This window comes from Nicotiana tabacum, chromosome 12 (genome assembly GCF_000715075.1).
Source record: "Nicotiana tabacum cultivar K326 chromosome 12, ASM71507v2, whole genome shotgun sequence".
In the NCBI taxonomy this organism is placed as follows: domain Eukaryota; kingdom Viridiplantae; phylum Streptophyta; class Magnoliopsida; order Solanales; family Solanaceae; genus Nicotiana; species Nicotiana tabacum.
Genome location: NC_134091.1, coordinates 127,368,732 through 127,440,820, shown reverse-complemented (window position 1 = coordinate 127,440,820; position 72,089 = coordinate 127,368,732). Strand labels below are relative to the sequence as shown.

Here is a 72,089-nt window from a genome sequence, read left to right as displayed (position 1 = left end):
GATTTTTACATATATATATATATATCTATACTCTGTGCCAAAAGTTATGGATTCAGATGAACCCGTAGTCAAAAGACTACATCCGCCCCTGCATGTAGGGTGTGCTTTGTTTATGTTTTTCTGAGAAATATTTTTCATAAATAAAATAAGTGATTTTCTCTTTGGAATTTGGTAAATGAGTAAAAATGTTCGATTGGCTAGAAGGAAAATTTTATCTTTATAATTATTTAACAGAACTAAGGAAGAATTTAAATGATCTAATTGTCTAAGAAAAAATAAAAATTATATTTATATATAATAAATTCCTTTATAAATGTTGTTACTAATTCGATAAAAATACTAATTAACCCGCTATTACTAATTAAATTCGTTGATTTATATTTGAATGCAAGAGGACAAGCGGAATCCATATATTGAAGAAGCATAGCCACGACTCTTGCATTTGGCATTTACCCTATGCATGTATATAAGAGAGCTCAGCGCCATGATTTCGACTTTTTGAGTTCTAGATTTTAGGATGGCGACGTAAACTCAAATATTAATAATTGAGTTTTAAATTTAGTATGTATATATATTTAATAAAAAATTAATGTAAATAAATTATTTGAGCAAAAGTTATTGAATTCGGCCGCCCGTATATCTGAAATTTTATCTCCGCCCCTTTGAAAACATATTTACACAAACCCTTAAACCCATATAAGTAGGGGTGATCAAACCGAACCAGAAAACTGCACCAAACCGAAAAATCAAACCAATTCGATTAAAAAATCCGACTAGGTTTGGTATTGAATAAAAAAATCCGAACCAAACCGACATATAAATATATAAATTTTATATCTATTTTTAAGACTTTATATTGAATTTTTTTTTAAATGTAGAAATATTTGGAATCCTCTCATGTGTTAACCTTGAAAGCGTACACTAACAAAAATTGTTGGTAGACGACTAAGAAAATAACTATTATGTGCTACTAAAAAAATTCTCCTATTAGAATATTTTAATGAATCATATGTTTGTCAATTTTCTCGATATTTACTAAACATATATTCACTTATCAAAACTTTATCTATAACTTTAACAAAGTAAGATTGAAATAATATTCATGTAATAAAAAAAAAAACCCAAAAACCCGACAAAACCGAACCAATCCAAACCGATATAATTGATTTGGTTTGATTTTAATAAAAATCGAATCAACCCGATTCATGTAAACCCCGGCATATAAGGATGAAATTAAACCTGAAACTCCTCCGCATATTGCTTACTTCCTCTTCTCCACAGCCAGCCTTCACTCAACCTTTCCTCCTCCTCATCATCTTCGCTCAAGTGGAAAGTCGAAAAAATACCAAAAAAAATAAAAAGAACATAAAAGGCACACATTCAAGATGGCTTTTCATCAAGGATTGTTGGTTATAAAGCGATGAGTCAAAATTTCATCTCATGTAACTGTAGTGGCGCCTCTTACCATCAGACCCACTGCATTCGCATGACTGTCCCCCTTTACAAATGATAACCACTCTTAATATAGTGGAGGAATCCTATTTTGGATATAATTAAAAATACATAGTAGAGATCCCGTGATAGATTAATTAATTAGCTTTTTCTTGATTCAAGCCGTGATTTCAACCGAGATTCTCTCCCCACTTGCGGCTATAACAGATTTTTTATTTATTGGCTCGGTCTCGATCTTGGCCGATCTCAATTTTGATCGGTCTTTGGGTCTCGAGCTCCATCTTGGCTGATATCGATATTGATCGGTCTATGGGTCTCGAGCTCGAACTTGGTCGAACTAGATATCGATCGGTCTCTAGGGCTTGAGCTCGACAACCTAACTTTGCATCATGGCTTCGATATTACAATGATGAACCTCAAACCATTATATTCCAATCTCGATTTGTCATAAGAAGGGCAGACTCGGTTTTGACAGTATACAGATAGTCCCCTCGGTTCTCGGAAAGAAGATGACGAGAAACGATAAGAATTTCCGATCTTCGACTAAGTGGACGATGATGTCAGCGATGAGCCCGATTATGACGTATGTTACAAACGTCCCATCGGTCCAGCTACCAAGGCATTAAATATCTGTCAGTCATTGGTCGGCCACTACCGGTTCTGAATCGTCATCACCAGGCTATAAATATTCAAACTCTCATCCTTATCCAAACTTTTCACTCAAAAGCTTCTTCTCTATTCTTGCACCTTCTTCAGAAAATCCCTATGCTTCATACACTTCATCTTCTTCAGAAAATCCCTCTACTTCATATACTTTACATCGTATATAACCCTAATATTCTTTTCCTTTATTCATCAATGGCGAAAACCTCCAAAATGATGCCGCAAAAAGAGGTCGCTTCTTCATCACAACCTGCCGGCGGCGAGGATGCGGCGGAGCCTCGCCCCGAGGAGTTCGTTCCGGTAGGGTGCTCAATTATCATTGATTTTAAGGTTGAAAAACCTTCTTCGGTACTGGGCCGATGTGAGCCGGTTTCAAGGTACCAATGTTCAATCACTGAGAAAATTCTCGACAAAGTAAAATAGGAATGCAACTGGGGCGATAAGTACGTGGTAGTCCTATCGCCTGAGGAATCAATTATCACCCACGTGGAAGGCTGGCCTTCCCTGAGAAAGACTCTGATAGCTCGAGCGAATCTGAAGACGGGGAAAATCCTGAGGACGAGGCCTCCGATGAAGACCAAGACACTTAGGATATTTAAGTTTCTTGTTTTTTTTTTTGTATTTAAGCTGGGGCCGATTTGGTATTTTGTAAAAACCTTTGAATATAAACATAAGGCTTTTCTTGACTTTTTGATTTTTGTGTTTTTCCTTTGCTTTTCTGCACTTTACAAAGGTCGAAAATGCCTTAGCACAAAATTGTGTTCGAGGGTTCGAGTTAACCTTGCTTTTATTTCCCTTCTGCCTTATAAATTTATGAAGTTGTATTATAAGTTCGGGGTTCAGATAATTTGATCAAAACCGAACTAGTGTAGCCCTTAGGCCGTTTGATCGAGTGAGTGCTTGCTCGAACTCGAAGTAAAGTAACTTTTAGGTTTTTAGTTGAGCGAGGATGGTTTCTTGAAATCAAAGTAGAAAACAACCCTTAGGCTTTATGGTCGAGTGAGTGCTTGCTCGAACTCAAAGTAAAGTAACCCTTAGATTTTTAATTGAGCGAGGACGGTCTCTCGAACTCAAAGCAGAAAACAGCCCTTAGGCTTTATAGTCGAGTGAGTGCTTGCTCGAATTCGAAGTAAAGTAACCCTTAGGTTTTTGTAAAAAAGGATTGTTTGTGGCTTTGTCCCCTTTCCGTCTTGAAAGAGTTTCTTATCATTCATATTTGCGAAACTTGTAATGCCTTAGCATGAAATAGGGAATTGTTCGAGAGTTCGAATAATTTTGTAATCATTAGAGTTTTCAAGGTTTGATATTATCAAAGCCTTTTATGATTTTGTCGGGGGGTGACCTTTCTAACCGATTTATGATTGATTTCAAAGGCCTGTTTTATTACGGAATTCGGACGTCTCCGATTCGTGTTAATTCGACAGTAGCCTCTTTAGTCCGGTATTTGCGTCTTGGGCTTATTTTTCCGTTTTACTTTCAAGCTTGCCTGAAGTATCAGTCCCCGAGTGGGGTGGTCGTGGCCTATAGAAATCCCTCTTTTGTTCGGGATTTTCCTCTTGGGCTTATGATGAGAATCACACTTAGCCTCTACGACTTCTGCTTCCAAACTTCTAGCTAGTTCGAGACCTGCAATCATGGCCTTATACTCGGCTCATTGTTAGTCAATTTTGTAGTTCTGATAGACTGTCTAACTACATTATCTGTGGGTGATTTTAGTACGATGCCTAGTTTGAAACCCTTCGCGTTTGAGGCATCGTCCGTAAAGAGGGTCCAGGCTCCTGAAGAGGTACCCAATTTTATCAGTAGTTCTTTTTTAATATCTAGTATGAAGGCCGGCGTAAAGTCAGCCACGAACTCCGCCAAAATTTGAGATTTGATGGAGGTTCGGGGTCGATAATCAATATCGTACCCAGTGATTTCTATGGCCCATTTGGCCAATCGACCCGAAAGCTCGGGTTTGTGCAAAATATTTTGAAGAGGATAAGTTGTTACAACACATATCGGATGACACTGGAAATATGGTTTTAGTTTCCTAGAGGCGCTTATTAAAGCAAGCGCTAATTTTTCTAAGTGTGGATATCTAGTTTCAGCCTCGCCTAAGGTCCGACTGACATAGTAAATAGGGAATTGCGTACCTCGTTCTTCTCGAACCTGGACTCCACTTACCACTATTTCCAAGACGGCTAAGTACAGGTAAAGCTGTTCGTCCACTTTCGGGGCATGAAGCAGTGGCAGGTTCGATAAATACCACTTTAGTTCCTCCAAAGCCTGCTAGCATTCCGGAGTCCATGCAAAGTTGCTCTTCTTCTTAAGTAGTGAGAAAAACTGGTGGCTCCTATCTGAGGATCTCGAAATGAATCATCCTAGGACGGCTATCCGTCCCGTTAGCCTTTGCACGACCTTTTTATTATCTACTACCATGATATCTTCAATAGCTTTGATTTTATCGGGGTTGATCTCGATTCCCCGATTGGACACCATAAAACCAAGAAACTTGCCCGAGCTAACCCCGAATGCACATTTTTGGGGGTTGAGCTTCATATTTTACTCCCTCAGTATATTGAAAGTTTCCTGCAGATTTTTTAAATGGTCCTCTGCTCGCAGGGACTTAACTAACATGTCATCAATATAAACTTTCATTGATTTTCAAACATTCGATTTACTAGGCGTTGATAAGTTGTACCAGCATTTTTTAGACCAAATGGAATTACGTTATAACAGTAGGTACCATACTTAGTGATAAACGAGGTTTTTTCCTGGTCCTTCAGGTTCATCTGTATTTGGTTGTACCCGGAGTAGGCATCGAGAAAACTAAGAGTCTCGTGGACTGTCGTGGCATCGATCATACGATTGATATTAGGCAAAGGAAAAGAATCCTTAGGGCATGCTTTATTCAAGTCTTTATAATCTATACACATTCTAAGTTTGTTTCCCTTATTAGGGACTACTTTCACGTTTGCTAGCCATTCGGGGTATTTTACTTCTCGAACGGATCTTATTTTGAGAAGTTTGATTACCTCGTCCTTGATGAAGGCATGTTGACCTCGGTCTGGGGCCTTCTTTTTTGCTTTACCGGATGGAATTTCGGATCCAAGCTTAATCTATGAGTGGTTATTTTCGGTGGGATCCCTGTCGTGTCAAGATGGGACCAAGCGAAACAGTTCATGTTAGCTATAAGAAATTGAATAAGCTTTTGCCTGAGCTCGGGATTTAAACCCCTGTCCAGGTATACCTTTCGCTCAGGCAGATGTTCGATTAGTGTGATTTGCTTCAGTTCTTCGACGGTTGATTTGGTAGCGTCGGAATCATCGGGGACCATGAAGGATCGATGGATCCCATAATCATCATCTTCGTCAGTCTTCTGATTCTCTAGTTGGGTTGAGGCTGACGTTTGTGATTGCTATTTTATGTCCCGCTTCTCCTTCAAATTTTATCCCTTTGCGATGATAGTAATGATATCGGAATCACTTTATCGACGGCAAACATTTCCTTGGCCGCCGGTTGCTCCCCATATACCATTTTGATTCCCTCTAGTGTTGGGAATTTTAGAACCTGGTGAAGGGTCGAGGGTACTGCTCTCATGTTGTGGATCCACGGCCTCCCGAATAGGGCGTTATATCTCATGCCGCCCTCGATCACGTGAAACTTTGTTTCTTGGATGGTCCCATTCATGTTTACTGGCAAAATTATCTCGCCCTTAGTAGTTTCACATGCCATATTGAATTCATTTAGTACCAGGGTTGCGGGCACGACCTGGTCCTATAGACCGAGTTGCTCTACGACCCTTGATCGAATGATGTTGGCCGAACTACCTGGATCAATTAACATACGCTTAACTTGAGCTTTATTCATAAGTATAGATATTACCAGTGCATCGTTATGGGGCTGCATGATTCCTTGCGTGTCTTCGTTACTAAAGGACAAGGTTCCTTTAGGTATGTAATCCTGAGTCCGAGATCGCTTCTTTCTTATAATCGTCATCTTAGTGCGTTTAAGCACCAGCCCCTGGGGGGCATCGATCCCTCCGATAATCATGTGGATGATGTGTTGTGGCTCTTTTTGTTCATTTTGTCTATTAAAATCTCTATTTTTTGAAATGGTTATTGACCCGGTCACTTAAAAACTCTCGAAGGTGCCCTTCATTGAATAACCGGGCTACCTCCTCTCTCAACTGCCTGCAATCTTTTGTTCTGTGGCCATGAGTGCCATGATACTTGCATATTTTATTGGGATTTCTCTGGGCTGGATCGAACTGTAGAGGTCGAGGCCATTTAGTATCTTTGATGCGTCCGATAACCGATACGATGGCGGATGCATCAATGTTGAAGTTATATTCTGATAACCGCGATGCTTCCTTAGGTCTGGTATGCCTGTCGAACCCATTCTTATTTATCAGCCCCCGAGACCCTTGGTCTCGATCACTTCTCCTTTCACTTTGTACGGGGTTACGTCCAGGTTCGCTACCCTTACGATCTCCATTATACGGCCGGTATCGGTCCTTGTTCGACCTTGGATCTCGGTCGATGTCCTTTTTAAAAATGGACCCGGAACCCAACTGGTCGTCTTCGACTATAATCTTTGATTGATATCGATTGTATACATCGGCCCAGGTAACAGCCGATTACTCAATCAAGTTCTGCTTCAACTGTCGTGAAGCCATCGAGCTTCGTTCGTTCAGTCCTTTGTTGAAAGCTTGAACGACCCAATCGTCTGTGACCGGTGGTAGATCCATTCGTTCCATTTGGAAACGAGATACGAACTCTCTTAGCATCTCGTTATCCTTTTGCCTTACCTTGAAAAGGTCTGACTTCCTGGTCTCGACCTTTATGGCTCCGGCATGCGCTTTTACGAAAGAATCTGCAAGCATAGTAAAAGAATCGATAGAGTTGGGCGGCAAATTATGATACCATATCATTGCTCCCTTTGACAGGGTTTCCCCAAACTTCTTTAATAATACAGATTCGATCTCATTGTCTTCTAGGTCGTTCCCTTTAATGGCACATGTGTAAGAGGTGACATGTTCGTTGGGGTAAGTCGTTCCATTATATTTAGGAATTTCGGGCATGCGGAACATCTTGGGGATCGGTTTGGGAGCTGCGCTCGGGGGAAGGTCTTTTGTAAGAATTTTTTGGAATCCAAGCCCTTCAATATTGGTGGTTCCCCCGGGATCTGATCAACCCTAGAGTTATAAGTTTCTACTTTTTTGTCGTTTGCTTCAATCTTCTTTTCTCCTGACTCAATTTGTTTTGTCAGTTCCTCGAGCATCCTAATAATTTCGGGATTATTCCCCGATTCTTGTTCATTTGATCTTACTACAGCTGGCCCCGTTTTGTGGGTGAATTCTCGGGGTGGACCGGGCTCGGGCCTGCTCGATGCTTGAGTTTAGCTCTGCAACTGAGCTATCGCTACCTGTTGAGCTTGCGATATTTCAAAAATCATACGCAGGCTGATCCCGTCTTCTCCAACATTTTGGGTGTTTCGAACTACAGAACGAGTTCCACCATGAATGCTGTTTTCGGGGTTGGAACGTTGGTTCGCCTCAATTGCCACATGCGAATTAACGTCAATTGGATCTACGATCCGAGTTCCAACGGGGTCAACGAGTGGCCTTTCATCCCCGGGCATCAGGTTGTTATTCTCATCTTGAAGGCCAACTTCTTTGTTGATAGGTAGGGCCATTAATTGAAAGTTCGTCATTTTTAACCTGAAATCAAAGACACTTCCAATAGCAAGTGTAAAATAGTGTATTTTATAGAGATTCGTACCAAATAACCACTATTATCCTTATCCACACGGTGGGAGCCGAACTGTTTATCTGAAAAACATATAGAGCTGAATTTATACGTAGTTCTAAGGATACGTGATATAACTTGATAAAATTGTTTACCCGAAAAACGGATAAAGTTGAATTTATACGTAGTTCTAAGGATACGTGGTATAACTTGGTACAAATTGGAAAAATAAGTAAAGATATATCGAAATTTAACTGTAAAAAGAATGAATACAAACCCAAATTGAATAGAGATTGATTGGTAAGGGAACAAGATGAATCAATATCAAAGCCAAAAAAGGATAATATTTGCTATATGTTATGTAAATCTCAGTAAATCTGAATGTGTGAATGAATGAGTGTCCTCCTTTATAAATGATAACCACTCTTAATATAGTGGAGGAATCCTACTTTGGATATAATTAAAAATACATAGTGGGGATCCCATGATAGATTAATTAATTAGCTTTTTCTTGATTCAAGCCGTGATTTTCGCCGAGATTCTCTCCCCACTTGTGGCTATAACGGTTTTTTTGTTTCTTGGCTCGGTCTCGATCTTGGCCGATCTCAATCTTGATCGGTCTCTGGGTCTCGAGCTCCATCTTGGCTGATCTCGATATTGATCGGTCTCTGGGTCTCGTGCTCGAACTTGATCGAACTCGATATCGATCGGTCTCTGGGGCTTGAGCTCGACAACCTAACTTCGCATCATGGATTCGATATTTCAATGATGAACATCGGACCATTATGTTCCAATATCGATTTGTCATAAGAAGGACAGACTCGGTTTTGACCGTATACAATGTGACACACAAGTATGGATTGGGAAGCCTTTCTCGAAAGCAATTGCAACAAAAAAACGAGAAATTAATTGATTGTAAAAATAATTTATTTCACACCTTTGAAATATTTCAAGTCTATTTTGAAGTGAAAAATATCTTGATCCATTATTTATAAGAAACACTTAACTCTAAAAATACTATAAGAGACTTTATTTCTTTAATTATCAATACCGCCATCAAATTGTTCCTTTTCACATATTTTATGTCTTTATGAAATTGAAATTATTTATCTAAATAAATAAAAATAAAATATAGAATCTTTTTATTAGTAATAATTTTATAATATATAGTATAAAATAATAGAAAAAGTTTGGGAACTTCAACTTTTGGTTTTGAGGATCTAAAGCAATTACTTTACTGGCATCCCCTTGAGCCGGCCTTGGAACATAGAATGAATGTTAATTTGTCGACAATAACAAACTCTCTTTTCTCCATCCTATAAGTTCCTTGAGAATCTGATTAATTACCCTTTGTACTTCAAATGTATCTTCCTCGTGTTGTTTACACTTCAAATGTTATAGTACTATCATTTTGTATTTTTAAGTTTAGTTTTGGTGAAAGAAAATACAGCTTCTCAGTACGCAATTTGTGATTCCTTTCCATTATCATCATCAAGGGATGTGATGGAGACAACCTATTCCAAAGTGACGGATCCAAAATTTAAACTTTATGAGTTCAACTTATAAAGTTTTTAACATTGTGTAAGCATTTATATTTTATTGAATTTAGATTCAATAAAATAATTTGGACTATATTTTAACTTCAAGATATTAGTTCAAATAAATTTAGTGGGCTAATATAATTGGATTAGTTATATAAGTCCAATATATATAGATTAAATAAATAAGTCTTAATCAATTGGGCTAGCCCATTTAATTGGACTAAAGTGATGAGCCTACTTCATTAAGCCCAAGATGTCATCTTCCTAGAGGCCCAGTTTGGTACCACGTGTCAAACGACATGACACGCTAAGTCAAACGAAAGAGCCAGTAGGATCATGCCACGTGTCAAAATGACAAGGCATGCCAAGGCAAATTAAATGGCCAATGAAACTGCGCTACCTGTGCAAGTGACATGTTCTGGCCAATAAAATGCGGCCTTGTCACTTTTTAATCTGATTGGTCGGAAAGAGTTTGTTCTTATCATAACTTTCCCCTCCCATAACTATAAATAGAGGTCTTCATAACCCAGAAAAGATACCAGAAGTTATAACAAGAAGCAAGAGAGAGCTCGTAGATCAAACGCTGCAAATTTCTCTACAAGTTTCAATCTTCAAGAAATCAAGTTCAAGCTCAAGAATAAATATCAAATCAACATTCAAGGAGTACGAGTTCAAATCAAAGTTCGTGTTAGTTGAATTCAAGATCATCGTACATGTCAACAAATATAGATTCAAGATCAAGCTCAAAGGGCCTTGAATTTATTTACTATTGGAAAGAAGAATAAGAGGATTCATAGAAATTGTACACTCATATTATTTGAAATCAAATACTACAATTGTTGCAGTATTTTTCGGTCTCAATTATTTTCTTGATGCCAAATTTATTATTTACAAATTATGGCATGCCTAGTGGGACCAATTCTGCCCTTCATCTCTTCCTCTCGTAAAGCAAGGTCTGCAAATTCCAAAACTAGTTGGGGGCAATATCTCTTGCTTCCTGTTCGTCGAAGTCAACACAAGATCAAAGGTGTACTTCAAGTCTCATCTTCAAGTTACGGCAAGCCTACATCCCGACAAATTTTGAAGTAGGAGCCTTTGTAGACATCGAAATTTTAATGGATCAAACTAAATCCTAAATTCAATATACTACAAAACTCTTGAAATCCTAGGAGTCTATTAGGGTTGCTTGGAGGCTACTCTACTAAAACTCTAATGTGGAGGCTACTCTACCCTAACCCTAAGTCACTCCTATAAACAAAGGGTTACATATTCCCTTAATAAAAGATCTCGAAAAATTAAGATGATCTCAGCAATTTCATAAACTCCCGAATTATGCACAAAGAGATCAAATATACGATCTCCAAAATTTCATAAAACTCTTGGAATATTTATTAAGAGATCAAAGACATGTCAAATATGTCTTGCTCAAATTTCTAGCAACATTCAAGATCTTAATGGAGTGTTGCTACATGCTTCTTGATCATCAAATACATCAAGGAGATGCATATCATCATGCGTTCGAGAAATACGCCGCTAAGGCTCTCGAATTACGGGTAATAAATTGGAGGGAAGAATCAAGGGATAAATAGAGTTGTAACCTGCAATGTTTATCAATAAAACCATTTTTTCTTTATAGTTGTTTGTGATTGCAGTTTTATTGTTTTGCGCAAATTTATTGCAAACACATTGAACCTATTATATTTTTAAAATTATGGGTTCATATCTATTATTTTTATAATTTTAATAAATTTTTACTCTGTGTCGGAAGTTATGGGTTCAATTTAACCCATAACTAACACACTGCATACGCCCCTAGCCTATCTAACGCAAGCATTAGTGGTTGCTTCCACTGTTCGAACCCGTAATATATATGTCACACGAAGATAACTTTACCGTTAGTTCATGGGGAATTATTTTAAATATGTTTGCTTCGAACGTGATTGAAATACTTATTCATTTTAATTCTCTTGTGTGCTAATCAGTTTGGAAACAGATGTTCAACAGTCAGTAGGTTGCTTTTTTTTTTGGTTTTGACAATTTCCAGTTTGATTTCCAATAGAACTGATGATTATACGTACATTCCTTCAAAAGAATTTTAAGTTAACAATTTATAAACCTGCCATCTACCCATAAATGTATACGGTCAAAACCGAGTGTGTCCTTCTCATGACTAATCGAGATTGGAACATGATGGTCCAAGGTTCATCATTATAATATCGAGCCATGATGCGAAGTTAGATTGTCGAGCTCGAGCCCCATAGACCGATCAATATCGAGATCGGCCAAGATCGAGCTCGAAACTCAGAGACCGATCAATACCGAAACCGGCCAAAATCGAGATCGAGTCAAGAGACCGATCAATATCGGATCGGCCAAGATCGAACTCGAGACCCAAAGACCGATCAAGATTGAGATCGGCCAAGATCGAGACCGAGCCAAGAAACAAAAAAGGCATTATAGCCGCAACTGCGGGGAAGAATCTCGGCGGAAATCACGGCTTGAATCAAGGAAAAACTAATTAATTAATTTATCATGGGATCCCCACTATGTATTTTTAATTATATCCAAAATGAAATTTCCCCACTATATTAAGAGTTGTTATCATTTGTAGAGCATTAGATTCATTCTGAGATATACAGGAAAAGAGAGCAAATACTATCCTTTTTGGGCTTTTGATATTTAGTCATATTGTTTCTTCTGCCAATTATTCTTCACTCAATTTGAAGGTGATAAAACTTGAAGGCTTAGGCTAACTAGTTCATTCGGTTTGCATTCGTCTCTTTTATAACTAATTTTGATATTTATTTACATATCTTTCCCAATTTGTATCAATTTATATCACGTATCCTTAGAACTACGTATAAATTCAATTTTATCCGTTTTTCGGGTAAACAGTTTGGTGCCCACCATGGGGATAATCATAATAGTGGTTATTTGATATAAATCTCTGTAAAACACACACTATGTTACACTTTCTCTCGAATGTGTTTTTGATTTCAGGCTGAAAATGACAAATTCTCAGTTAATGGCCCTACATATCGACAATGAAACTGGCCATCAAGGTGAGAATAACAACCTGACGCCCGAGGATGAAAGGCCACTCGTTGACCCCGTTGGAACTCTGGCCGTAGATCCAATTGACTTTAATTTACATGTGGCCATTGAAGCGAACCAACATTCCAACCTCGAAAACAACATTCATGGTGGAACTCGATCTGTAGTTCGAGATACCCAAAATGTTGGAGAAGACGGGATTAGCCTGCGTATGATTTTCGAAATGTTGCAAGCTCAACATGTAGTAATAGCTCAGTTGCAGAGCCAAACCCAGGCACCGAGTAGGCCTGATCCCGGTCCACACTGAGAAGTCACCCATAGAATGGGGCCAGCTATAGTAAGGTCAAATGAATAAGAATCGGGGACTAACCCCAAAATTATAAAGATACTCGAGGAACTGACAAAACGGATAAAAACAGGAGAAAAGAGGATTAAAGCAAACGACAAGAAAGTAGAAACTTATAACTCCAGGGTTGATCAGATCCCGGGGGCACCACCAATATTGAAGGGTTTAGATTCCAAAAAGTTCGTACAAAAGCCTTTCCCCCCAAGCGCAGCTCCAAAATCGACCCCAACAAACATGTCACCTCTTACATGTGTGCCATTAAAGGGAACGATCTAGAGGACGACGAGATCGAATCCGTATTATAAAGAAATTTGGGAAAACCCTGTCAAAGGGAGCAATGATATGGTATCATAATCTCCCACCTAACTTTATCGATTCTTTTGCCATGCTTGTAGATTCTTTTGTGAAATCACACGCCAGAGCCATAAAGGTCGAGATCAGAAAGTTAGACCTTTTCAAGGTAAGGCAAAAAGATAAGGAGATGCTAAGAGAGTTTGTATCTCGTTTTCAAATGGAACGAATGGATCTACCACCGGTCACGGACGATTGGGCCGTTCAAGCTTTCACCCAAGGACTAAACGAACGAAGCTCAATGGCTTCATAACAGTTGAAGCAGAACTTGACTGAGTACCCGGTTATTACCTGGGCCAATGTACATAATCGATATCAATCGAAGACGCCAAGTTGGGGAACACTTCTGGATCCGTTATTAAAAGGGACATCGACCGAGAATCGAGGTCTAACAGGGACCGATACCGACCGTATAATGGAGATCGTAGGGGCAGCGAACTAGGACGCAACTCCGTATGAGGTGAAAGGAAAAGTGATCGAGGCCAAGGGTCTCGAGGGCTGATGAACAAGAATGGTTTCGACAGGCATACCGGACCTAAGGAAGCACCACGGTTGTCAAAGTATAACTTCAACATTGATGCATCCGTCATTGTATCCGCTATCGGACGCATCAAAGATACTAAATGACCTCGACCTCTATAGACCGATCCATCCCAGAGAAATCCCAATTAAATGTGCAAATATCATGGCAACCATGGCCACAGAACGGAAGATTGCAGGTAGTTGAGAGAAAAGGTAGCCCGGTTTTTCAATGAAAGGCACCTTCGAGAGTTCTTAAGTGACCCGTCCAAGAATCATTTCAAAAACAGAGAGTTCAACAGACAAAATGAACAAGAAGAGCCACAACACGTTATCCACATGATCATCGGAGGGATTGATGTCCCCCAGGGGCCAGTACTTAAACGCACTAAGATGTCGATTGTAAGAGAGAAGTGATCTCGAGCTCAGGATCACATACCAAAAGGAACCTTGTCCTTTAATGACGAAAACGCAGAAGGAATCATGCAGGCCCATAACGATGCACTGGTAATATCTATACTTATGAATAAAACTCAAGTTAAACGTGTGTTAATTAATCCAGGTAGTCCGGCCAACATCATTCGATCGAGAGTCGTAGAGCAACTCGGTGTACAGGACCAGGTCGTGCCCGTAACCCTGGTACTAAACGGATTCAACATAGCATGTGAAACTACTAAGGGCGAGATAATTCTGCCAGTAAACATGGCCGTGACCATCCAAGAAACGAAGTTCCACGTGATCGAGGGAGACATGAGGTATAACGCCCTGTTCGGGAGGCCGTGGATCCACAACATGAGAGCAGTACCCTCGACCCTTCACCAGGCTCTAAAATTCCCAACACCAGAGGGAATCAAAACAATCTACGGGGAGCAGCCAGCCGCAAAGGAAATGTTTGTCGCCGATGAAGTGATTCCGATATCATCACTCTCATCGACAAAGGGATCAAATTTGAAGGAAAAATGGGATACCAAATAGCAATCACAAATGTTAGCCTTGACCCAACTAGAGAAGCAGAAGACTGACGAAGATGATGATTATAGGATCCCTCGATCCTTCGTGGTCCCCAATGATTCCGACGCTACCAAATCAATGGTCGAAGAACTGGAGCAAACCACACTAATCGAATACATGCCAGAACGAAAGGTATACCTGGGCACGAGGTTAAGTCCCGAGCTTAGGAAAAAGCTTATTCAATTTCTTATAGCTAACATGGACTGTTTTTCTTGGTCCCATCTTGTCATAATAGGGATCCCACTGGAAATCACCACTCATAGACTAAGCTTGGATCCAAAATTCAATTCGGTGAAGCAAAAAAGAAGGCCCCAGTCCGAGGTCACACAAGCCTTCATCAAGGACGAGGTAACCAAACTTCTCAAAATAGGATCTATTCGAGAAGAAAAGTACCCCGAATGGCTAGCGAACGTCGTAGTAGTCCCTAAGAAAGGAAACAAACTTAGAATGTGTGTAGATTATAAAAACTTGAATAAAGCATGCCCTAAAGATTCTTTTCCTTTGCCTAATATCGATTGTATAATCGATGCCACAGCCGGCCACGAGACTCTCAGTTTTCTCGATGCCTACTCCGGGTACAACCAGATACAGATGAACCCGGAGGATCAGGAAAAGACCTCGTTTATTACTAAGTACGGTACCTACTGTTATAACGTAATGCCTTTCAGTCTAAAAAATGCTGGTGCAACTTATCAACGCCTAGTAAACCGAATGTTCGAAGAACAAATAGGAAAATCAATGGAAGTTTATATTGCTGACATGTTAGTTAAGTCTGTGCGAGCAAAGGACCATTTAAAATATTTGCAGGAAATTTTCGATATACTGAGGGAGTACAATATAAAGCTCAACCCTGAAAAGTGTGCATTCGGGGTTGGCTCTGGCAAGTTTCTTGATTTCATGGTGTCCAATCGGGGAATCAAGATCAACCCCGATAAAATCAAAGCTATCGAGGATATCACGGTAGTGGATAATGTAAAGGCCGTGCAGAGGCTGACGGGGCGGATAGCCGCCCTAGGACGATTCATTTCGAGATCCTCAGATAGGAGCCACTGATTTTTCTCACTGCTTAAAAAGAAGAGCAATTTTGCATGTACCCCGGAATGCCAACATGCCTTAGAGGAACTAAAGCGGTATTTATTGAGCTCGCCCTGCTTCACACCCCGAAAGTGGACGAACAACTTTACCTGTACTTGGAAGTCTCAGAGATAGCGGTAAGTGGAGTCCTGGTCCGAGAAGAACAAGGTACGCAATTCCCTATTTATTATGTCAGTCGGACCTTAGGTGAGGCCGAAACTAGATATCCACACTTAGAAATATTAGCGCTTGCTTTAATAAGTGCCTCTAGGAAACTAAAATAATATTTCCAATGTCATCCGATATGTGTTGTAACAACTTATCCCCTTCAAAATATTTTACACAAACCCGAGCTTTCGGGTCGACTAGCCAAATGGGCCATAGAAATCAGTGGGTACGATATTGAGTATCGACCTCGAACCGCCATCAAATCTCAAATCTTGGCTGACTTTACGCCGGCCTTCGTACCCGAGATTGAAAAAGAATTACTAATAAAATCGGGTACATCCTCGGGAGTTTAGACCCTCTTTACGGACGGTACTTCAAACGCGAAGGGGTCCGGACTAGGCATCGTACTAAAATCACCCACAGGCAATGTAGTTAGACAGTCTATCAGAACTACAAAATTAACTAACAACGAGGCCGAGTATGAGGCCATGATTGCAGGTCTCGAACTAGCTAGAAGCTTGGGAGCGGAGGTCATAGAGGCTAAGTGTGATTCCTTACTCGTGGTAAATCAAGTTGACGGGACTTTTGAAGTCCGAGAAGATCGAATGCAGAGGTACTTGGATAAACTACAGGTGACTCTACATCGATTTAAGGAATGGACCTTGCAACATGTACCTCGAGAACAGAACAGCGAGGCCGACGCTCTTGCAAATTTAGGTTCATCGGTCAAAGACGACGAACTCAACTCGGGGACTGTCGTACAACTCATGAGATCGGTAATTGAAGAAGGTCATGCCGAGATAAACTCCACAAGTTTAACCTGGGATTAGAGAAACAAATACATAGAATACTTAAATAACGAGAAGATTCCATCAGATCCAAAGGAGTCGAGAGCTCTGCGCACAAAGGCAGCACAGTTCACTTTGTCCGAAGACGGAACATTGTTTAGAAGGACGTTCGATGGACCATTGGCAATATGTTTAGGACCGGGAGATACCGAATACATCCTACGGGAAATTCACGAGGGCACTTGTGGAAATCATTCTGGTGCTGATTCGCTGGTCCACAAAGTAATCAGAGCAGGGTATTATTTGACTGATATGGGCAAAGATCCAAGGGAGTTCGTTCGAAAATGCGACAAATGCAAAAGGCATGCTCCCATAATTCATCAACCTGGAGAACTACTCCACTCGGTCCTATCCCCATGGCCCTTCATGAAATGGGGAATGGATATCGTTGGCCCTTTCCCATTGGCTCCAGGTAAGGTTCAGTTTATTTTGTTTATGACTGATTATTTCTCTGAATAGGTTCAAGCATAGGCTTTTGAGAAAGTCATAGAAAAGTATGTCATAGACTTCATTTAGGACCACATCATATGTCGATTAGGGATGCCCTCCGAGATTGTATGTGATAATTGAAAACAATTCATCGGCAGCAAAGTAACTAAATTTCTCGAGGATCACAAGATCAAAAGGATCCTATCAACACCTTATCATCCCAGCGGGAATTGACAAGCCGAATCAACTAACAAAACTATCATCCAAAATCGTAAGAATAGATTGACCAATGCCAAAGGAAAATGGAGAGAAATACTACCCGAGGTCTTATGTGCATACCGCATAACATCAAAATCCAGTGCCGGAGCAACACCACTCTCGTTGATTTATGGCGCCGAAGCTCTGATCCCGGTCGAGGTCGGAGAACCTAGCATCAGGTTTCGATATGCAACAGAGGAGTCAAATAACAAGACCATGAATACGAGCCTAGAATTGTTAGACGAGAGACGAGAAGCCGCTTTCGTCTGATTGGCCGCCCAAAAACATCGGATCAAAAGGTACTACAATCGAAGAACCAATCTTCGACATTTTAACATCGGGGACTTGGTGCTTAGAAAAGTCACCCTCAACACCCGAAATCCGAATGAAGGGAAACTGGTTCCGAACTGGGAAGGACCGTATCAGGTTATCGAAATCATCGCAAAAGGATCCTACAAGCTCGGCATAATAAACGGCAAACAACTACCGAGTAATTGGAATGTATCGCACCTAAAACGATACTACTGCTAAGATATGGCCCCTCCCATTTTCATTTATATTTCAAAACTAACCCTTGCAGGTGTTCGACCAGAAACAACGATGAATTCTTCAACACAAAGCCTTTAGGTCTGAAAGCACGTGTTGTACTCTTTTTTCCTTAGACCGGTTTTATCCCAAATGGGTTTTCCAGCGAGAATTTTAATGAGGCAACCATTGATTGTTCTAACTTAGAACAATTCAACAGTATCCGAGGCCTCTTTACAATCAACCTCGAATACTGGGAGGAATTGCCCTCGAATATCAAGTTTGATGTGAGGAAGTTATTTCATGGCAGCAGGATCTTGATAGAAAAAATTTGTAAGGGCCAAACGGTCAAACAAACCATGCCCGCATAGTTTGCTCGAGCCTTGGCACAGAACATGTACGCATGTATAATGATTTATAAAGAGAAGTATTCTTCTTTACCAATATCTCGTACCTTAGAAAAGTTTTTCTACTTTACAATTTCATATTCTCGATCTATTATCTAAATAGGCTTAAGGGCCAATCATGACCGGAGTTCGGATGATTACCCCCACAATCGGGGACTACCGTCCAAAAAATAGACAAGATCGAATTATATAAACTCCGATATCATAAGACCTTTTAGGCAACCCTCGAGTTTATAGGCCACAGCCACCCCACTCAGGGACTGACACTTCGGGCAAGCTCGAAGTAAAACAGGAAAATAAGCCAAAGAGGCAAATCCCGAACTAAAGAGGCTACGGTCGAATTAACACGGGTCAGAGACGTCCGAATTTCGTAATAAAACAGGCCTTCGAATTCTTTCATAAACCGGTTAAAAAGGCTACTCCCGGCAAAATCATAAAAGGCTTCGATAATATCAAGCCTAAAAAAAAATCCTAATGAGTACAAAATTTTTCGAACTCTCGAACAACTCCTTATTTCATGCCAAGGCATTACAAGTTTAGTAAATACAAATGATAAGAAATGTTTTCAAGCCGAAAAGGGGACAAGGCCATAAACAATATTTTTACAAAAGCTTAAGGGCTGTTTTTTGCCTCGAGTTCGAGAGACCATCCTCGCTCAAATAAAAAACCTAAGGGTTACCTTACTTCGAGTTCGAGCAAGCACTCACTCGATCATAAAGTCTAAGGGCTATACTAATTCAGTTCCAATCAAATTGTCTAAACCTCGGACCTTAGAATACAACTTCATAATTTTATAAGGCTGAAAGGAAGAAAGTTTTTATATATATGTCAGAAATCATTTACAAGGGCAGCATGGACCGATCAAGTTTCTCTATAAAAGACCGAAACTGTCTTAAAAGAAACACAAAAAATACTAATCCTAAAAGGACTTAGTTCTCTTCGGGATCAGCATCTTCGCCCTCGAGGCCTCCTTCGCTTTCAGATCTGCTCCTTAGCATTCTCGATCTCGACTGTAAGATCGAAGCCACGAACATGAATCTCCTCGAGAGTCTCCCTTCGAGACTGGCATTTAGCATGCTCGGCAACCCAGTTTGCTCGAGCCTGAGCAACCTCATCAACCTCCTTTGCTCAAACCTAAGCAGCTTTGGCATCGGACCGGTAGACGATCACCATTGCATCAACATTAGTCGTGGCTATTTCGACCTCCGATTTGGCCGCTGCAAGTTCTGCGGCCAATCTCTCTCGATCAGAAGTTGCTGAGCCTAGCCGAGACTGGAACTCCTCGATTTCCTTGGCTTGCACCAAGGCCTTCTCTTTCAAGCTTCAGAGTTGGGTCTTTGCCTAGGCCAGTTGAGCTTGGGCAGCCTCCTTTTCTGAGGCAAGGCGGTCCACGTTCTTCTTCCACTTCTCGCCCCCCGCTTTCACTGCGCCCACTTCAACACGAAGCTGCCCGATCACATTGAACTTCCGCTGGACCTGTGGGACCGAACTGTTAGCCATCACGCCCGAGTCAATGTCATTAACTTCAAAGATTCTTTTTACCTGCTCGGCTAGATCAACTTGTTCTTTCCGAGCTTCTTCTACCTCAGACCAAAGTCCTTTCGCTTCTCCTTCTCTCTGCTTAGTGAGAAGCTTGAATTCATCTCTCTCCTCAGTAAGCCCTCAGATTTCGGCTTTGTACCAGCTCAAATCCCCTCGGGATCGGAAAAATGCCTCGTGATGAAGCACAGAGGCCTACAAAAATAGAAAGAAGGAATTATACAAGGAAACAAAAATACAAGTATGAAAATTGACAAAGAAAATATAAACTTACCCGATTCAGGGCTTGTTGATCTTCATTGAAAAGACAAGACGCTCCCACCTCGCCCGAGCTCTTCTTAGGAGCCTCCAAGTCACTCAGACCGGTGACATCTTCTACCCCGACAAAATAATCACGGAAAGGATCTTCCTCTCCATGGGCTCCCTCCCCGTGACAAGTCTCCACGGCTTGAGCGTCACATATCATCGATTGTGAAAATGAAGGAAACTAGGGGGAATCCCTGATCTCTATTACCTGAAGTAGTTTTTTTGGGGCGCCGCCTCCGTCTTGACGAGCCTCAAATCCGATTTCTGCATCGGTATCCACCGCATATTCAACGGTCTCTTCACCCCGAGGTAAAGCATCTTCGGTTCCCCTCAGCTCGGGAACTTGGGCCAGAGTCTCCTCTTCGACCTCATCGAGCCTAGACAGAGCAGTATCAACTCCCGCCGGTTCTGAAGTTTTCTGGATATCGGTGCTAGCTCGTGCAAGAGCCACCAACCCAAAATCACCTTCTTCTTTTTCTTCTTCTTCTTCTTCTTCTTCTTCTTCTTCTTCTTCTTCTTCATCATCATCATCATCATCATCATCATCATCATCATCATCCCTTAGTCTTTGGACTCACTCCATAGTCATTGGGATTGTGTTCCCCTTGGGTTTACGGGCTGCTCTCTTCTTGGATTTTTGACTCTCGGAGTTCGAGGCCCTTTTTCTCTTAATCACCTTCGCCGGTTTTGAGATAGGCGGTAAATCTTCTTCATCACCGGACGAGGGTATCATAGCCACATCCTTTCCAAAACCTACAAAAGGAGAAAGTAAGTAAATTCATGCTTGAAATAATGCTTGAACGATAGGCAAATTGGTAAGCCAAGAAGAAGGCTTACCATGAGTACGAGCCTCCCACAGGCCCTTTGACAAGTTGCGCTACACGCGCTCGGTGTATGTTAACATCGAAATCAGGCTCCTCACCCAGTTCTCGAGGTGGGGAACCGCACCAGCATCCAAGCAACGGCTGCATCGAGAAAAACACTGATAAGAAAGGATGAAATAGTAAAAATAACAAACCGAAATTAAAGACGGGATCATACTTACGTTTCATATTCCATTTCTCAGGAAATGGCATGCTCTCGGCCGGGATTAGGTCCGGGGTCTTCACCCGAACGAACCGGCCCATCCAGCCCCAATCTTTGTCTTCATCTATACTCGAGGCGAACGCCTTGGTGGCCCGGCGTTGAAGCTTTATTAGCCCACCTTGGTAGAGTCGAGGGTTATATAATCTTACGAGGTGGTCGAGGGTGAAGGGAAGCCCATCAATTTTTCTCACGAAGAAACGGAGCAGTATCACGATCCTCCAGAAAGAAGGGTGAATTTAGCCGAGGGTCACCTGGTATTTCTTGCAGAAATCGATGATGATCGGATCGAGGAGACCCAGCGTGAAAGGATAAGTGTAAACACTCAGGTACCCTTCCACGTGGGTAGTGATCACTTCCTCCAGTGCCGGTATCACAACCTCTTTGTTTTCCCAATTGCAATCTTTCTTCACCAGATCAAGAAGGCTTTGGGATATCGAGCATATATATCTCGATACCGGCTCGCATCGACCAATAACTGATGAGGGTTTCTTGACCTTAAAATCGAAATCAATAACACACCCCCCGGGAATAAGTTCTTCAAGGCGTGGCTCCACCACTGGTTTCTAGCCGGCCGACCGAGATGAGAAAGCAACCTCTTTCTGCGGAACGATTTTAGATGTTTTGTCCATTTAGTTTTTTTTGAACAAAGAAGAATGGAGATTGAAGTATTTGGTGTTTTAAGAAGAACAAGCAAAAAAATTTGAAAACCTGGAAATAAGGAGATTTGGAGAAGGCAAAGAACTATGAAGATTAGAATGAAAAAGATTTGGAAGTAAAAGTTTGAAATGATGAAGTAGTGGGCTATTTATTGGTTTCACAACGACGGTTCAAAACTAGTAGTGGCCGACCATCGACTGACGCACATTTAATGTCTTGGTAACTAGACCGACATGACGTTTATCGCATACGTCACAATCGAGCTCGTCGCTGATGTTATTGCCTATCTAGTTGGAGTTCGATAATTCATATCGTTTCTCGTCATCTTCTTTTCGAGAAACGAGGGGACTATTTATATACGGTCAAAACCGAGTCTTCCCTTCTCATGACTAATCGAGATTGGAACATGATGGTCCAAGGTTCTTCATTGTAATATCGAGCCATGATGCGAAGTTAGATTGTCGAGCTCGAGCCCCAGAGACCGATCAATATCGAGATCGGCCAAGATCGAGCTCGAAACCCAGAGACCGATCAATACCGAGACCGGCCAAGATCGAGACCGAGCCAAGAGACCGATCAATATCGAGATCGACCAAGATCGAGCTCGAGACCCAGAGACCGATCAAGATTGAGATCGGCCAAGATCGAGACCGAGTCAAGAAATAAAAAAGCCGTTATAGCCGCAATTGGGAAAAGAATCTCGGTGAAAATTATGGCTTGAATCAAGGAAAAGATAATTAATTAATTTATCATGGGATCCCCACTATGTATTTTTAATTATATCCAAAATCGAATTTTCCCACTATATTAAGAGTTGTTATCATTTGTAGAGCATCAGATTCATTCTGAGATATATTGAAAAATAAAAGCAAATACTATCCTTTTTGGGCTTTTGATATTTAGTCATATTATTTTTTCTACCAATCATTTTTTACTCAATTTGAGGGTGATAAAACTTGAAGGCTTAGGCTAACTAGTTCATTCAGTTTGCATTCGTCTCTTTTATAACTAATTTCGATTTTTATTTACATATCTTTCCCAATTTGTATCAATTTATATCACGTATTCTTAGAACTATGTATAAATTCAACTCTATCCATTTTTCGGGTAAACAATAAACTAGTTTTTAGGAGGACTATCAAGTTTAATTAGTATGATCGGTAGATGATTGTCGTCTCAATACTTATTGAATAAAACGAAGGATTTAAATAATACATGTTGATAGTATAAGAAAATTTACACTATCATTATATTTTAGAATGTTGTAATAGATTACTTGCTTTATTTTTTAAATTAATAATTTTATTTTATTATGGACAATTGATTGTAGTTATCTCTTATATCGTTGACCTACTACTACTACTATAAAAAACTCTTTTACATTGTTTGTTTATAGAAGTTAACATTTGCATGTGGCAAGTTTCTTTAGAGTCACAATTGGGTTAATTCTTCTTTTTATTTTTAGTTCGCGCTGCTTTACACTAGAAAATAGGGAAAGTGCACAAACAACCATTCTTAGGACTGCTATTTAAAGATTAGCCAATACTTATTTTTTTCTAAAATTTTGAACTAAAAATCTTAATTTTAAGACAATTCAAGACATTTGTTTCCCGAAAAATTAAAGTAAAAAATTAAAATTCAGGACACATTAGCTAATTCCTAAATAGCAGTCCTTTAGAATGGCTATCTAGTGTCATTTCAACCTAGAAAATGCTGAAACCACCCCAAGCCCGATGTCTTGGCTATCTGCTGACCCGGGAATTGATTTGGGATCTATACACAAATAGCCGGCCCATTGTTTAATTTTTCTAGTTATATACTTATACACATATAATATATAAATTATACATATATAATATCTCCACCGGCTATTTTTAGTTTAAATGGTTGGGTAACGGCTATTTGGGTAAATTCTTCAATTCATTTTGGGCCTTCTTTTGCTGGACAGGTTCAACCGGGTTTTTGTGCTTGCCCAACCAGCCAGTGTTATAAATGTCACATGTTGATAATGCAGATAAAATAGACAAAGCATAAGGGATTAAATCAAATTATCAGCCATAAAACCAAGAATAAACCTGGCAATTATTGAATTCACCATTTATTATTTTTATCTAGTGTACACTAATTATATACGATTAAACATGTATTATATATAAATTATATGTTCGCTAGCTATTTTTAGTTTAAACAATTCGACGGGCGGTTATTTAGGTTAATTCTTCATAATTATTATTTTTACTCAAAAGGGAAATACATTTACTTGAAAAATTAAACAATTCATGACACACCACCATAGAAAATCTATGTGATAATTTCTCTATCCCATTTTATGCAAAGCTTTTACTATTTGAGAAGTCAGAAAAAAATTCTTTGACTGTAATCTTTTAAAACTCTTTTTAACTATTTTGAATGATTAATTATACTGATTTATACTCCTCATCCAATTTAAATGTATTAATTTTGCTTGTTAGTTTATTTTAAAAAAGAATACCAATATTTTTACTCTTAATGATATACTCTTTTTCTGGTATGCTATACACAAATTTAATTTAAATAAAAAATTTCTTTGGATATTCTTAAATATTTGTCCACTCAAACTAAGAAACATAAAATAAAATAAAATATTTTTATATAATTTTCAAATATAGTAGTATAAGTTTTCATTTTTCCTGAATATACATAAATTATACTGATGTTTTGATCCTCCTATTCTAAATTCCTTCACATAAATTGAAGCCGAAGGGGTAGAAGATAACCGAAAATAACTCATGAAAAATGTGCTCCAGACATCATATTCTATTCTAGTTCACTGATATTCAGGCAAACTATTTGGACTCTAAATACTGGACGCTAAATCGGCTCCTTACATCGAACCTATCAAAACAAACACATCCTAATACTAATAATATTCTAGTACAAAACAAATATGGCTGTAGCTTCAGCAGCTCCATTATTGGCAATGAACGGAGCTGTAAAAATGGCGACAAATTCACAAGTATACTTAGAAGGAACAAAGGTCAAAGAAACCAAGTCCTTAATAGCCGAATTGTGCCGCCATTTTTACAATCAGGGTTGGGTTTCCGGCACCGGCGGCAGCATCACCATTAAAGTTAATGATGATTCCATTCCTAAACCTCAACAACTTATTGTCATGTCCCCTTCAGGTAATTACCCATTTAACATCTTAATTTACACCAAAATCAATGGATAGTGTCTTAATTAGTTTGTGTTTAGTACTTCTCTTATACTTCATAACGCATTCCGCTCTGCATTTCTGCAAGAGGCTGTTTCCACCCTCTTGATTACACATGTCAACAACTTTAACAGTTACGCCAAGGCTTTACTTCTTCTCTGATACTTCCTCAATCCCAATTTATGCCACATAGTTTGATTCGTCACAAAGTGTAAGAAAGAAATGAAGACATTTGAAACATATGTTCTTAAAAATGCCATACATTCGGGTGGCTATAAACTTTTGAGACTTGTGGTCTTAAACTGTTAGTTTGGTGCACCACTTAGACTAATTTTCGACCCTCTTAAAATCTTGCCTAACTTTAGTTGCAGTCTGCTGAACTTTTAGTATAAGGAGCTGGTTCTTGGTACTGGTTCTAGCTACTGCTGTGAAAATAATGCGGAAATAAGTAAGAGAAGATACCTTTACGTGAAAAATCTCCGTGCTCAAGGGAGTAAAAATCACGACTCACCTTTTGGGATTTCTCTCAAAACTTCACTAAAATAATGACCAGTTTCAGGTTACAGCTTTATAACTTAAGAGATTAAATCCTAGTCACTTGACTGCCTAGTGCCTACAACCACTCTGATTGTAGCAAAATGTTCAAGCTAAATCTACCCTAAGACTTGAAATTTCTCAAAGAGAAAAGCCTCTCAAACAATGCTTTTCGTATAAGCAAATAAGGTTATAATTTCGAAACACCTATTACAAGATCTAGACAAACTAAAGAGCTGAAAGAATCTTCGATATCAAGGCTGGTTCTTCAGTTTGATCTCTTTCTTACTCTCACGACTTGCTTCTTGTGTTGTGCTTTCTCAATATTCTCAATGTAGGTGTTCAAGTTTGCAAGAAGACTATCTCAAAGTATATATAGACATACGTACAACAACAAGGAAACAATAAAAGATCTCCTAATCGTAGAGAATGAAGGAAGCATAAGCAAAATATATTTCTTTCCTTAAAACAAACTCTAAATATAACTCTACTTCCTTGTAAACTTGGTCTCCAAGTTAATAATAAAGATCCTCCAAGATTATCCATTTTTTGGGCGGCTGGTAGGTTATAAAACTTAAAATCAACAATATCTCGCGCAAAAAGTGAATTCTACTCCTGCTAGGATTAAGTGACAACACTTTACAAGAACCAACTAGCAGGACCAAGTCCTTCAACCTGTTTTCTTAACTGCATGTTTGTTAATCATCAAATTCTAATTTTCAACTAAATAGAAGGGGAGCTTTGGAACAATGGTAAAGTTTTATATGTGTGGCCTATAGGTCACGGGTTCGAGCCGTGAAATCAACCACTGGCCTTGCGTTAGGGTAAGCTGGACCCTGAACGTGGGATGCTTCATGCACCAGGCTGTCCTTGTTTTTGCGGTTAAACACACCATAATATTTGTGTGCTACAAGCTTTTCATTCAGGGTGAAATAGGAAGTTTGAAGTTAAATTATTTTCAAGTATGATTGTTACCCTTTCTTTAAAAAAAATTATTTTCAAATATAGAAACATGTCATTCTCTTTTAAATGGAATAATAAGGAATAGTGTCATATAAGCTGGAATGATGGGAGTAATTTAATTAATTTTGTATCCTACTCAATCTCTATCTTCTTTTTTTCAGTTATCTATTCTCTGAGTTCCGTGTATTTTTTGGGTTGTTTGATTAGGGGTGCAAAAGGAAAGGATGGTGGAAGAGGATATGTATGTATTGTCTTCAAACGGGTGTGTTTTATCTGCGCCATTGGCTAAACCGTACCCATATAAGTCTCCCAAGTGTTCTGATTGTGCTCCTTTGTTTTTAAAGGTATAAACTGTCATGATTCTTGTTTTGAATTTTTTTAGGTTGCCCAATTTGCTGTGTTGAATTGAGCTAAAGGTAGAATCTTGTGTTGCCACATTTTGTTTTGGTGTTCTACTTTAGCATGTGCAAGTTCCGTTTGCTAGAATTGGATTTATTAGTCAATCAATCAGTCAACTAGCGTCATCGCAGATCAGTTAGGGGTCAGCAATTAGATTTATCAGTTTGTGTGGATTATGTATTTCATGTATATTTGAACCAGTAACTGAAGACAGAGTGCTCGGCTTAAAAACTGAGTAAATGGAAATTGAAAGAATCAGCTAAGATCAGTCCCCCCCCTCCCCGAGCACCCCACAGTTCAACTCTCTAGGACTGAGATTGTGCTCTTAAATTAGCCAATCTATGTGCTTGATTCTCCTATTTTGGGTTTGCCGTGGATTCTACTTCTCCAATTGTTAACTTTCAATCTTTTTCTCCTTTTTCCAGGCTTATGAGATGCGTAATGCTGGTGCTGTTATCCATAGTCATGGAATGGAATCCTGTATAGTAACAATGCTCAATCCACTGTTAAAAGAATTTCGGGTAAATATGTGAACTTGGAGAAACATATAAGGCTATAATTCACATTTAAAGGACTTAGTTTTTAACAGTATAAAGAGTTGTTTTTGCCTCCATCTTATTCATCTCACTCATTGTTCTTTTTTTCTGTAATTACAGATCACTCATATGGAAATGATCAAAGGAATTCAAGGGCACGGTTATTATGATGAACTTGTGGTCCCTATCATAGAGAACACTGCGCATGAGAGAGAACTCACGGAATCTCTTACAGAAGCAGTATGGCCCTCCATCTTCTTAGAATCTCGTCTACCACACAGCGATATTCGTGCATATGAAAATTATGGATATTCATGCATCTGATATTGTTGTTATCATGGTTTGCTTCAAGTCATACAACATATTTGATATTTTCATGGTTTATGTTGTATGCCTATGAATCATGTTGAAAGTGTCAATGTCATTCCTGTTCCCGTTTGGCTGTGATCACAGAACTTCTAGGTAACAGTTCTCAACTGATAAACTAACAAGCTGTAGTATAGTCGGTAACGATTGTTCCATATTATGCACTTTCCCGTCACTACTGAAACTGATTCAGTACTTCTGAACTCTACATGGAAGAAAGAGTCTAGGTTTCATTTCTTTTTTCCTATTGTTTCGTTTTTAATGATGGTAAGCACCCTCCACTTCCAACCAAGAGGTTGTGAGTTCGAGTCACCCCAAGAGCTCACGGAATCTCTCACAACCTCTTCGTTTTTAATGATTCAGTACTTCCACTATGATGTAAGGTGCTATTATCACTATGAGAGATTCCGTGAGCACTATGATGGTAAGCACCCTCGGTCACAACCGCAGATAATTTAGAACTAGCAGCTCTGGTGTAAGGTGCTATCAATTATCATACAGAAAAGCAACCAAAGTTTCACCAAGGTCTGCTCTGGTTTAAGGTGCTATCATACAGAAAAGAAACCAAAGTTTCAACTTTTTAATGATTTTCTTTCAATGATAAAACTAATTAATGACATAATATGACTCGTTAAATTAATTTTCTACAAGAGTGAACCATGTTTTCTTGAAAGTACTGTGTATCAGGGTTGGTACCCTATGCTCTAATTTTGTAGTGTCCAAGTTTAATGATGATAATAAGAATGCCCATAGGTTTAGTATGAATTGCTGCAATGGGAGGATTTTCAGGAGGCTCTGTCTATCTGCCTAAAGGTCTTTTTTAAATTCATGCAAATAAAAAACGTTCATGCAAATTAAGATGCATCTTTTTTTCCCTTTTCTTTGTGGGGGTTCTGCTTTGATTCTTTTAGCATTGAAATCTTTTAGTAACTATCACATGTGCCCAGAGGCAAATATAGCACTATAAGTACGGGTTCAATTGAACCCATAACTTTCGACGCGGAATATAAATTTATATGTAAAATCTATTAAAATAAAAATAAATAGTAGATATGGACCCATAACTTTAATATTACAATGAGTTTAATGCTAAAAATCTTAAAAGTTAAACCCATAGGGTTTAAATCCTCGATCCCCCCTATACTTATCAAAACAAAAAATAAATCCTCGATCCCCCTCTGCATGTGAAGGAAAAACGATTTGTTTAATGATTCTTTTGTCGTGTGACACATCTCCTGAGAAGTAATGATCCTTTGTCCATATTGAGCAGATAAAAGCTTACCCAAAGACAACAGCCGTGCTGGTCCGGAACCATGGGATATATGTATGGGGAGATTCTTGGATCAGTGCTAAAACTCAGGTTTGTGTTGCTCGTCTAAAAGCGATCGTGACTGATAGCTATGGCATTTTGGCTTATTGTCTACCACCTAGATTCACAGTTCGAGTTGCTCCTTTCCCCCCTACCTCCTTATTTTTGGTTTTGGGGGGGGGGGGATGCGAGAAGGGTTTGGTTCACTCTTATTTTGAACTCTTCTAAATGATATCCTATCCTCCAGGCTGAGTGTTACCACTATCTATTTGATACTGCAATTAAGCTTAATCAATTGGGACTGGACTGGACAACACCAACTCATGGTCCCATTCATAACTCCAATGTTGCTTTAAGCAGCACTCGAAATGTCAAGACATCTGCAAAAGCAGGTGCTCTTGCTTCGGATGGTGACATTGAGCCACTAAGGGTAAGAATTTGAAATTTTGGACCATTCTCTAGTTTCTTAAAATTTATGGTATTTTCGTTTAAGCTTCATATGCATATTAATTAAGCTCTTGTTTCATGTCCGTGCATAGTGATTTTTGTAGTTTGGTGCAGCGTTGTGTCGTTTTGGATATTGAAGGAACCACAACGCCCATATCATTTGTTATAGATGTGCTTTTTCCTTATGCTCGTGATAATGTGGGGAGACATTTGGATGCAACATATGATTCAGCAGAAACCCAGGAGGATATTAAGCTTCTAAGAGCTCAAGTAAGATAAATCTCGAGCTGAGCTCTAGCTATTATTACTCATCCATTAGATAAGGACCATCCATTTGAATTTTCCGCTTGCAAGAAAATAAATGCTTTTCATAAATACTGACTAGCACGTCATCTTGCATTTTGCACTCACAACAATACACAGTTATACATATATCTGATAATAAAGCTAAGATGAACATGCTTTGCCTTTCTGAATTCAATTATACTAGAAAAGAGCAATGATTTAAAGGGTATCTCTCGAGCTCATTTGTGCTGCAGACGGAATTGGATAATGAGGGTATTGAGGAAGGAGTGGTGCTGCTGTCGATGAACTTCGATCATTTCAAGATTAAGAGTTTGGTTCTTTGGATCAAAGCAGTGTTGGACTTGGGTTCAAGTATTCTTTTTACATGACAGTAGGCATAAAACTAAGATATGAAAACTATAGATGAATAAAATTAGAACCCCACTAATGTGCTATTCTTGCCGAGGCTCTATTGGAAACAGCCTCTCTATCTCCACATGGTAGGGGTAAGGTTGCGTACACACTACCCTCCCCAAACCCCACTATGTGGGATTATACTGGGTTTGTTGTTGTTGTACTACTGTGCTATTCTTCTTATACCAAAACATGATTCAACATTTCTTCAGAAGTAGAAATTTGTCTCCAATACATGCTGAACGTAAAAAGCTGTAATCCATAGGTAGGTACTATGCGGTAAAACGAACTTAATTTTACCTCCTTTACATTCTTTTTTCAGGTACAAGAAGACTTGGAAAACGGTGTTGTCGGTGCTGTACCTATCCCCTCTGATGATGCTGGGAAGGAGGAAGTAATTGCAGCTTTGGTTACAAATGTTGAGGCAATGATTAAAGCTGACCGAAAGATTACTGCCTTAAAGGAGTTACAGGTAAGAGAATGGCATTGAAGTTATTTTTGCCCTTGTCTCATCTAAATATAATTTGTACTTGGCTTCATATTCTATTTCTCAGGGGCATATATGGCAAACCGGGTTTCAAAATAATGAGTTAGAGGCAGTTGTTTTTGATGATGTGCCCGAAGCTCTTGAGAGATGGACTGCTTTAGGCCTCAAGGTTTCTCCCATTATCCCCTTGTTTCATAAATTGGACTATTACTAGTATTAATATTGTTATAGCATGTGTCTCTGTAAGGTGACAATGGAATGTATCCTTTCCGGATATATATGTCCCTATGAGCGACTACACTGATCATTATATGTTTTGGCCACGTCCCTTTCATAAAGACCTAGTGTTAGCTTATGATCAAAGAAATCTCTCTATTATACCTTATCCAAAATCATTAACGGCTCGAGCCAGCTGCATTAAATGCTTTCTTCTTCATTGTCCTGTCAAGATGTATTTTGAAGTATATAAAATGACTAGTTATTTTGTCCCTAAGGTGTACATATACTCGAGTGGAAGCAGATTGGCACAAAGGCTTATCTTTGGTTACACAAACTATGGAGACCTGAGAAAATATCTCTGTGGATTTTTTGATACAACAGTGGGGTAAATTTCCTATCTTTCAGCAGGGCCGACATCTCTGATTTTAAAGCGATATCCTGATATCTTTTCATGTGAAGTAATTGATGTTTCTTCTATTTGTTGTAGGAATAAGAGAGAAACAAAAAGTTACACTGAAATTACGGCATCCTTGGGAGTAGATAACCCATCTGAGATTTTGTTTGTGACGGACGTCTATCAAGAAGCCATAGCTGCAAAGGCAGCAGGTAATGTTCTGCTTGTTTTAGTATGAAATATTCTCTACTTTTCAGTTGCAAGCTATCCCCCGTCCTACCATTAAAAGGCAACCCGATGCACTAAGCTCCCGCTATGCGCAGGGTCCGGGGAAGGGGCGGACCACAGAGGTCTATTGTACGCAGCTTTACCCTGCATTTCTGCAAGAGGCTGTTTCCACAGCTCGAACCCGTGACCTCCTGATCACATGACAACCACTTTACTAGTTACGCCAAGGCTCCCCTTCGTCCCCCTTCCTACCATTATTCCCAACTTAAAAACTCACATAAAAGTAATATAGCGTTTTGTTGGCTGCAATCACCACATAACTAATGCAGCTTTTGGTTGGCGGTATTAAATAATGTCTGCATTAAGTTATGTAGGAAATTTATCTATTTTATGCGCGATAGAGTGTAGAACAACAAATGTATTAGCAATATGGGGATTGAACTATTTTAAGACGTAATTGTCCCTTAGAAGTTAGTCATCGATGTATAACAATCTCTTAATTATTAATAACCGCATAACGGTTCGTTCATTATTAATTAGTGCATAACAAGTTTTTTCATTATTAATCTCCGTATGAATAATCCCCAACCAAATTACGCCCAATGTGTTATATTTCAATGAAATTTCTGACTTCTTTCCTTCATTCAGGTTTGGAAGTGATAATCTCAGTCAGGCCAGGGAATGGACCTTTACCAGAAAATCATGGCTTCAGGACAATCACATCCTTTTCAGAGATCTAAAGATGGAATATATTACTCTGTAACATTTTCCGCGTGCTTTATTACTCTGTAATATTTTTCGCGTGTTTTATTACGCTAAATGAATAATCAAGTTGGTGAAGCTTCTTCATCATCCCCCCTACTTAATCCCAAGGTAAGTTGTTCTATTGGCGGCTATGAAGAGTGGCGGAGCCAGAAATTCAAGCAAAGGAATTTACAAAAAAAAAAAATACTAAGTTGCACTAATGGAATTTGAATCTATGACCTAAAACAATTTTTGAACCCTTTGTCATTGCAGTATAATTTTTCTTTATGTTAAGGAGATTCAACAATTTATATATAACATAGTTCCAAAAATATTTGGACCGTATAAAATTTTATGGTACTACGGTTAGTGCGCATAGAACATAGGGGAGATAGATTACTTGATCATTCCCACACAGTAATATTATCATTCCTGTTGTAACAAATTTAAAAGTGGCCCGGCAAGGTTTTTCTCTTGAATCTCAATGAAATAAGTAGGAGGTAATAAAAAAAACACATCCTTCGGCAGAAAATTATACGTAAAAAAAAGATATGTATGTATGTATATATATTATATGTTGAATCCTCTTAGTAAAAAAATTCTGGCTCTCGTCACTGATTACAAAAGAAACACCCAGTCGATATATCTCTAAGCAAATATCAAAATTTGAAAGGCCTAATCTCTAAGCAAATCTCAAAACCTGAAACTACACTGTCAAAACCCAAAAAAGTATAATTACTCTTTCTGAAGTATCTCGGACCTGCCTCATCTACCAGCAAAATTATAACTATCCTATCCCTATAGTCTAGGATGCAAAAAACCATGAAAAAAATAAAAAAGGAATAACTAAAAGTTACCTTGCTATTGCAATATATTTGAGAATAACCACGTTTTCCCTCTTCTACTTCATTCTAATTTCGACGTCAATAATATCCTAGAGTACATACTTGTATGCCGCGACAAGAAGTAACAGCAACACCAGAGCGGCAGGAGCAGCACACTGCCAGTAGTTTCTTCCCTTCTTGCATTTTAATATTACTTTAGGAATCTCCGAGCCTTTTGCACGTGTTGCTCTATGCCTAACAATGTTCTCTTTGCGCTCCTTGAACTTAGGTGCAACTGGACTTTCAACCTTTTCCTCCGCCTTCTCCTCCTCAGCTGTCTCAGTTGGATCCTCGGTAGGATCTTGACCAGTAACAACAGCACCGGCCTTTTTCCTCGCTTTCTTCTCAAGGTCCTGAAAAGTGTTAAAAGCACTAGATAAGTCGAGAGCTAATGTAGATTTCTCCAATATGAAACTAAAAGAGAGTAATATCATAAGGAATCGGAAGGACAATTTCCTTGAGCTTCTTTTCAGCTTCTTTCTGAGCTTTTAATGCTGCTTTAACAGCTGCTTTCTCGGCCAACTTCTTCTTCCTCTCCATTGCCTGCCTATTTTTTGCTATTTCCTCTTCTCTCTTCATCTCTCTCAATTTTACTTCATCAACATCGTTCCGCTTGGCATTAGTATCCTCGGGTAGCTTTTCTAAACCATAGACTTCTTCGTTACCATCAACGAAATCAAAATCTTCTTTCAGAGTACTCGTGTTTTTGCCATTTGCATCTTTCAGCTCCTTGCTATTCTTCTCTTTTTGTACTTCCCGTGTTGAAGAAGCATCAAGTTGTGCGGTAGAAACGGGATCTTCCTTTGGTGGATTCGCATTAGTTCTCGGTGCAACCTCTGTCTGTGACATGGTCCGTGCCTCAGGTGACACTAGAGGCTTCTCGTCAGGGTTCCTCATCCTGCCATCCCATCCCTGCTCAACTGCTTAATGTCAAGCGATGATAAAATTCTCCTCTCGTAGTCATCTCTAAAAGCCTTATTAACACTCCAGAGAGACATGAAGTTCCCGACCTAAAGACATAAAAACAATTGTCAACACAAACACATGCAAAGCAAAAACTTTTTGTATCTAAAGATCTAAGTTGCTAGGACTCGAGTGTGGGTGTCCGATACGGCGGTCGTATCCTTCATTATCTAAATTTTAAAATTCGGGGGTACAAATACAGGTACGGATACGGGTGCCAGGATTCAGCTAAAAATACATCAAGTATCTAAAAATAGAGTTATAAAAATATGTCTATATTATGAGACATGTGGAAAACTTACAAGGTATGCTGAGAAGGAGAAACTATTGATGAAGAGGAGAATCCAAGAATGAAATAAAAGGAAAATGACTGACATAGAAATTTCTTTATACAAGGTATTCCATTTTCTTCAAGTTCACCCTAGCTTTTGTTTGTATTTCAGAAATCATTGTATCCGTCCCAAATTTCTCCGTTGATTTTGGTCAAAATACCCAAGATTGATTGAACAGCCACACCTATATCGTATCAACACGGGTGCGACACCGAAAGTAAAGAGTCCTCAACTTAGCTAAAGATTGGTAAAGGACCCAACATACCTCCATCAGCGAAAGTTCTTTAAGGGCATCAATATCCTTCTTATCTGCATGCTGTTTGGCTTTCTGTAACATCGTGGAGTTTTTGTAGAAAGGAGAATTCTGAAGAAAAATTTGAAGGACATACTTGTCAAAATCAAGCCAGATACTAATCTCTCTACAAAGTTGCAGCAAATGAAAAACCATTAATATTCAGATTATCAGATGCACTGGAAAATTTTCTGATGAATGAGATGAATTTGAAACAGTGTATTTGTGTTAAAAAATTCATTAAATATGAACAAATATTAAACTTAGAACTCAGTTATTATCACTTGAAGTCATCGTTCTAAAATCTAGAACCCATAACGTTGAAATCTTGGCTCCGCTTCTCTTTGTAATGTCAAAGGAAACTGCAGATTTTCTATTTATATTTCCCATGTTGTCTTCACCCCATGGAGCAAAACAAAACATAATAGATAACTAAACATCATTGTATACAATTCATAAGATGCTCGTAAGCTCGTAATCACGCATATGTTTACCAAAGACCAGTAGTGATAGGATATTAAACAGAAAACATACCCCTTCATCACGTTGTTTTCTCAATTCAAGAATATGTTTGTAAGTGCTTTCTCTCTTCCGTACTATTTCCTTCACTTCCTCATCCGATGACTTGATCTGCTTTGTTATGTCATCGATGTGATCATCCAGTTTCTTAAGCTTGGCCTTTACCGTCTGTTGCTCCTTGCGGACTCCATCTAAGTCAAAACTTATAAGCTACAGTGGATGAAGTATTTGAAGAGTTATTAGTTATCAAGGCATACCAATAGAAAGGCCAAAAAAATAATAGTCCGCAAATGTATATGCTTTGTATAGTAAGTATAAATTACATTCAATATACATAAATGTACATAATCAGCATATATGTTTTGTATATTTGGGCTAGCGCCTGTAATTATTTTTGGCCGGCGGGTCAAAAATGAAAAAAACCCTTCATTATTTAAGACTGGAAACCAGAAATTTCGCTACCATAAAAGTAAGCAAATAAATTTCAGAGCCTTACTTTGACCTGGTTTTGAATTGATTCCTTGTCACCTTTCGACTCCAGAATATCTGCTCTCGCAGCAGCATTCTTTTTAACATTTTCCCTTGTTCCTTCAAGTTGCTTGATTTCCCTGAGAATTTGCTTCTCTTCATTCAGAGGAATGCTTTCATGTTGAATGCGGTACTCCAGGCTTTTGATCTAATGAATTTCCAAAATTAAAGAAAAATATTATTAACAGCATGTGCTTTTCAATTACTCAGCTTGATACAGGTAAGTAGAAGCGGAAAGAAAAAGAGCGAAGAAGACTAAAGCTTACAAGATTGTTAAGCTCCTCCTCAGATGAACACAGACTATAACCCCTCTCTGTGCCGGTATTCCTAGCACCACGGAGCTCGCCCAAGGCATCATGCAGCGGTTTGACTTCCTTTCTTTTCTCATCAATCTTTGTCCAAAACTGCTGATTCTCAGCACTTAGAGATTTCCTTTGCTCAATGAGCTGAGCTCTATCTGCCTGCAGCCAAGGACTTGTTTAATAAGTTTTACAGTACACTCTTTAAAGAAGAGTTCGGGCGAACCTGCAGCTAACTTAAGAGGGCCTTGTGTAAAGGTAATATATAACATGCTATTTCTGAAATCTCATCGACGGTAAGCGGCTAAGGCAAAATTGAAGTGCTGGATTAACTACCATTGATGTTGAAAAAGGATTAACTATTGAAAACAATTGCTTTTACACGATTATAATGTATTCACATCCCTATTCATGTTTGACTATTAACAGTTCCAAGTTCTAATTAGAAGACAACAACGCATTGATAGTCAATTAGACTAACAGGTTATGAGAATTCAAATTATTGCAACTTCTAATTCCACTCTTTCAAACATCTGGTTTTCAATAAAAAGGCAAGAACATCGCGTTTATATGCATAAATGAGTTCACCCTAGAGCTTCATCTATTACTATTTTCTTCTGAAAATTTTTCAGTCATTTGTTTGAATATAGGCATGATGTTATCTTCATTAGGATACAAATAGGATTCTTCCAATCCTCAGCCAAAAGAAGATAATAGTGAAACTCACCCTTATGGCCTTTAACTTTTCAATAATCTGCAATCTTGCTTTGTTCTTTTTCTGTAGCTCGATTTCGGCCTGTTCTATTTTGGACTACAGCTTTTGGTCTTCAAATCTCCGATATTTGACAATGTAGAAAGAATGGACCTGTTTTTCTTGAGGCCATTCATCAACTGCATTCTCCCGGAGGCTGATTAAAGGAACTCTCTTCCTTTCCTCCTTAATTGGTTCTTCAATACCATGACAGCCAAATTTCATGGGATCGGTAACCCCGGCAACATGATTCATTTTCCCATTTTATTTCAGAATGTTGTTCTGTTCAATACCAGTTTCAGCTGAAATATGGGCTAACTGAGATGCCACATCTATACCCATGATTACTACTGGAGCACAAACCAGAAGTTGCTTTCAACGATCTCCGATCCTGAAGTAAATGGAACATACTAACTATAAACTAGCATTAGAGCAATAATGTCTCCGGGATGTACAGAAGAATTGACGGGGCAAAAGATAAATGTCAATTGGCGGAGCTTTACGGTAAAAGAAATACCTAGTTGACACTAGATTTTGATGTGAAAATCAACTACCGTGATTCTTCCCACAGAATCCTAGTACAACCACCTAAAATAACTACTCTCTCCGTCCAAATTTATGCGGCGGTAGTCAGATTTCGAGGGTCCAATGAGTTTTTCATGACTGCGATTTTTTCATGTCTTTAAATATTTTAAATTATTAGTTATTGTGACTTATAGTACTTTTTACGTAGTTTCCAAATATGTAAATTTTATTTCAAAAATCAAAGATCCTATGTCCTAATTCACGATCAAAATTAAGAAGTTTGATTCTCGAAATCCGAACTCACATAAATTGCCACATAGGGAATATGACAGACGTGCTCTAACTATGACACATAAATTAGCTGAGATACTCACTCTATGACACATTCTCTTTTAAAAAGAATATTTACACAATCGGACAAATTTTTAGGTACTTGCAGTTAAACCTCTTGATAATCATTAATTGGTAATCTGGTAAAAACAATAACTAACCTACTATCACAAGCTAAAATTCATGAGCGCAACAAATACAACTTAAATCCTACTGTCAGTATATATAACTTAAATCATATCTGAAATAGCAAGTAAAGATTAGATTTTTAATAAAGAAATCATCCATAGAATCAAGAATTACACATGCAATGATGCAAACAAATGCAGAAAGCAATAAAAACAAGTTTAAATTGGCAATAATCTATATATATATATATATATATCTATAATTGAGGGACTTACACCGGCTACGTGGCACTCTCATTTAGCAGCAAATGAATTTTCTTGCTTTTAGGTTTTTTTTGCACTTTAAACCTGAAATTAACCATCAAACCGCTTCACATACGCAACGGTTTCTTCCCGTAACGCTTCTTTTCTTTTAACAAAGCTTCTTTACTCCCTCTCTCTCTTTCGCATACTTATCTCTCTTTCAAAACTATATCAATTACTCTGTAATTTTTCACCTTTCTTATTCCTACTGAATTTCTCTCATACCTTTAACTGTGTTAATTTCTATGAACTCAACTCCATCTACTTTCTTTGTGCTATTCCATTTTTGGGGAAATCATAAATATCTGTTTATTCACGGTGCTACTCTTTATATTTTTTCCTCACCATATATATACTAATTTCGACGCCGATGAAGTCTTCCGAAGAAACCCATCCCCGGCCCCCGATTTCAGGAAAAATCGGTATTCCCTCTATAATTGCCGTTCTGTAATCCTTTCAAAGTTAATCTTTATCATTTACGCCTTATTCTTTTATACTTGACTCTTACAAAATTGTTTGAACCCTAATCTAATTTTATAGGTGGGGACAATCAAGGATACCAAAACACAATCAAAAGCTTGAGGTACAGTCCAAACCTTCTTCAATAAGTATTATGCTTTTTCCACAATTCATAATTGATGCTGTAATAATTCTGGAAAACTATCATTTTTCTCGTAATTAATAACTAAGGATCTAAAGATTCTAAAATACTTGCAAAAATGCAAAACTACTATGATTTTTTCACAATTGATAATACCTGTGTCTCTGATATGGAATACAAGAATACTGTATTACTGCTAAAAAATTTTCCGAACAAAGTTCGATAACAATATTTTTTTTAAGTTGATTATATATAGATTCTTGCTATATTAGCATTATTATATTTGTCCTGCTCAACTCCTTTGTGTTCTGATTGAAGAGCGACATATGCATTTAACACTGAAAAGCCTCTTACTCTTCTTCTTTCTCTTCCTACTAAACTCTCGCCTTCGGCAATAATATCTATAAATGTTGTTTCCATGTAGTTTAGTGTTATGAAGTTTAGACTATATTGGATTCTTATTATAGCCTTAGATTTTGGCATTACATAGAATTTGAGCTTCCTGGTACTTCTCTTCCTCCAAAATGAGCATTCGACAACAATATCTATAAATGTTGTTTATATACACTTTAGTGATATGAAGTATAAACTATATCAGATTTTCATTGTAGCCTCAGAAATTAATATTGGATATATAGTCGTTCAACTTCCTCCTCTGTTAGTATTTCCTTCTCTACAATTTGTTGTTCTGCTTGAAGCGGAATATGCATTAAACATAGTGGCAACATTATAATGATCAGGAAAATATATAGTTTTTTCTAGCAAAATTGCAATGCCTTATTATTTTTGTTTGATTGAATATAAATTGTTGCTATATTAGCATTATTATAGTTTTTCATGCTCTACTCTAATTTTCTGTTCTTTGAAAATGTTAACACACATAATGATCAGGAAAAAGTTACTTTTTTCCCAGCAATATTATAAAAATCATGAAATCTATTTTCCAAATTTCTCATATCTTGCTTTTTGTCCGTATCTAAGTGCTCTTTCTCTTCCTTCAAAAGACGCCCCTCTTTTTACTCTTTGAACGGTCACGCCACTCTCTTCATCTTAATTGTAACCAATCGTTATTTACTCTTCCTCATATTTCATCCTTGCCACAGCAAATCCGATCTTTTATCCTCACTTTTTGTTTGCTGCATTATGATGTATTTCTACTCATGTTTTTCTTTTATTTTGCTCTTTATTCCTCCAAAAAGTACAACTCTTTTAACTTCTTCAAAAGTCATGCCTCTAACTCTTCTTCTTTCTCTTCCTACTAAACTCATGCCTTCGACAACAATATCTATAAATGTTGTCTTCGCATGCTTGCAGTGGATAACAACTACATGAATCCGGATATCTATAGACAAAATAAGGAAAAGAAAGAGGTCACACCTTCAACAACAATGTCTAAAAATAAGGTCACGCTTTAACCAACAATATCTATAAATGTTGCTTATATATAATTTAGTGCTATAGAATTTAGACTATTATTAGATTCTTTTTTATAGCCTTAGATATGGTATTGCATAGTAGTTCAACTTCCTGTTAATTCTATTCCTCCAAAATTCACACATTCGACAACAATATCTATAAATGTTGTTTATATAATTTAGTGATATGAAGTTTAGACTATATTAGTGTATACGGTCAAAATCGATTCTCAGTCATAAAGACTGGTCGAGACGATGACGTTTCGATCGAAGGATATCTACATGACGAGCTCGCTCGAATTCCGAAGTAGGGACGTCGAGCTTCGAGCTATAAGACCGATCAATGACAAGACTCGGTATCATTATCGAACCCATATCCCAATCGAACTACGAGACAATTCGTAGTTCATCGAAGATGCCTAGACCGACCAACAATGGCCCCGAATATCGATGCCCCAAGGCAGAATCAAGCTCAAACCAAGACCGGGGCTCGATCTAATACCGAGCTCGAGCCAGTATCAAGCTCGCAGACAAGAGCCGTTACAACCGCACCAACAGAGAGAATCTTGGCGAGAACCGAGGAAGAGACAAATCATCATGGGTCCTCCACTATATGCATTATTTTATTATGTTGTTATAGATAAAGCAATGACCCTCTATTATAAAAGGCAGGATCTTTGTTAGCTAAAGAGCGACAGACTGCAATAAACACATCCTTTTATCTGATACATTGAGATTTCTTTGTGCTTGTTTCGTCTCAACTTATTCAATTTCCCTGTTCATCATCCCCATTTTCATAGTGAAAATTTTAGTATTGTTATTTTTGTATCAAAGAAATTTGCGTATCCTTAGAACCATACCTAAATTTAACGTTATCTGATTTTTCGGGTAAACACACATGTCTATTACTTTGACTTTTGAATAAATCTACAGGACACTCCAGCTTACAACTTCAAGTCAGCAATGGCTCTACCTATCGACCTTGAAGCCGGCCTTCAAGATGAAACCAACAACTTGGCGCCCGGGGCCGGAAGGTTACCCGACAATGGCAACAAGGCTCGAATCAAAGAACCCGAAATTCGAGCTAAAGTACCATTGGATGTCAATTCACAAATAGCTCTGGAGGTGAATCAGCGTTCCGAACCGGAAAGAAGCATTCAGGGTGAGGCTCGAACGATAGCCCGAGACACCCACAACATGGGGGAAGTCGGGGTCAGCTTGCGTATGATTTTCGAAATGCTACAAGCCCAACAAGCAGCGATAACTCAGTTGCAGAGCCAAACTCATATGCAAAGCAGGCCGAACTCCAACCCACTTCCTCGAGAAGTCACCCCCAGAACGGATCCCGTCATAGTGAAATCAAACGAGCAAGAATCGGGGACCGCTCCTAAAATTGCTAAATTGCTCGAAGAACTCACAAAATGAGTCGAAGCCAACGACAAGAAAGTGGAAACGTATAATGATAGGGTCGATCAAATTCCGGGGGCTCCGCCGATGATAAAAGGGCTTGATTCGAAAAAATTCATACAAAAGCCTTTTCCCTCGAGCGCGACCCCAAAACCAATCCCCAAAAAATTCCATATTCCCGAAATTCCCAACTATAACGGTACGACTTATCCTAACGAACATGTCACCTCCTACACATGTGCCATCAAAGGCAACGATTTGGAAGACGATGAGATCGAATCCGTGTTGTTGAAAAAGTTCGAAGAGACCCTCGCAAAGGGAGCAATGATCTGGTATCACAACTTACCACCAAATTCCATCGATTCTTTTGCCATGTTAGCAGATTCGTTCATAAAAGCACATGCTGGTGCCATAAAAGTTGCAACAAGGAAATCAGACCTCTTCAAAGTGAAAAAAGGGGTAACGAAATGCTGAGAGAATTCGTATCCCGATTTCAAATGGAACGTATAGATTTGCCACCGGTCACAGACGATTGGGCCGTACAAGCTTTCACCCAAGGGTTGAACGAGCGAAGTTCGACAGCATTACGTCGGCTGAAACAAAATTTGATCGAGTACCCAGCAATAACTTGGGCAGATGTACACAACCGTTATCAATCGAAAATCAGGGTCGAGGATGATCAATTGGGAGCTCCGTATGGACCCGTGCATCAGAACCACACAACCACTAAAAATCAGAGGGAGATCAATAGAGAACAAAGGTCGAACAGAGACCGATATCAATCATACGTCACAGATCAGGTGAACAACGGTTCAGCACGCAATACAGTTCGGAACAATCGAAGGATTGATCGAGGGAAAAATTCTCGGGGACTTATGAGCAAGAGCGGCTTTGATAAATATGCTGATCCTGTAGAAGCACCTCGATTATCGGAATATAACTTCAACATTAATGCATCCGCCATCGTGTTGGCTATCAGACGCATCAAAGACACCATGTGGCCTCGACCCATGTAGATCGATCCTGCCCAAAGGAATCCCAATCAAATGTGCGAATATCATGGCACCCATGGCCACAGGACGGAAGATTGTAGGCAATTAAGAGAGGAAGTAGCCCGCTTATTTAACAAAGGGCACCTTCGGGAATTTCTGAGTGATAGGACGAAGAATCATTTCAAAAGCAAGGACTTCGGCAAGAAAAACGAGCTAGAAGAACCGCAACACGTCATTCACATGATCATCGGCGACGTCGATACCCCTCAGGGACCAGTGCTTAAACGCACTAAAACATCGATTGTGAGGGAAAAGCGATCTCGAACTCAAGATTACACACCCATAGGGACTTTGTCTTTCAATGATGAAGATGCAGAGGGAATCACCCAACCCCATAACGATGCACTGGTAATATCCGTACTCATGAATATAATTAAAATTAAGCGTGTGTTAATTAATCCAGGTAGCTCGGCCAATATCATCAGATCGAGGGTCATAGAACAGCTCGGCCTTCAGAACCAGGTCGTACCCGCAACTCTAGTAATACAATAACTACTAACCCTCAATCCCAAACTAGTTGGGATCAACTAAATACTCAATATTCCCCTGAATTCAATCAAAAAATAGAACCCTTAGCTTATTTCAATTGTTTTGAAAAAAAAAAACAAAAAACATGAAGGCCGGAGACTTACCAGTAATAGGAAAAACTAAGGCAAAGAATCTTAAGGAATTGGAGAAAGCCGTGAGAAAGAGTAATTCAAAGAGACAGAAATAACTAAATAGATTTTAACTAAGATGGAAAGAGATTTATGGAGATTATAGACTTTGTAGTAATGTTGGAATAGGAATGTGAGAACAATTTTTTTTGTTTTTGTTTTTGGTTAATCCAAATTTGCGGAAAAGCTTATTTAAGTGGAAAGTGTTCCAACCGAACTTTTTCAAGAAATTACACTAGACGAACCTTTTTTGAACCATATTTACATTTTGATCCCGTTAAAAAACGTTATAGAAAAATAGCTCCATGTTAGAATTTTAAATATATGTCGCCAGAATTTTGAAGTACTGGGACTTTTAATGATCACCAGATTTTTCGGCCATAATGCTGAGAAATTTTAGTAATACGTCAGGATTTTTGGCTAAAATTATGCCCGGTGTATAAAGTATCTCTTGTTCACATAAGATCCGGAGAATGATTGTGCTTTAAAATTCCGACGTTGGGCTTTTTCCTCAAAACTTTTATTATCATAGTCAAAAAATTAAGTATTTATTCATATAAGTGCTTAGTGCTTATACTAAACGAAATAATCTATATACATCTATATTATATTAAAAGAAGAGTAGTGAAGCATGAGACTAAGCCAAGTGACATATTCAGAAAATGCCACTTGGCACTTTTAAAACATAATCTAATTAAATAATATAGATATTTAATGTATTTCCTTTTTTGCTTACCAAAAAATCCAACAACTTGGCATTTGGTAATAAAGAATTTGGAAAGGGAATAATCTAAACCGATAATCTGTAATGGAATTAATGATATTGGATTCACTTATTGTTTTTAATATGGTACCACCTGGCACTTGGTAATAAATAATAATGTGGAAAGTGAATAATCAAAATTGACAATTTTGTAATGTAATTAATGATATTAGAATTAACAATGGTTAATTACTAACTAATTAGCGTGTTTCGTATGCAACTTTCACAACATAGTTAGGTGATGAGAAAAAAGGACGAAATATTCTAATGGTATTGTCCTAAAAAACGGAAGAAAAAAAATCTTTACAAAACGTACTAATGGTATTGTCCTAAAAAACGGAAGAATTTTTTTTTTACGAAACGTACTACGAAAATAGAGATAGTATGAGTCTAATTATACTTTAAGTAGAAATGACTTTTATATATATGTTTACTTTTAATTAAAAGATACAAAAAATTTAAATTTTGAATTTGAGTTTGAACTGAAAGACAAAAATAATTGAATCTAATCTATATCATGATAAGATATATTTTTATATTATAATACATGAACCATCCAATTCAATTGTTAGAGATGAAATTCAGTCCTTTGTTAACAACAGGTAAGAATATCAGTAGTTGATTATGTAACGACTTCTATTGGAAATAAAGCTACTTCAACAAAATAATAAATTCATGCCCACATCTCCAAACTCAAGAGAGATTGCAAGGCTTAAAGAGAAAATTAAGTTGTTTGAACTTTAAGTAAAATAATATTATCCTTCTCTAATCTTGAAAAAAGCAGGGTAGTTTGCAATATGAAAAATCACTTGGCACTTTTTTCTAATAAAATCTTAAAATAAGAGATATTTACTGCAATAAACATCTTGCTATATTATGGAAAGAATATATACTATGACTCTGATTTTTTAAAAAGAAAATATTCTATGAAAGAGAAAGAAATGCTCAAGTTTGAGTAGATAATTAAAAGATAAAGTTAATCTTATCAGATATATATTTCCAACAAATCATAGTACAAAAAAATAAAATTAAAAAGATGTAAATTGAGATATAATATGACTTTTTATACTTTGGACTAAGTTAAAAAAAAAGTAAATGAATATACTTAAAATAATAATCTGATGAAAAAAATAAGCAGCAGAAAATAATCTTCAATAAAATACAAATATATATATATATATATAAAGTAAAGAAAAATCTATATTTATCTATATCTATATATTATATTAAAAAGAGAGTAGTGAAGCATGAGGTTAAGCCAAGTGGCGTACTGCTTGACACTTTTAAAACAAAATTTAAATAGATTTTATGACAAAATCTAATATAGATTAACAAGATTATGACAAAATCTAATCTAAATTGTTCAAGAAATGTTTCGATAATAAAAAGTTCTATTTAAGGAATATTCTCCCTTTAAATTTGGTCCAAGTGATAAACGAAAGGAGTGAATTTGGACTGATTTTCCTTTATGATATATTTCCTAACTCAAGGTTTAGTTTATGTGGTATTATCCCTTTAATTTTGGTGCTTATTTAATAACAAAATATTTGGTTTGACAGATATGATATATATGCAGCGTCATTATTTATCTATATTTATATTCTAAAATATTATTTTACTAAGAGAATGGTAATTTACAACGTGGTTAAGCCGAGTAGAGTAAGACACATAGCAAAATTAGGACAAAGCTAATAAAAATTGCAATATTTTTTTTGAATTAATAAATTATATTTATATATCTATATTCATATCCATATTCATATCTATATCAATATTTTTAATATACATAAAATAAGAATATAATTTGTAATGTGGTGAAACCAAGTGGCAAGCTAATAAAAAGTTATTTGGCAATTTTAGGATAAAATTAATAATTAATACTTAGAAAAGAGCACTATTAATGGAAGTAATTAATATCAACTCTATCCTAAATTTAACGTAAATCTTCTATCTCCATCTCCTTCTTTTTTGGTTTGTTTTATTTTTCATTTTCAGCTTTCATGTCTTATGATAGGCTATTGCATACCAGACTTAAGAAAGTTAAAATAAATAATCGTAATACCGACTTTACATTGGCAGATTACTAAGAAATGTCATATTGTGGATAAGGCCACGTAATTAAAGTCTAATACATAAAAAAAATTGAAGAATAAAAATAAATTAGAGATAATGTGAGGATATTTATACTAATAATTAGTTTTAAAAATAAAATAAAATAAATATGCAATACTTAAAAAAATTATTGACTAAATTGAAATAATTTAAGAATTTAGAGCAATAGTTTAAAAATAAAATAAATATTTATGCAAGATTAAAACTTTACATATCTATTTATATTATATTTATATAATGATATTAAATGAAGTGACAAGTTAATGAAAAACCACATGAAAATAAGATAATACTATATATTAGACTTTAAATATATACTTTGAGTTATACTTATACTTGAATTAGTTTAAATAAATACATTAAATAGCTAGATAATATAATATTATTGATACATTTAAATGATAAAAAGAGTCCCGAGTAAGAGGATAAATTGTAAAACTACATTATATTTCAAGAATAAAATATTATAATTATCGATGATTATTAAAAGGAAAATAATCAAGCCATTAAGTTAGTTGGTAAACTAATAAAAAATTACATGACAGTATGACAATACTATGTAATGAGTAATACAATAACTATAAGCAAAGAACAAAAAGAGAAAAAAATGTAGAAGGATTAGACATTTGAACTTGAGACGTAAAATAAAGTTTTAGTAAGAATTTTATAAAAATAATATGATTTAATATGCTCAAACACGATAGATCACAATGTGACATGTTTAGTATTCTTTAATATTGATCGCGAAACGAAATGCAAGTAATAAAATCAAGAAATTATATTGTTATAGATTTTAAAAAAAAAATAGCTTATCCACTACAAGATTTGAAAAATGATTTCATGTCTTTTTCTTTCTTAATATTTAATGATTATCTATGATTTTTATGTGTAAGTTTAAATATTAAGTTTATTTGCACATAACCTAAATAATACAAATCATAATTTGACATAGTTTGTGTCCCCGCATCTCTCGCGTACTAATACTAGTATTTACTTAAAAGGAAAGAAGTCAACCATGATATTTTGCCATGTAACAACTTAAGGACAAATTAGTTAGTTAGGTAAAATTAGTTTCTCTTTTTGAATTTTATTTTGAAAAATAAAATAAATACGTATATATATTTTTTAAAGAAACAATAATTTCTACATTTTATAATTAGTTAATAATTAGTTATTATTTTTGAATTTGAATTTAATGATAATTAAATATTAATATATTTGAGAAAATATTTTATGTGAACCGATTCTATTTTACATTGTGATGAGAAGTTACCAATACATATAACTCTATTATTTTTATTTTTTATTTTATTTTTTAATTACTACTATATTTTAAACTAAAAAGGAACCTACGTGCGCCCATAATTTGCACGATCTCAGTAATTGTAGGAAAACAAAGCGTTATATAACTGACGGGATCCATATAACTGTTCCCTAATATTCTCTTTAAGTTTAACCATTTTCTTCTCCGATCAACACTCTGCTACGCCGAGCTTCTGCCTCCTTTACGGGTACCTTTCAGTTACAAAGAGATTCATAGATTCATTGCACGTATCTTTCTATTTTTTTTGCTTAGATTACCATTATCAATAGTAATACTAGCATGCTTTTGTCCTGGCATTGTGGAAGTGTGTCTTGTCTTAAATTGAAACTTAAAAGCGCCTCATAATTTAAGTATGTGTTTGAACCCAACAACCGTTTAACCAAAACCTAAAATCCGTTAAATCCAAGGCTAGAAGAAATTAATAAGAGAGAGAGTTTTACCGTCTGTGAGAAAGATTTGAAGGTATAAAATTTCATGTTCACGTCATGTTTCTCTGTATTAAATTCTTTTTGTTTTTTCAATTTTTTCATAGTAGGCCTTACATTGTGTTTCCCCCTTTTTGGGATTCAGTTGTAACAATCTATTGGATCACGAGAACTCCAGGGGATATTTTTTTCTTTTCTTCTGGTATGACCAAAATTAGAATTGCATCACAAATTAGTATTTCAATTGTAATTATCTTCTTTCTATCAATGAGAAATAGATTTTTTAGAAGGTTAGACAAAATATTTTGAAAGTTGAAATCTCATAAGTTCTCAAAAGTTATGTGCGTCATTTGCCTATGTTTTCATCTATTGTTCGTTGCTACTGTTGCTGTTGATGATACTGAATATGGTATGTCTAATTTTCTTTTAGTTTTCCTTTGCGTAATATGCGTTTAAATGCAAAATTTCAACTTCAACACTCATACTGTTTTTGGAATAATATGGTAAGTTCAAATCAATATATAGTTTTAAAAGTTGCTATGTCGTATAGTGATGTACAGTAATTTAGCAAGTTGTGAAATCCTCAAGTGCAGAAAAATGGGGTGCTACATTTACCCCAGTAGGGCGTGCCTGCGCAAAACAAGCAGGCGAAAAAAAAAAGATGCCTTTATCAATAAGGAATAATTTGCTTCCACTAATCATGAGAACTATTGCTCAAGTTGCTAATCATAAATGCTCGTGCCTGAATTAAGCTTTTTGCATCTGATTCAGAGAAAAAATTTACCAATCAAAGGGTTTAATTGTTGAGTCTAGAAGAGCCTATTTTGTCCTGCAGCTTAAGGCCAGAATTTTAGAATAATCAAAAGTACTTTTTTTATAGATAAATTAATAAGAGAGGAAACAATGTATAGATAATGGAACAGTCTATAACATCTTCAATTTTAGCAACTTACTTAAAAAAACATCTTAAATTTTAGCATCTTATGCCTTAGGGATAGTTTCATTTGATGTGCATTGGACAATTGCGCTGGTGCTTAAAGGACACATGTTGATGCACCTTTACTTCCAATATACTGCATTTTAGCATGTAGTTTACATGTAATATACTTCTTTGCGGAAGTTGTTAGAAGGGAGAAGTGCTTCCATAAGCTCAAAACCTTAGAAAGGTTTCTCCAGATAGACGTGCATGAGAAACAGAAATGCTTTAAGATGGAAAACTCAAAAGTAGCAGATTGTCACATAGTTAGTAAGCATCTTGAGAAATGATTTAGTGCAGATTTTTGTGTGTTCTTATGATTATTGGACAAACAATCGTGCACTGCAAGTGTTGCAGTTCTGGATCGCGCAGACCTGATAGTCCTTTTTCAATTGAGGTTAATCTGATGGATGAAAAAATTATGTTTTTAAACTTTAGACTTACTTCTATTTTAAACTATTTACATATTCGTTAGTATACGACAGTCATATAATAGAGTGTTTTTGGAAGAATTGCATTTTTTGCCATAATTTTTGACTAAAAATAATTGACACCCTGATTACTAATTTCATGACTATACAATTCCCTTCTCCTTGTGACCACAGAAGAGATTGCTTGGGAGGGAAAAGCCAAGGACAAATTTTTCTTTAAAAGATGCAATGGCTTAAAATATCCTAGCTACTGTCTAGAACTTTTCAAATTGTTACTTAGGCATAAGTCTACAAAAGCTGCATACTGAGAGGAAACATGCCTCCACTCCGCTCATGTCCACATTCATTGTTATAGAGATGCAATTTAGCAAGCATATCATCAGTTGCCCTGAAATAGAAAGGACAAATGAAGCCTTCAATGTCACACCCCAAACCTAGGGAGGCGTGGCTGGCACCTGGTGCCTAGCTGGCCCGAGCGAACCACTCTGTAACTCATGATCATTCGACCAAAACTAGAACATACATAGGCCGAGTTGGCTAAACTCATTCCTTTTGTAACTATCATGGGCCAACATGGCCACAACTCATAATGTACAAGCGTAAGTGGGAAAACACTATATCACTGAATCATTTTTCTTAAAACATGAATACATATGAGCCGTCAAGGCCTCTGACATACTGTACAAAATGAACCTCTGTCTACAAAACTTCTAAGGTTATTTGACATCAAATGGGACAGAGTACCGGCCTACTCGTAAGTCTATAGCAAAACTCCGATGACTCATAGACTCGGCTGCACTCCGAATGAGGTGAAGTCTCACCGATCCTTCACTGAATACCAATCTCGTCTACTATGAGAGCCCGTCAAACAGATTATCTATACCTACAAGCGTGAATACAACGTCCCCAACAAAAGGACGTCAGTACGAATAATGTACTGAGTAGGTAAGGCAGAACTGAAATATAACAATAAGTCAACATTAATTAAAGACATATAAGAATCAACCTGAATCTCTGAAGTGCCACCGTATATGCATACTTATTATACTTACATATATAATACTTCTCTTTGAATCTATTATCCATATCGTATGATGCATGACTGCCCAACCGGTGGTAACTACCCGACCGGCCGTAGCACGGTGGTATATGCATGGAGATGCATGTCTCACTATATTATAAACATTAACATCTTTATCGTACGCCTCAATATAGACTTAGCAACATACTTAAACATACTTAAATATAACTTTACATGAATGAATAACATGGGCATCCTTAACTGTTAAGAGTAGAACCACTTATGGAATAGCATTACGTTTACGTATCGTTACTTGGATGATGCCAAAATGAAGGATTAGCCTTAACATACCTGAGCCGATTCTCTTGACAATCCCTCCAACACACATCAAACGCGACAAAGCATATAATGGAGGATCGAAGTAGGAAAAAATCCGTATGATATTTGTATACATAGGTTGGATGAAGAAGGAGAAGAGCGCAAAGTAGGGTTAACTATGCGTTCAAAATATTACTGCTCTTGCCAAACATAAGTAGATTATAACTATTGTATAATATAAAGGCACATTTAAAAGAAAGAAAAGACACATGACCTCATCAAAATCTTAAAGAAAGATCTTAAATGGCTTGCCTTTTGAATAAGGCAAAGCTCCAAGGAAATATTACTGTGTGATGCACTATGGTCCAGCACAAAAACTACACTTCCAAGAATATTGATTAGAAAATAATAATGTTTGTAGGAATCGATGGCAAGAAATTGTGTTGAAATTTTATAAGGATTGCATTGTAATGTCTTGAGAAGGAAATTTGTTGAAACTTATAAGAATGGCTAACGTCCCCCACTCATTGTAGTGTCTTTGATATGGAAATTATTAAGAATGAAATGAATGTGTAAAACTTCACATTAGTTTGCCACCTAATAAGAAATGACTCATAGTCATTTCTTTAGGATATGGCTTGCTTCCACGTGGGGATGGGGTGGGAAAGTTTAATCTTTATCCACTTATTAGGTAATTAGGTAATGTTCCGTTACCCGGTAATTAACCAATTACCCGCATAATTAAGAATTATCTCAAATTACTTAAAATTCTACTTATTTTTAATACACTTTATACATCCTACTATCATGTTCATGTGGTACCATGTAAAATAAATACATACACTATTATTTCATTAAAACATCCATGCAAAAATACATATATTTTCTCAACTTATAATTTTTCTAATCTCATATAAAGAGTAAAATTTTCGTACGGTTAATTCTTAAAATGGTAAAAAGATAACCTTCTTTTCTTGTGAGAAAATAATTTCTATCTTTACAATAAAGAAAATCTCATAAACTTTCTCATATTATGTGTGTAATTGAAAGTAGTAATATTAATAATTATATAAAATCATATTTTTCAAACTGTTTTACAAAAATATTTCACTCAAAATACCATATCAAATGTATATAACGGTATCAAGGTTGTTAAAATTACGGGGTCTTATAGTCACAAATCTTCTATAATCTTATTAATGGTCTTAATCCCTTCAAGCTCATATGAATTACTACGACTTATCCTAATATTAAAGTACGAGGTATAACATTCAACAACACACAGAAGTTTTGACATGATCATTCGATCTAGGACATTTTCTACGTACCATACTATAAATAATACATTTTCTACGTACCATATTATGATGACGGAAAAGAATCGTGCGATTAAAGTTTATTTTTCAATAAAAGGACTCAGGGTTATTTTTTATTACTTACACTGTGTTTGTTTTTGCAGGTTACATATTGACTGTTTCTTAATATGTGGTATTAGCACTTGATACTCATTCTGTTAAGATTTAAAGAGATTGTCAATGGATGGAACTAGCATGGCGAGTTCGAGCTGTAAGAAGAGGATAATGGAGTTGAGCTACTGTTTTAGTAATTCTCTCAAGAGTTGGTCGACGATTTTGTCCACAAGGAAGTCGAGAATTTATGCAATTTATTTTTGCATTAAATAATTGATTAGAGGTGGAACATTGAGCATGTTTTTTGCTGATTATTGCTTGATTTCTTAAGAAAATGGTAATTTCCTATTTGAGTATGCTTCCAGGGATGATTTTTTCAGGCTATTTTTCGTCCATCGTAGTTACTATTGCACATGTTCTATTTGCTGTGTGTCAGGATACTTTGAAGGATGAGAAGTGATCAAAATTAAAGTGACTATGCGATTTGTGTTGGCTTTGCTTAAAATAGAATTTTGTGCCATTTGGGACTGATTGAGGTAAACATTCTTCTACATTTAATCTACTTCGTACATAGTTGCTCTCTAGGAGTACTGGTGCTAGGTATGGTTGTAATGAATTAACATATTGTAAATTTATCAGCTAAGTAAGTATTTTTGCGTAGAAGATCATTCCTGACCCCACCAAAAAAAATAATTATCAATTTTTTTTTGTAATTACCTTAAAATAAACTTTAAACCCAAGCTAAGTAGTTTAATTCTACGACTCCCAAAGACATCCATGGCAGTTCCATTCCTTTGGTTCTCCTCCTCTCTTCGGCACCCGGCATGTAACTTTCCTCTTTCGTGTGTATCCATATTTTTTGATGATTTTCTGAAAGAAAAAAAAAACTTAACTTATTTAGTGGTTTTTATAGTACTCATAGCATAATTGGTTTTTTACTATTTTGAAATTGGAAAGACGCTATCTTTTGCCATTATTACCATGGATAAGATCATTTCACCAACAACAAGACTGTGTTTGCTATTCTGTTTTCGCTTTGTTGAATTCAATTAGGTATTAGTTAACTATGATAACAGGAAAGTATTATCACCTTCTTAGGTTGTTAGAGAGTTATGATCTTTTTTTATATTTATTTTCATTATTTGTTGAGAATGTGAAATTCGTTATAATTGAAAATATTTTGGTAATTCAAAACTATAGGGAAATATTCCATTTGGAACTACTTTTGCCTCCCACTATAGAACTTTTGGATGAAAAACAGAAAAGAATGTATTTCGAAATCTTCCACGCACCATATGTAACTATGCTTTTTTTTTTCCTATCTGGATATGTTTGCATCTTAAATGGTTAATCAACAATGAAGATGTGCATATACTAAATGTAGATCCTTCCAATATTATTCACAGGTGATTAGAACCAATCAGTTAGGACCGTTATTTTTTGCCATGACCAATGCACCAGTAAGTCTGACACAAAGAATAGTGGAAAAAAAGATGAGAATGTGAATAATATGCTATGATGGATATGATGAGTTTAAAATTAACTTTAAACCGAAGCTAAGCAGTTTGGGAGTAGGTAATAACTATTCTACTTATGGTCTTACAATGTTGTGATGATAAAGCAACAATCTTATTTTTAAGGTCTACATGTTGAAGCTAATGAGTTTTTGTTGCAGATACATATAATATTGTACTATCAATTGTCATCCGCGATTGCCATATTATGCAGCCTCAATGTTACAATAAAGTTATGTCAAAATTAGGCAGGTAAGTATTTCAACAGGCTCATTAGGGGGATTGTCCAGAATTAGATTTCCAACAACAATACAAGACTTTCTTGATTGTGAAAATGTTGTACATCTCTCACTGATATTTGCTTCTTTCGTTATCTACTTCAGGATATGAGGCGGCAGTCATATGAAACTAGGGAGACAATAGTAATATCTACTGTGCCACAACTAGAGGCCATAGTGAGGTTGAGTTGCTACTCTTCTTTTGGATTGAGACCCTTTTATGGGGAATGTAAGAATACTCTTTTCTTGATTATCTATGTTGATTTTCTTTTCAATTTGAGACAAGTTTTATCTTTGAACTTTACATGAGTGCATAAGATGGAAGTTCCTTTTAATTTCTTTGCCTTGAAGTTGTCATGTTCAACTAATTTAATATATTGTTTTGTCTTTTGCTAATAAATAGAGAACTTGTATTGCCTTAGAGCTGGGTAAGATTGTTGTCTGCCTTTGTTGATACCTGGTTTTACAGCCTGACATACCCTTACTAATGATTTTTTTTATTAGATACTGAATTTAACAGCACAAGCTAGGGCAGCCAATATTAAAGAGGAAACATGAACAATTTTTTACCGATCAATTCATCTAATAGTTTGTAATATACATATGTTTCTACAGGTAGCAAAACTTACCTTAAGTATGCAACAGAAAACTCTGTCCTCGGCTGTATATAAACAAGTAGCTTCTCATGAAGGTGTTTCGATTGGAACCAAGATTACTGCTATATCAGTAATTAAAACAGTTATATAGATTCTGTTAACAAAGATTAGGTAGTTCTAGGATCTTGGTTATCCATATGAGTCTTCGTTTATATCATCGATCAACATGATTGACTTGCTCATGTGCTCATATACTTCTGATCCACAGTAAAGCACAATGGAGGTGATGTCTTAATTACTGTGATTATACAGATCTTTAACCGTTCTTTGTTTTTGCGGATCATAACTTGAGACACTCTTTTTGTATTTTCAGGTGGACTAATCCTTTTAAAGCCAAGTACTTGTGTAGCATTACTCCAATATGATGTAACATCTCTTGAAAATTAGTGGTCCCTGGCAACAATTTTATAGAGAAAATTCGATTAAATTTATCTTTTCGTTTTTTTGGTTTAATTCTTTTGAATGCGGTTGCTAAATGTAGTCTGCAATTTATATCTGTTTTTAATATTTTTCTCCTCTCTTTTTTCCTTTGAAATGATCCGCGCCTCGCGCGGGTAAGTATATTAGTTTAATTTTAAAAGTCTCAAAATTAAGTGAAATGAATACGCTGTACTTAATCATGATTAAATAACACACAAAACATTTATGAACTATATAAATTTTTGGTTTGATTCGTTGGTTTGACGTAAGCATTGTGAGTTTTTTCATCAGTGCCACAATTGGAATTGCAACTAATAGGTTCCAATGGAATGATCCACTTCTTAGACAACGACAATAATAACATACCAAGTGTGATCCCAAAAGTGGGGTATAATGAGATATACACAGACCTTAACCTTGTCTTGTTTGAGGTAGATAAACTGTTTTCGATAAACCCTCTTAATCATATTTTCGATAAAGCCTCGGCACAAGGAAAGCGTTTTCAAAACAGGTTTGAAAAAAACAAGAGTTAAAAAAAGCTAAGATGAAAAATATTGAAGAAAAAAAAAAGAAAAGTATTGACAGCAAAAAAAGTAAAAATATTAAAAAAGAAGAAGAAAGAAACACAATAGTAATAAAATTGAAGAATAAAATAATACTAGAATAATAATAATAATAGTAATAATAATAATAATAATAATATCAATAATAATAATAGTACTAGTAATAGTAATAATAAAATAATAATAATAATAATAAGGAGAAGATGGAGGAGATAAATCGCTCGATTGCCTACTAACCTTCTGCCATAATTTTCGACCTTCATGCTCTCCTATTTAGGGTCATATACTTGGTGAGTTGATGATGTGTCATGTCTTGTCTAATCACACCTCCACAATTCTTGTTCGGTCTACCTCTACCTCTTCTTAGACCTATCACTGACAATCTCTCGCACCTCCTCACCGAGGCATCTTTAGTACTCCTCTTCATATGTTTGAACCATCTCAACTTCGCTTTTCGCATCTTGTCCATCGCGAGGTCACTCCCACCTTGTCCCATATATCTTCGCTCCTAATCTTATCTCTCCTAGTATGCCCACACATCCACCTAAGTATCCTTATTTTCACTATTTTTATCTTCCGAACGTGTGAGTTCTTGACTGGCCACCACTCTACCTCGTACAACATAGTTGGTCCAACAATCACTCTATACAACTTACCTTTAAGTCTTGATGGCACATTCTTATCACATAGAACGTCGGATGCGAGCCTCCGTTTTATCCACCCCACTCCAACAGGATGTGTGACATCGTTGTCGATCTCCGCATTTTCTTAGATTATTAACCCAAAATACTTAAAACTTCTTCTCTTGGGGATGACGTATGTATCAATCCTCGCTTATATAATTTAATCCCACCAAATATCATCCCAAAGTTATCCACAACCCATTTTACCCCAAATAAAAACTATTGAAGAAAAAAGACTAGCCAAACTTTATAAGGAGTAAATAATATATATTATTGAGAATTGACGGGAAAAAAAAATTATTATTGAGAATGTGCCAATGTGGGATGGTTTCCCGGAAGTCAGTTAACAGAATAGCTCAACAAAGCCAAAGGGAAGAAGAGGCTCTTCTCTTTTACGTCCATTGTCCTTATTCTTCTTCTTCATTTTCATTCTTGGACGTGTACAAAACAAAGGATCATCTTTTTCAAGCTTCTCAAATGTACATGTAAATTGAATTCTCTCTCTTGTATTATACCTTTACATGTTTTTTTATAACGGCAGAGATGGATCCAGCATATAGACAATAAAGGGTATAATCAGGGTCGAGTCAGTAGCGGAGACAAGAATTCCAACATGGGGTTCAAGAATATATGTAAATGTCACACCTGAGATTTGAATCTATACGCTTCTATTTCGAGCGATTCAAAAAAATTTAATTTTTTTTTTACCTATTTATGCAGCATAACTTTTCGATAATTCATTGCATGTGGCTCCGCTACTGGCTTGAGTTACGTATATTCATGTAGAAAATTAAAAACAAAATGTGTGTATATAAGAAAAGATGAAGCCATTGCATTTATTATGTATTAGATTCTGTTTTTTGTGCTCCTTTTGTGGTGTTTGAGAAATTGCAAATCTAAAATTTATAAATGCAATAAAGGAATAGATAAATATCAGCTTAGGACCATATTATTGGCCTATGATTTGGTCTCTTTGATCCCAAAATGCAGTCCTGATGTAACATTCTTGGCCTTATTCTGCTAAAAAGATTCATTTGGATGTTTACTTCTGTTTGTTTCCCTTATCAAAAAAGATTCATTTTTATAGTTGAACATTAGCATGTTTACAATAGTAGTAGTCTTGTTTTGTCTTTCTACCAACTTTTAGCTCAAGATGGTCTAATGACTATTTCAGAATTTTCTTCACCATTTTAGTTTAAATAATGCTGATGCTGACCTTTGATTTGTTGGCTTTTGATTCAACAGAATATTCAGAGAGTATAAGGTAGGGGATCAATTTGAAGAAGGCGATTCTTGATAACCAATAACTACAGACTCGTGGGGCCTTTTGGTTTTCGATTGCCTAGTCGATAAGAGTTGAGTTTGATCGGAGGCGGATATTCCTCTTCCAATGTTGAGATAACGGAGGCGGATATTCCACCTATTGTCAATCGTTCCTTCAGGGATATACTGAAGGGGCCGAGTGGTCAAAAGTAGCACAGATTGTAAATCTGTTGAAGTTTTTCTAGGTAGATTTTATGTTAGACTTCGGAGAAGAGAAAAGAGACATTCATTAGAGTACATGATAAGGTTTAGCAATGAGGTCCTTGAATGTGGAGAAAAGATGGATATTTCCTCTAATTATAAGCTCACTTGTGTCGATTTTCCTTCTTGCTACCTCTTTTGACATGGGCCTCATTTCTTCATTGCATACAATCAATTCAGTTTTCTCAATTTTCCCATCTCATGTTATAACAAATCAAACTAGCTTGTATTTAGCTGAAGCAAAACTTAAGCAAGTTCCACGTCCTCCTCCTCCGCCTCCTGCTGCTCCTCCTTCACCGCGTTTTGCTTATTTGATATCCGGATCAAAGGGTGATTTAGATCAACTTTGGCGAACACTGAAATCATTGTATCATCCGCGGAATTATTATGTTATTCACTTGGACCTAAAATCATCGGTAGAAGATAGACTAGAACTTGCTTCTAGAGTTGCAAATGAACCTATTTTTGCCAAGGTTGGGAATGTACACGTGATTAAAAAAGCAAATATGGTGACTTATCGCGGTCCGACTATGGTCTCTAATACTCTTCATGCCGCGTCTATTCTCCTGAAGAAATATAAGCACTGGGATTGGTTTATTAACCTGAGCGCATCTGATTATCCTCTACTAACTCAAGATGGTTAGTTCTCTTGTTGTTTAGCAAATATTTTTGGTCCATTTTCTGCTTCTTTACTTGAAGATGTTATTTGATTTATTCATTTGCTTTACAGATCTTCTCTACACATTTTCTGAACTAAAACGCGACTTTAATTTCATTGAGCATACAAGCCGGTTGAGATGGAAAGAGTATGTTATCCTTTTTCCGGAGTTTCTCATTTTGTGCTTTGGCTGTTTTCACAGTTCATTCTGTAATTTTTATGTCATTCTATTTATCCTTCTGTAGGTCACAAAGGGCAATGCCGCTTATTATAGACCCCGGGCTTTATCAGAATACTAAATCTGATATATTTTGGGTCTCGCCAAGGCGAACACTTCCCACAGCCTTTAAACTCTTTACCGGTTAGATATCATAACTAAGTCTACATATTTTGGTTTTCTTGAAGGTGTTTGCTGATGTTTATGCTTCACAAATGCAGCTCAGTCTAAATGCAAAATTTCTATGGCTTTTTTCCCTTAGAATTGAAAAGACCGTGGAATCAGCCACTGATGCTTGCATCAGGGTAGTATGCCCTTCCCCCGACCCTGCGTTAACGCGGGATGCTTTGTGCACCGGGACTCTACTATTTTGTTTGTTAAAACATCATATATTAAACAAACTTACCAATCTTATGGAGAAAAGGAAATGACTTTGTCATGTTCAGACCTTATGATGTGGAACATCCAGGAACTGCTATGTTGCTCAGACTCTCCGAAAATATTGTTGGTGTGTGTCAGACCCTCCAAAAGTAGTGTATTTTTGGAGGATCCGATACGGGTGCGGCAAAATTTTGGAGTATAGCGCATCTGCACTTTCGCCCGGACCATAGTTGTCCTCTTTTCCATCTTGTTGTTATAAATATTAAGAACTACGCCTCAATCTCGAGCAAGTTGGGGTCAACTATATGAAGCAGTATATCTAGGATCCGGTATGTTGCTCAGACTCTCTAAAAATGTCGCCAGGTGCGTGTCGGATCTTCCAAAAGTAGTACATTTCTGAGGATCCGACACGGGTGCGACAATATTTTGGAGAGTCCGCGCAACATTATATAGGAGTATAGCGCATCTGCATTATCTTCCAGGACCATAGTTGTCCTCTTTTCCTTTCTTACGATTATAAACAGTAACAGCTATGCCTCAATCCCGAGCAAGTTGGAATCGGCTACATGAATCCCCACTGACCCTGTTAAAATTTTGATACAGGCTCAGCTTGGACGGTCCTTTCGCGTGCATTTGTGGAGTACTGCATATGGGGTTGGGACAATCTTCCTAGGACACTACTTATGTACTACTCAAATTTTGTATCCTCTCCTGAAGGCTATTTTCAGACTGTTATATGCAATGCCCCTGAGTTTTCTTCAACTGTTATTAACCATGACTTACACTATATTGCTTGGGATATCCCTCCAAAACAGCATCCACACATTCTTTCCCTAAATGACATTGGAAAAATGATAGCAAGTGACACTGCATTTGCGCGCAAATTCAAGAAAAATGATCCTGTTTTAGACAGGATTGATCAAGAATTTCTTCATCGCGGCAATGGTAGTTTCACACCAGGAGGTTGGTGTGCCGGAAATCCACCTTGTTCGGAAGTTGGAAATCCAACAAAGCTTAGACCAGGTCCAGGAGCGCAAAGGCTTCGACGTCTTATCGATAGACTAGTTTCATTTGCTAGTCAAAACCAATGCAAGTAGATTTTTGTTCTACTTTTTCTGGTTCTTGATTGAAAGAGTATTTATAGAGTTCATTAAAAGATCCAGTCAATAAAAATATTGACATTGTACTAAATTTTGTAATTTTGGTGGTGCTGTTTTTGGAACTACACTTGTCTAAAGAATTGACCTCATCTCTATGGCTTCTTTATTTAGTAAACAATTTCTGGTGCATTGCACCTATTTCTTGGTATGGATCTCCAGATGTGTCTATCTATTACTCCATTTTCTCTTTGGTTTATATATATATATATATATAGTGTTGTGGTAAAGTTGCTGCCATGTGACCAGGAGGTTATGGGTTCGAGACGTGGAAACAGCCTTTTACAGAAATGCAGGGTAAGATTGCGTACGATAGACCCTTGTGGTCCGGCCCTTCCCCAGACCACGCGCACAGCGGGAGCTACAGCGGGAGTTTAGTGCACCAGACTACCTTTTTTTTTTTTAGTGTTGCGGCGAAAAAAATATATACTATAAACTCAAGTATGTGTAATCGCCTAAAACGAATCTGCATTGGTAATGTAGAAAATAATGATAGTTATAATCTGTCAACTTATATTAATAGTGTAAAAAAAATTATACTGTAAACGCGAATAACTTAAATCCAGTTTCATTTGCAATGTTATAGTGCTCATTATGTACCCTCACCTATTCCAGTCCCATTTACGCCGCCCCTCTTTCGCTCTAACTCCGCTAAAAGAGGACCATGCCGTCTTTGTTGATGACATAGTTAAGTAATTGAAAGTCTATTCTCTTTAATCAGGGGCGAAGCTAAAATTTTTTTTAAGGATGTTCAAACTTGAAATAAGTAAAAGAAAATTTCGACAAAGAGTGTTCAATATATATTATATATCTCTAAAATATGATATTTTATCTATATACGCAGTGTAATTTTCCGACAAATGGTGGTCAATTGACCACCTTAACCAAAGTGTGGCTTCGCCCCTGTCTTTAACAACTAAAGTTTTTAGATGAAATGGTCACATAATTACTTTCCCAATATTCTATCTGATATCAAGAAAATATCAGAAACCAAAACGGAAAGTAAACAGAAAATTAGGAAATGCAGAAAATTAGTTATGCGTTCATCCAAACCAGTAGCTAGCTTTGGCTCGGACCTTACATATGTGATAAAAAAAAATTCACTAGATAAGTACAAATAATTGATTTCCAACCCAATAAAATCAAATGAGTTGCGATAAAGTCTCGTACTCGTACCCATAAAGTTCAAATCTTGAATCAGTCTCTGGACGAGAACCACACAAACAATTAAGAGATATCAAATACAGGGCAGTTCACCCTAGGCCAATAAAGCTCTTGCTTTAGACCCCAAATTAGAAAATTGAATTATCTAGAGAACATAATGAGAGTTTCAATATAATATAGCATACTGCATACACATACATAACACAAATTCATTTTTCCCCACGCCAGATGCATTGCTGACCAACCACTGCTGACATGTAAAATACATTCATTTATTCCCATATAATACTTTCATTTACCCCATATAATACATTCATTTATTCCCATGCCAGAAACATCGCTAACCAACCATTGCTAATATGTATGATATTCTTTTGGGCTTTTGATAAAGAATATTCTAGGGAAAAGGCGGTTCTTAATATATATATATATATATATATATATATATTGTTAGGATCGTGAACCCGGGTAGTACGGAATTTAGCCAAATAATGGTATAATGACAATAACAAAGGTAATGAAAGTTGATAATAACGACAATTAAAGCATATAAAGAAGACACAAATTTAACGTAGTTCGGTCAGTGTGACCTACGTCCACAAGCGGATAGAAGTAAATTTACTATACCAATAAGAGTACAAAATTAGAGTAAACACTCTAATTAATCCCAAATAACCTAAGAGAATAACCTCGCAAGATCACTCCAAAAAAAGGGTTCACACAAGTGCTTCCCAACACTAACTCTCATACAAAACACTCTTAATAAAGGAGGAAAAGAAGAAACAAGAATTGAAGACAAGTCTTGTTGGTGTGTTTCCAAATGAATAGAGAGTTCTCATTATATAGGAAGAGAAGAAAGAAATGCTTTGCCAACAATTGGTCACATCCTCTCAAAATACAAGGCCATTTTTTGGCCAACAAGGCCTAAAATAAAAGGCTCCAAATGTGCCAACAAGGCTCACAAATAAAAAGCCTAAAAATAAGCCCACCTTTTACAAATCTTTACATTCGCCTAATTTTGGCTGATATAGTAAATTTGCTTCACCTTCTCCGCAAAAGCCCCAATGGGTATATGTCAAAATTTAATGCCATCAAAATCAGACAAGTTGTCTGATACCGAAACTGTAGTAGGGCCTATAACAGTGGAGCCCAATAAAGTATACAACGAACCAGATCTGTGTGCTTTCATGATCACAAGAGCACCTTGAAAAAATTTAAGAACTCCACTTTCACCAGTGAATTTGCACCCAAGGGATTCTAAAGTGCCCAAAGAGATGAGATTTTTCTTCAACTCAGAAACATATCTAACATCGGTGAGAGTTCTCACCACACCATCGTGCATTCTGATCCAAATTGTACCTTTTCCAATAACGTTACAGGTAACATTGTTATCCAGTTGGACATCTCCACCGGTAACTGAATCATATGCAGAAAATAAGGTCCCTGCTAGGACACATATGATATGAACAACCGGAATCTAAAATCCACTAATTGTCTAATCTGAAACTAGTTTCAGTTGCTAAAAATATAGTTCTCTCAATCTCATCAGTTGCTACACTAGCTTCGGCGGTGTCAGTATTTTTGTGCTCATTTTTCCTTTCCGCATGCTTTTCTTTATTTTTCAGCTTATAACATTCGGAGATAATGTGACCTTTCTTATGACAATAGAGACACTGTAAATTATTGTATCTGGATATGGAGTCGGATTTTTCCCTAACAAACAAGCCAACTTCCGCTTGAGTTCTACTAGCTTCCCCAGTAATATCACTATCTATCTGTTCTTTTGATTTTAAGATAGATTTAATATCCTTATAAGAGATATTATCCTTTGCATAAAGCATAATATCTCTTATATGCTTAAAAGATGGGGGTAGAGAACAAAGCAGTAACACAACATGATCCTCATCTTTAATTTCAACATCTATATTACTCAAAATCCATAAGAATGGAATCAAATGTGTCAAGATGAGAGAGAGTAGAGGTACCTTCACCCATACGAATTGTATAAAGCTTCCGCTTTAGGTAAAGTCTATTTTCCACCGTCCTCTTCATATATAAGATTTTTAATTTTTTCCACAAGCCTTTGGATGTGGTTTCTGCAGAAACTTCACGTAAAACCTCATTTGAGAGATTTAAGATGATACCTGATTTTGCCTTTTTATCTATGATGGCAAACTCCTCATCCGTCATTTCATCCGGCTTCTTCTCCTTTCTTTGCAACGCCAAGTCTAAGCCATCCTGAATTAGGATATCTTCCATATTTAATTACCATATTCCGAAGTTTGCACTTTGGTCAAATTTCTCAACATAAGTCTTTGTTAAAGTCATATTGGCTACTGAAATAAACCCGGTCAGATCCGGCTCTGATACCAATTTGTTAAGATCGTGAATCCGGGTATTGCAAAATTTAGCCAAACAATGGTATAATGACAATAAAAAAGACAATGAAAGTTGATAACAACGACAATTAAAGCATATAAAAAAGACACAAATTTAACGTGGTTCAGTCAGAGTGACCTACGTCAACAAGCGGAGAGGACCAAATTCACTATACCAATAAGAGTATAAAATTAGAGTAAACACTCTAATTAATCCCAAATACTTTAAGAGAATAATCTCATAAGATCACTCCAAAGAAAGGGTTCACACAAGTGCTTCCCAATACTAACTCTCATACAAAACACAATTAATAAAGGAGGAAAGGAAGAAACAAGAATTGAAGACAAGTCTTGTTGGTGTGTTTTCAAATGAGTAGAGAGTACTCATTATATAAGAAGAGAAGAAAGAAATGATTGGCCAACAATTGGCCACATCCTCTAAAAATACAAGGCTATTTATTTGGCCAACAAGGCCTTAAATAAAAGGCTCGAAATGTGCCAACAAGGCTCACAAATAAAAAGCCTAAAAATAAGGTCATCTTTTATAAATCTCCACCTTGGCCTAATTTTGGCTGATATAGTAAATTTGCTTCACCTTCTCCGCAAAAGCCCCAATGGGTATATGTCAAAATTTAATGCCATCAATATAAGACAAGTTGATACCGAAACTGTAGTAAGGCCTATAACAGTGGAGCCCAATAAAGTATACAACGAACCAGATCTGTGTGCTTTCATGATCACAAGAGCACCTTGAAAAAATTTAAGAACTCCACTTTCACCAGTGAATTTGCACCCAAGGGATTCTAAAGCGCCCACAGAGATGAGATTTTTCTTCAACTCAGGAATATATCTAACATCGGTGAGAGTTCTCACCACACCATCGTACATTCTGATCCGAATTGTACCTTTGCCAATAACGTTACAAGTAACATTGTTACCCAGTTGGACAACTCCACCTGCAACTGAATCATAGGCAGAAAACAAGTCCCTGCTAGGACACATATGATATGAACAACCGGAATCTAAAATCCACTAATTGTCTAATCTGAAACTAGTTTCAGTTGCTAAAAATATAGTTCTCTCAATCTCATCAGTTGCCACACTAGCTTCGGCGGTGTCAGTATTTTTGTGTTCACTTTTCCTTTCCGCATGCTTTTCTTTATTTTTCAGCTTATAGCATTCGGAGATAATGTGACCTTTCTTATGACAATAGCGGCACTGTAAATTATTGTATCCAGATATGGAGTCGGATTTTCCCCTAACAAACAAGCCAACTTCCGCTTGAGTTCCACTAGCTTCCCCAGTAATATCACTATCTATCTGTTCTTTTGATTTTAAGATAGATTTAATATCCTTATAAGAGATATTATCCTTTGCATAAAGCATAGTATCTCTTATATGCTTAAAAGATGGGGGTAGAGAACAAAGCAGTAACACGGCTTGATCCTCATCTTTAATTTCAGCATCTATATTACTCAAATCCATAAGAATGGAATCAAAGGTGTCAAGATGAGAGAGAATAGAGGTACCTTCACCCATACGAATTGTATAAAGCTTCTTCTTCAGGTAAAGTCTATTTTCCACCGTCCTCATCATATATAAGGTTTTTAATTTTTTCCACATGCTTTTGGATGTGGTTTCTACAGAAACTTCACGTAAAACCTCATTTGAGAGATTTAAGATGATACTTGATTCTGCCTTTTTATCTATGATGGCAAACTCCTCGTCCGTCATTTTATCCGATTTCTACTCCTTTCCTAGCAACGCCATGTCTAAGCCATCATGAATTAGGATAGATTACATCTTTAATTGCCACATTCCGAAGTTTGCACTTCGGTCAAATTTCTCAACATAAGTCTTTGTTAAAGTCATATTGACTACTGAAACAAACCCGGTTAGATCCGGCTCTAATACCAATTTGTTAGGATCGTGAACCCGGGTAGTGTGAAATTTAGCCAAACAATGGTATAATGACAATAACAAAGACAATGAAAGTTGATAACAACGACCATTAAAGCATATAAAGAAGACACAAATTTAACGTGGTTCGGTTAGTGTGACCTACGTCCACAAGCGGAGAGGAGCAAATTCACTATATCAATAAGAGTACAAAATTAGAGTAAACACTCTAATTAATCCCAAATACCCTAAGAGAATAACCTCACAAGATCACAACAAAGAAAGGGTTCACACAAGTGCTTCTCAACACTAACTCTCATACAAAACACTCTTAATAAAGGAGGAAAGGAAGAAACAAGAATTGAAGACAAGTCTTGTTGGTATGTTTCCAAATGAGTAGAGAGTCCTCATTATATAGGAAGAGAAGAAAGAAATGCTTGGCTAACAATTGACCACATCCTCTAAAAATACAAGGCCATTTATTTTGCCAACAAGGCCTTAAATAAAAGGCTCCAAATGTACCAACAAGGCTCACAAATAAAAAGCCTAAAAATAAGGTTACCTTTTACAAATGTCGACCTTAGCCTAATTTTGGCTGATATAGTAAATTTGCTTCACCTTCTCCGCAAAAGCCCCAATGGGTATATGTCAAAATTTAATGCCATCAAAATCAGACAAGTTGTCTGATACAAAAACTGTTGTAGGGCCTATAACAGTGGAGCCCAATAAAGTATACAACGAACCAGATCTGTGTGCTTTTATGATCACAAGAGCACCTTGAAAAAATTTAAGAACTCCACTTTCACCAGTGAATTTGCACCCAAGGGATTCTAAAGCGCCCACAGAGATGAGATTTTTCTTCAACTCAGGAACATATCTAACATCGGTGAGAGTTCTCACGACACCATCGTGCATTCTGATCTAAATTGTACCTTTGCCAACAATGTTATAAGCAACATTGTTACCCATTGGACAACTCTTCCTGCAACTGAATCATATGTAGAAAACAAGTCCCTTCTAGGACACATATGATATGAATAACCGGAATCTAAACTTCACTCATTGTCTCATCTGAAACTAGTTTCAGTTGCTAATAATATAGTTCCCTCAATCTCATCAGTTGCTACACTAGCTTCGGCGGTGCAAGTATTTTTGTGCTCATTTTTCCTTTCCTTATGCTTTTCTTTATTTTTCAGCTTATAGCATTCGGAGATAATGTGACATTTCTTATGACAATAGCGACACTGTAAATTATTGTATCTGGATATGGAGTCGGATTTGCCCCTAACAAGCTAGCCAACTTTCTCTTGAGTTCCACTAGCTTCCCCAGTAAAATCACTATCTATCTGTTCTTTTGATTTTAATATAGATTTAATATCCTTATAAGAGATATTATCCATTGCATAAAGCATAGAATCTCTTATATGCTTAAAAGATGGGGGTATAGAACAAAGCAGTAACACAGCTTGATCCTCATCTTTAATTCAATATCTATATTACTCAAAATCCATAAGAATGGAATCAAATGTGTCAAGATGAGAGAGAATAGAGGTACCTTCACCAATATGAATTGTATAAAGCTTTTGCTTTAGGTAAAGTCTATTTTGCACCGTCCTCTTCATACATAAGGTTTTTAATTTTTTCCACATGCCTTTGGATGTGGTTTCTACAGAAACTTCACGTAAAACCTCATTTGAGAGATTTAAGATGAAACCTGATTTTGCCTTTTTATCTATGATGGCATACTCCTCGTCCGTCATTTTATCCGGCTTCTTATCCTTTCCTTGCAATGCCAAGTCTAAGCCATCCTGAATTAGGATAGCTTTCATCTTTAATTGCCACATTCCAAAATTTGCACTTAGGTCAAATTTCTCAACATATGTCTTTGTTAAAGTCATATTGGCTACTGAAACAAACCTGGTTAGATCCGGCTCTGATACCAATTTGTTAGGATGGTGCACCCGGGTAGTACGGAATTTAACCAAACAATGGTATAATGACAATAACAAATACAATGGAAGTTGATAATAACGACAATTAAAGCATATAAAGAAGACACAAATTTAGCGTGGTTCGGTCAATGTGACCTACGTCCACAAGCGGAGAGGAGCAAATTTACTATACCAATAAGAGTACAAAATTAGATTAAACACTCTAATTAATCCCAATACCCTAAGAGAATAACCTCACAAGATCACTCCAAATAAAGGGTTCACACAAGTGCTTCCCAACACTAGCTCTCATACAAAACACTTTTAATAAAGAAGGAAAGGAAGAAACAAGAATTGAAGACAAGTCTTGTTGGTATGTTTCCAAATGAGTAGAGAGTCTTCATTATATAGGAAGAGAAGAAAGAAATGCATGGCCAATCTAATCAACTTTCAGAAAATTTTAAAGGGAGTTATAGTAATTCCCGCCAAAAAGGTGCTTTCTACCAACTTTCCGGTAACTCAAGATTGTATCACTGGAAAGCAGAGAGACTATCTGCATAGGAAAAATACGACATGACACGTGGCCGCTTAAAGGAAGGACACGTGGAACACAAGATGGGGATGACCACCGAACATAGCTATTTCGCTTATCACCAGGAGGAATAACTATCATCAAAGGAGTATTAAATGCTTTGCGTCCGGTAACATTTAATACAGAATATTTTGCAGCGTTAAGGATGATGGCCCGTTACAAGGAATTTGGCATTTATGTCTAACGTTACATCTTAATCAATGGCCCTCGTAGTTGACATTAAAGAAAGACATGATCCCTGGACTTCCTTCCCTAGACATAGCTATAAATAAGTACCTCAGTTATCATTGTAAGGGACACGAATTTTCTGGTTAACTTACACTACATTTTATACAAAATGTATAATGCAATTTTACTTTCTTGCTTTTTGATCTCATCATTATTGTGCCCGAAAACCATGTTCCCGGATTCGTCAGCTCTGTTGTTCCATCTACATTTTAAGGCTAAGTATTTTATATTTCATCAGTTATTTCGTTATTTTTTCGATCAAATTAATTTACTTGTCTAGAAACTACAAACAAATTCAACTGTACCATTTTATGGGTAAACTGCTTGGCGCCCACCGTGGGGCCTAGACAGACGTGCAATTAAATTGATCCTTACCTTTTTTACTAACAAGCTTTGATCGTTTTGTCTTAGAAAAAATAACAAAACAATGGCAGACAATATTGTTAACAACACTCACAATCCTGAAATTCGAGGGGAACAACCTTATTTCGAGGATTCAATCAGTGATACCCACAATAAGGGAAATACGCCACGCCGGTGCATGACAGGCAATATCCTCGACATGTTCGGGAAACAACTCCCGATGACGCTAATGAAGAGCATGTCATCGATTCGGTAAAGGTCTTACAAGAGCAACATGCGATTATTCTAGGCCATCTCACGCGGCAAGACAAGGTTATGACGGAGCTGAAACAGGCACTGTCAGGGGCTTCGAATAATGCAAACATGCGAGATTGATTCCTCCTGGTGTCCCAACCAAACAATGTAGAGAGTCATCAACAATACTCCCAGGGGTGAAGTCAGTCCTGACGGGGCTGGGGGAAGCGGACCCGGTCTCAACAGCGAGAACGACTCGTTCAAGAATGAATTTTTACGGTTCATGAAGGCAGTAAACGCCCGCATGGACCAAATCCCAAGGCGCCACCAGTATTGAAAGGCCCAGACTCAAAGAAGTATACCTTATTTCTGTATAAGCCGAGCGCAGCCCCGGAGTTAATCCCGAAGCGGTTCAAAATGCCCGAAGTACCGAAGTATGATGGAACTTCAGATCCACAAGAGCACATTACCACTTACACAACAACGGTGAAAGGAAATGATTTGGCTCCTCACAAAATTGAGTCTGTGTTGCTGAAGAAATTTGATGAGACTCTTACGAGGGGAGATTGAACATGGTATTCCTTATTACCCGAGCATTCCATAGATTCCTTTGAGATGCTAGCGGATTCTTTCATCAAGGCTCATGCCGGTGCCAGAAAGGTACAAGCCCGAAAGGCTGACATATTCAGGATCGTGAAGGGAGAGTCCGAATTATTATGATAGTTTGTTACTCAGTTCCAGAAGAAAAGGATGTTACTATCGGCAGTCCTGGATGAATGGGCAGCTGAAGCGTTCACCAAAGGTTTAAATCTGAGAAGTTCAGATTCTTCTCGGAAGTTGAAGGAAAGTCTACTCGAGTTTCAAGCGACGACTTGGGCGGACGTCCACAACCGGTACGAGTCGAAAATAAGGATCTAAGACGATCAGGTTGGCTTTCCATCGTCGACCAAAGGACAAGAGAAGAACAGAGAAAAAAATGAAAGATGATATTGACACAGATAGACGGACTTAGAGGGGCCTAGTTTTGCCCTACGAGCGGACAAAAGGTCGCGACAGGAGCTTCCGGACAGCAGACAAGTTCACCATTGATAGAAGGACCGATCATGGTTGGAACAACAGATTGCTGCAGGATAAAGAAATCTCGGGGTCGCGAGATTCTTCTTACCCAAAGTTATCAGAGTATAACTTCAATGTCAGTGTAATTGAGTTGGTGTCTGCCATGAGAAATATCAAAGAGGCATGATTCCCGAGATTTATGAGATTTGATCCCAGCCAGAAGGATCCCAATTTATGGTGTGAATACCATGGCGCTAACAGTCACCGGACTGGGGACTGCCAACACCTTCAGGAAGAAGTGACAACACTGTTAAAGAATGGTCACCTCAGAGAATTCTTGAGTGACCGAGCTAAAAACAACTATGGTCAGAACAGGGGCGACGCAGAACCCTCGAAAGTAGGTTACCACGCCAAATGATCACCATGATCTTCGGAGGGAATGAGATTAATGAGGTCACATTTTTTGCAGCGAAGAAGACAAAAGTATTGATAACTCATAGTAAAAGGCTCCGGGAAAGACAATATCACATTCACGGACGAAATGCAGACGGATTATTGCTACCGCATAATGTCGTACTGATAATTTCTTTAAATGTACTAGATTTTAAAATTAAACATGTTTTAGTGGATCCAGGAAGTTCAACTAATATCATACAATTGAGAGTACTGGAGCAATCTACACTCACTGGAAGCATTATCCCGACAACAAAACTCCTCGCTAGATTCAACCTCGCAAGCGTGACAACCCGAGGAGAAATTTTGCTGCTTACGAACGCTGAGGGAGTAATGAAGACAACTCTCTTCGAAGTAGTAGATGGAGACATGGGGTATAATATCATCTTAGAAAGACCATGGTTGCACGAGATAAAAGTTGTGCCTTCAACATATCACCAATTGTTAAAGTTTCTGACACCAGAGGGGATCAAATAGATAAGGGGTGATCAACCAGCAACAAGAGAGATGAATGCAATTTCGGTATCCAGTAGCAAAGGAAAGGAACGTGCAGTGGCATAGCAATTACTGGAACCGACACCTGCTCCCGAACCAGAGGAAGTTAACCCGAGGACAGAAGAGTCGGAACAATATCAGGTACCAAGGTATTTTTAAGTACTAGAAGAGACGGACGCAACAAAGTTTACGACAGAAGAACTAGAGGAAGTTGCGTTGTTCGACGAATTACTAGAAAGGAAATTCAATTCGGGAACAGGACTGCACCCGGAACTCAGGTCTTCTTTTATTGAATTCCTTAAAATTAATGCCGATTGTTTTGCCTGGTCGTACGGGGATATGACAGGAATCCCAACGGAGATAGTCGTACACAAGTTAAGCTTGGATCCCAACATACCTCCGGTAAGGCAAAAGAAGTGCCATATTTCTTAAGCAAGGAATAAATTCATCAAAGAAGAGGTAACCTGTTTACTTAAGATTGGTTTAATCCGAGAGGTAAGATATTTGGACTGGCTAGCCAATGTAGTAGTAGTTCCTAAGAAAAATAATAAATTTTGCATGTGCGTAGATTATAAGGATCTTAATAAGGCGTGCCCGAAAGACTCATTCCCATTGCAAAATATCGATCAAATGATTGATGCCACAGCCGGGAACGAGTTAATGAGTTTCCTCTATGCTTATTCTGGGTACAATCAAATCAAGATGAACCCAGAAGACCAGGAAAAGACTTCATTTATAACAAATTTTGGTACATATTGTTACAATGTGATGCCCTTCGGGTTAAAGAACGTCGGAGTCACTTATCAATGGCTCGTGAATAATATGTTCGAAAAACAAATAGGAAAGACTATGGAAATATATATAGACGATATGCTCATTAAGTCTTTGAATGCAGGTGAACACCTGAAGCATTTTCAAGAAACATTCGACATCTTGAGGGAGCACAATATGAAACTTAACCCCGAGAAGTGTGTGTTCGGGGTCAGTTCGGGTAAGT

At 37.1% G+C, this 72,089-nt stretch overlaps 2 protein-coding genes, 1 long non-coding RNA gene and 1 pseudogene across 9 annotated transcripts; 3 read left to right on the top strand and 1 right to left on the bottom strand.

Moving 5' to 3' along the window:
- The first annotated feature begins 24,652 nt into the window (after nucleotides 1–24,652).
- Nucleotides 24,653–32,580, top strand: LOC107817457 (putative bifunctional methylthioribulose-1-phosphate dehydratase/enolase-phosphatase E1 1). Of its 2 annotated transcripts, XM_016643287.2 has the most exons (12): nucleotides 24,653–25,130; nucleotides 26,864–27,000; nucleotides 27,481–27,576; nucleotides 27,712–27,831; nucleotides 29,228–29,317; nucleotides 29,514–29,696; nucleotides 29,828–29,983; nucleotides 30,735–30,884; nucleotides 30,967–31,068; nucleotides 31,394–31,503; nucleotides 31,606–31,724; nucleotides 32,389–32,580. In XM_016643287.2, exons 1-12 carry the CDS (start codon nucleotides 24,893–24,895, stop codon nucleotides 32,478–32,480), a joined length of 1,593 nt encoding a protein of 530 aa, XP_016498773.1. In that variant the 5' UTR covers nucleotides 24,653–24,892; the 3' UTR covers nucleotides 32,481–32,580. The 2 variants fall into 2 exon arrangements, with proteins under 2 accessions (XP_016498773.1, XP_016498774.1); XM_016643288.2 differs by lacking the exon at nucleotides 29,514–29,696.
- Nucleotides 32,581–33,366: 786 nt separating this feature from the next.
- On the bottom strand, nucleotides 33,367–37,503 carry LOC107817445 (proton pump-interactor 1-like; annotated as a pseudogene).
- An 888-nt stretch (nucleotides 37,504–38,391) lies between these two features.
- On the top strand, nucleotides 38,392–55,346 carry LOC107817455 (uncharacterized). 4 transcript variants are annotated; one of them, XR_012697497.1, is made up of 7 exons: nucleotides 38,392–38,760; nucleotides 38,879–38,921; nucleotides 52,299–52,585; nucleotides 52,685–52,784; nucleotides 53,924–54,014; nucleotides 54,146–54,919; nucleotides 55,010–55,346. It is a non-coding gene; the product is annotated as an uncharacterized LOC107817455 (long non-coding RNA). The 4 variants fall into 4 exon arrangements; XR_012697498.1 differs by adding an exon at nucleotides 53,655–53,823 and having other exon boundaries at nucleotides 38,393–38,760; nucleotides 54,146–55,346; XR_001655193.2 differs by having other exon boundaries at nucleotides 38,397–38,760; nucleotides 54,146–54,269.
- A 1,313-nt stretch (nucleotides 55,347–56,659) lies between these two features.
- On the top strand, nucleotides 56,660–60,391 carry LOC107817454 (beta-glucuronosyltransferase GlcAT14A-like). Of its 3 annotated transcripts, none has more exons than XM_016643285.2 (5): nucleotides 56,660–56,841; nucleotides 57,608–58,525; nucleotides 58,617–58,692; nucleotides 58,790–58,905; nucleotides 59,746–60,391. In XM_016643285.2, the coding sequence occupies exons 2-5, from the start codon at nucleotides 57,940–57,942 to the stop codon at nucleotides 60,237–60,239; spliced, it is 1,272 nt and encodes a 423-aa protein (XP_016498771.1). In that variant the 5' UTR covers nucleotides 56,660–56,841; nucleotides 57,608–57,939; the 3' UTR covers nucleotides 60,240–60,391. The 3 variants fall into 3 exon arrangements, with proteins under 3 accessions (XP_016498771.1, XP_016498770.1, XP_016498772.1); XM_016643284.2 differs by having other exon boundaries at nucleotides 56,660–56,847; XM_016643286.1 differs by lacking the exon at nucleotides 56,660–56,841 and adding an exon at nucleotides 56,858–56,994.
- The last annotated feature ends 11,698 nt before the right edge of the window (nucleotides 60,392–72,089 follow it).

What these genes read in the sequence shown, in the direction of transcription:
- LOC107817457 (XM_016643287.2), top strand. Translation starts at nt 24,893, where the DNA reads ATGGCTGTAGCTTCAGCAGCTCCATTATTGGCAATGAACGGAGCTGTA. An exon ending in GTGACATTGAGCCACTAAGG is followed by an intron (nt 29,697 to 29,827) that starts GTAAGAATTTGA and finishes AGTTTGGTGCAG; the next exon opens with CGTTGTGTCGTTTTGGATAT. An exon ending in TTTTTTGATACAACAGTGGG is followed by an intron (nt 31,504 to 31,605) that starts GTAAATTTCCTA and finishes TATTTGTTGTAG; the next exon opens with GAATAAGAGAGAAACAAAAA.
- LOC107817454 (XM_016643285.2), top strand. Translation starts at nt 57,940, where the DNA reads ATGAGGTCCTTGAATGTGGAGAAAAGATGGATATTTCCTCTAATTATA. An exon ending in TCCTCTACTAACTCAAGATG is followed by an intron (nt 58,526 to 58,616) that starts GTTAGTTCTCTT and finishes TTTGCTTTACAG; the next exon opens with ATCTTCTCTACACATTTTCT. An exon ending in AGCCTTTAAACTCTTTACCG is followed by an intron (nt 58,906 to 59,745) that starts GTTAGATATCAT and finishes ATTTTGATACAG; the next exon opens with GCTCAGCTTGGACGGTCCTT.